The sequence below is a fragment of the Adiantum capillus-veneris genome, chromosome 13, assembly GCF_014529385.1.
Source record: "Adiantum capillus-veneris isolate H3 chromosome 13, ASM1452938v2, whole genome shotgun sequence".
NCBI classification, from domain to species: domain Eukaryota; kingdom Viridiplantae; phylum Streptophyta; class Polypodiopsida; order Polypodiales; family Pteridaceae; genus Adiantum; species Adiantum capillus-veneris.
The window spans coordinates 122707717-122779805 of NC_140943.1; the positions used below are offsets into that span (position 1 = coordinate 122707717).

General features: G+C 39.7%; 1 pseudogene; it reads left to right on the forward strand.

The window, feature by feature from the left end:
- The first annotated feature begins 25343 nt into the window (after positions 1-25343).
- Positions 25344-55891, forward strand: LOC147444793 (uncharacterized; annotated as a pseudogene).
- The last annotated feature ends 16198 nt before the right edge of the window (positions 55892-72089 follow it).

Sequence of the window (72089 nt, forward strand, 5' to 3'; positions counted from 1 at the left end):
GTCTAGTACGACCATCTATGGTAATTTATATGAGAGTGAAGAAGATACAAGCGAAGACCTATCAAGCGAGTCGAGTTCAAACATTTACCAAAATCAAAACCTTAACAAGAAACAAAGGTCATATAAGAGATGACGATATCGAGCAAATGTGAGAGCTAGGATAAACAAGGAAAGATCTACTGCAGAATGGCTTAGCTATCTAGGGGCATGTGATGCTCATCGAAAGCTAGTAGACAATTGGGGTGAACATCTCCAGAGTGTCATGTGGTGCAGCCCACGACCCATTGACCTCACTCAATTGGAGGTTACAGAGCCGAAATTGAGTCGAACTATAAGAAGACGTCAAAACCGAGAGTTAGCACAACAACAAAAGGAGGCAGAACTAAAAGAAAGGTCTCCGTCAGGACAAGAGCCTGCTGACTTACATACGGCTCCTGAACATTTTAAATCTTATACCACGGGGGAGCGAAAGGTTGTGTATGCCAAAGCCCAACGAATACCTACCAATGGAAGCAGTGGAGTCTATGATGGTCCAGCGGTAGTTAAAGAGATAGAATTAGCAGAACCAGGTGAGGAGTCTAAACCATTCTTTATTGCTCAAGACCTTACCGAAACTGAAGAGGTTGTACTTAAGGAGCTCCTCAAGGAATACAAGGATATCTTTGCTTGGACATATCATGACATGAAGGGCGTTCCACCTTACATGAATACTTGGCTCTCGTGATTAAACAACTTAATTGACCACAGAAAATTAAGAAGCTTACCCATGGTATTAATATTCGATCTCTAGTGCCTTTCGACCGTCAAATTAGTGACCCCAGACTTGTTTAATTTTTTACCTTTACATCTGTTTATGCATTTGATTACATTGCAATTTAATGTTCATTGCTGACAAATTGTTTGAAATTCTTTTACCAATCAATTTGTCTACCTAAAACTGCATATGCTTTTTAATCACTTATGAGAATGCAATTACTGTGCCAATGTTGTTTGATTTTGCAGTGAGTGAAGAAGGCTAAGGACATTCATCTCAAATGCTCTTCCACCTCGACGAACGAGCTTCAACTCAATAGCTTCCGAGGACGGAATCTACATCAGGAAGGGGGGCAAGTTAACCCTCACGGCTCACGGACACCCCATCACCTACGACGGACGTGTATTATGTATTTGGTAGAGTCAGGTACCGGACTTGTCGGACCAATAGGAAAAGGGTAAGAGTGATCGCCGATGAGAGGCGCACTCTAACTGGGACATTCAATGGATTAGTTGGCTAAGCATGGGCGCCCAAGTGTGAATGGGGTGAGCTCATATAAAAGCCAACTAAACCTAAAATTCACTCATTCTCTCATTTGTGCAATAGAAGAGTGCTCTTGCTCCATCTCCATCTCCATCTTCTTCTTCTTCACCTCCTTGTGTGTGTGTATGTGAGAGAGAGAGAGAGGGAGAGGGAGAGTGTGTGTGTGATCGAGCATTACGAAGGCACGATGGCGGCGAAGCGGTTGAGCGCGGCACGACTGCAGCTTCTTCTTCATCGCGGCGAGGAATCCACCACGAAGGCGAGCGTAGAGCGGTGAGTGACACACCCTTTGCTCTCTTGAGCTTGCTAGATTAGTCTTGTTGTGTGCTTGGAGCCATTTGTGGCTTGCACACGGTGTATCGGCAAGTCCCTTGCTTCGACAGTGCGACAAGCAGCGCACACACACACACACACACACACACAGAGAAAGAACTATCTCGATGTGGAAGATTGTGGCCTAGACCACAACCGAAGAGAAGCAAGGAGTGGTACTTCTTGTGTCCTTGAATTGACATGTTGAGAAGCCTTAGATCAACACTGACATAGACTATGAAGAAACATGCACGCAATTGGGATTGAAAAGCTATGCAAATTTTCCAATGTACGATTGATCGTAGGATATATATGATGACCTTGATCTGACGTCAAACTAGAAATCGAAAACGTGGAGGAGGTTGGTGGCTCATTTAATAAAAAAGAATTAGGACAGCCAAGTCATCGCATAAGCAATAGCCTTTTTAAGAAACTTCTCTCTCAATTAAAGGTAGTCCACATGGCCTCAAACTGTTTTTGATTGCCTTTGTCAAGTGCCTTCTAGCTATAGTTTCATTGACAAGCTTGGTTGGCCTTGTTGTGACAATTTATTTTCTCAAGATATAGTAAAATACCATTGAAGAATTTTTTTCAACAAATAGTATATCAAGATGAGTTCTTTGCCCATCTTAGTGTCTTCCAAATTGTGACATGCCTTTAAGACGCAAGCATAGATTCTATGCTTGCATTTGCTTTGTATCAGCTCAAAACAGCCCAGAGCTTCCTAGCCCTGCCCCTGTTTGGCATATTCTGCAATCGGAGTGCATTCTGAGACTTAACATTCTGGATAGGCAGCTCCTTGATAACTCTTTGTGTTTTTTGAATTAGTACACCGCATCTTGCTGGCCCTACCCCTGTTCCGCCTATCGTGCAATTATTAGTGTGTTCCAAGAGTCGTCATTGTGTACAAGAATCTCCACAAGCACTTTTTGTGCTTTCTGAAGCACACCATATTTGGCATACTTGTCGACCAAGACAATGCCAAGCACAACTTCTCGATTTTTTGTGCAACCCTTGACTAACAATATCATCGTAAGTTTATTTACCCATATCAGTGTCTTGTGTAGTGCCACATGCCTTCAAGAGGAATGCATATGTAATTGCATCTGGAGAGATGCCCTCACTTCGCATCTGTTGTGGAAACAACCCAAGGCTTCCTAGCAAATCCAAGCATAATGTTTTTATCAAGAGCCCCTGACTAACAATATCACCATGAGTTCTTTTGCCCCATCTTAGCGTCTTCCAAGTTGCCACGTGCCTTCAAGATGCAAGCATAGATGATTGCTTGCATTTGGAGATATGCATTCCGTGGCCCACGACATGCATGTCGATGAAGGCAGTGTCAAGCAGTGTCAAGCAGGACATAGATTTTTGATTATATGTTTGTCACTCTCTCATGCACTGGTAAATGGAATTGTGCAGAGCTTGGAAAAGCACCATCTCGATCGATCTGCGCAGGTTTGTCATTGTTCATTTAACGTAGGATGAAGCCAATGATCGAACGTTGGTAAAGTGGGCAACGTGGCCGAGCGTGTGGCATGATTTGAAAAAGAAAAGCCTTATGCCGAGCAAGTAAAATTTTTTATAATGGGAGCCGAATTAGGCCCATGTGACAATTTGAACAATTTTGAAAGTTTTTACGTATTCCATGTGACAATTCAGCATTTCATAATTCTCTGCCGCTCGTGAGAGAAGGGCCACAGCCCACATCACCGGCTGTGATGGGGCGCCACGCGGCCGTTCGTGAGAGAAGGGCCACATCACAGACGAGGGGATAAGTCCGTGATGAGGGTACTGCCCCGCGTACATGTTCTTATCCTTATAACTTATAATGCAATGAGCTGGAAATGGAATTCACTGCTCAATAACTTCCAGCGTCCCAAGTCGCTTACTTTTCCTTGCGCATATAAGTAGCTTCACAGGCCCAACTTTAGCTAACATATCCGAGTCTCAGCTACTGCTAGAAGGTATAAGAGCTCTCTCTCTCTCTCTCTCTCTTTCTCTCTCTCTCTATCTTTCTCTTTCTCTCTCTCTCTCTCTCTCTCTCTCTCTCTCTCTCTCTCTCTCTCTCTCTCTCTCTCTCTCACACACACACACACACACACACATCTTCCTTCCTTCACTCTATTAAGAGCTCTCTAGTCTTAGCCTCTAGTCTCTGCCCGCCATTCTCCATGGAAAGGATTCTCGCTATTCGAGTTGACGACTACTTGATTATTGCGCAACGTATAAGCCCTTCCTAATTTCCCTTGTTTCCTCCTCGTACGGACATAGACCTATAAACACTAGCTGTTGTAATCCAACAACTTCTTGTGCTACTCCAGCACCACCTCAATATGATGTTGGTGAACAAGCAAAATGGCAAGACAATGTCCACTGCATATACAAGGAAGTTAACCAGATTCTTGTTGCTAAACCACCTCATACCGATGTAACATTCACCTCTAGTGCGGGGTCTTTCAATAACAAGCTTGGAGTGGTTGGACTCAATCAAGAACACACAAATGGAGTGCAAGAGGTATTACATTCCTCTCTCCATGTTATCAACCCTATCAAGTTTATATATATATATATATATATATATATATATATATATATATATATATATATATATATATATATATATATATATATATATATATATATATATATATATATAAAAACACTTTTTCCCTTAAAGAACAAAACACTACCTATATTATATGTTACAAACTGTCATGTATGCTATTTAGCATCTTAATGATCTTGTGGTTAAGCGTGATCAACCAAAACCTCCATCAACTACCCTTTGATGATTAACTTCCAAGGCAAAATACAATCTAATGATAGATCTAGCTACATATGATTTTTGACTAGCCATAAGATTTTGTATTTGCAATGTGAAAACAGTCCAAGAAAATTCTTATACAGATTCATCATGGTCCCAATGGTGAGCTCAGCTTGAGTAACTCTAAACTCTGTAATAGTAAAAATAATGCATCAACTGATGCCACCATTCTTTGACTAGGCGGCAAACCTAATATGCATCTCTAGTCGACTCTTGAACTTGTTGTAGGCATTGGAGGTGTACCTCACGTTTATATTTTGATCCTAATGTGTTCAATTATCCATGCATTTAAAGAAATGGGGACATTTAAAACAAACCATTAAAACTAGAAACAAGCCTATACATGTCAAACCTTTTCTTCCACCTCTTCTTCAAAATTTGATGAGATGGGCCTCATCAATTTCAAGATGACATGTGATAGCTTTGTCAAACTAACTAGATTAGGTTGTCACGTTAAGATATATAGTTAGAGAATTTCTAACACTGGGATTATGAAAGTGAGTTTTTAGATGTGATTTTATGTTTTTACTTCTACACTCCACAAGTGTAGACATATTTAGACATATTACTTGATGATGGCCTTAGGTTTGATATAAAGTACCTGTTGCTAGTCCACTCAAAGATTCCAACTCTTTGTTCTTTATCATTAGTAAGATGAATAGAAAAGCTTTAATAGGATCCACAAAACTAGAAGATAAGGTATGGTTTACATTTTCTTATTTCTCAAATAATCATATGAGATCACAAAGCCCGCTTCACTTCCTATTCATGCTAATCTATAGTTTTAACTAAGAATAATATTTGATATGTGAGCCACCAATTTTTTATCACATTTCAATAAATTTATAGTTATAAATATATATTTTTGGTCCTACATAGGTCATATTAATAGATTTTGATCCTCTTGATTACAACTTTGTCTAGTCCAAGGATTAATCATTGAGTAATGGACAGAGATACCTTGCCATAAATCTTGCAAATAGTGGTATCAAACTACATTGGTTTCTTCCACCAAACAATGAGTACCAAAATGCAGCTTATAACCATCCTCTTACCTTACGTGAAGCTACAAGTTCTTTTGATACTAGAAGCCAATGGAGTTTTGTTCCCTTTACCTCTTGATGTAAGCTTTACTTGAAGCCTCATTGATGCAATGTATTTGTTAACCTTCTAATGATAATATTGATGAGATTTATATAGTGTTTCTAAATTTTTTTAACTGATCTTCCATATCATTCATGTGAATTCCATGGTTGATGGATATAGCTTATTTTTATCTTCCTTAGCATATCTTTTGTCATAAAATCTAATATCTAACTAACCCAAATGATTTTCTCATATTAAATTGATCACTTAATGTGGGAGAATAAACGGGAACAAGTGTTAAGATATAGGTATGTGCTTTTAGATCTATCTCAACACGGGGCCAATGTAAAGGGGCCCAAAAGGGAGATGGTCTATCAAAGAGCAAGGCTAACCAATGGAGCATAAGACCTTAGGGTTAGCTTCATTGAATACCTCCAATAAATGTGTGTAAAAGTCCTTTTGACCTTAAGTAAGCTAGGGCTGAGCTTGAGGTGGGAACCCGGCCCAAGCTCGAGGTGCTTGTCCTGCTTGAGGTGCTTGTCATGCTTGAGGTGTTTTTCATGCTTGAGGTGCTTGATTAAGATGCTTGAGGTGCTTGACTGGCTCCATGCTTGAGGTGCTTGACTTGCTGCATGATTAAAGTACTTGAGGTGCCTTGAGAAGCTTGCCTGAGATGCTTGTGGGAACCCCCCCTAGTTCAAGTGCTTTGTCATGCTTGGTGAGTAAGGTGCTTGATCACCTAAAAGTCAAAAGCATTCCTACAAGAGGGGGGGCGAGCCCTTTTCCTAGGGCCTAGAGAGAGAACACCCACTCACACACACAAGGGAAGCCCATCTTGAAGAGGCAGCAAGGACACATGTCAGGCCCCTACCCATGTTACCTTCATGTGTTGCTTGAAGCCTATTGGCTAGGCTTCAAAGGGGTCCAATGATAAATTACATGAATTATCTAATTGTTTTAGAATTTATCAAGTCCTCTCTCTCAAAGGGGAAAGGGGGACACTTGTCCCAAGGCTACCCATGTTGCTTGTAATGGCTCCTGCTTGTGATTGGCTAGGCCTCTAGGGGTCCAATGAGCTTCAGGCATGAGCTACAAGGGGGGGTCGAGCCAAGCAAGCTAGGGGGGTGCCTAGGGGGTATACTCACCCACACACACTCACAAGCACTCTCATTGTGTGATATGCAAAGTGCAAGAGCTCCCTCTCCAAGCAAGTAGAGGTTGAGAGCCTACACCAACACTCTTGGCTATGGAGTGCAAATCCAACCAAGAGCCATGCTTCAATGCTTAAGCTTTCCATCTCCTTCTTCTTCATTACTATGCTATTATGTATGCTAGCAACAAGAGTATGATAAGTGAGGAACTAATTCTTTCTCCTACGAAATGTTTCTTCTTCCTCTTCCCTACCCTCATTCCCTGCTAGCTCTCTCCACCTTCGAAGGTGTTTGAGGTCTTGGGACTGAGGCTTGGGATAGTTAAAGCTTTCTTCAAGTTTATGTTATGTTTGTGGTGCATGAAGCCTTCCATCTTCATGGCATCACCTAGGTCACAAGGAACACAAAGACTGTATTGTAACAAGTCTCTCTTTATGGGAGAAATCATAATACAAATGCCTATTGGAGGGGGGACCGGCTCCACATAAATCCGGTCCTCAATTGTTGTCATGTTCTCTAAACTCTCTCTCTTGCAAAATTATTGTCTATGCCAAGTTAACTAATTGCTATGATTATGTTGCTATCTTCAATTATGTATACCCACTATGCTCACAAAATCATTTCTTGAAAGTACTCTCATTAAATTCCGCTATTCTCAAATTGAATAGGCAAATTCCATTACATTGGTATCAGAGCATTTGGTTTCTCTTTTCTTGCTTAAGAAGAGAGGTCCTTAAGTAGCCTATAAATGGTTGATGTTGTTAATTATAATAGAGTAAGTGGAACTGGGATCTAATACCGGTTTTGTTAAGCCCACTATGTGGGGGATGGTGCACACCTCGGGAGCTTTGGACTTAATAATGGAGTCTTTTTAGACTTGCCTACGGCTTTACCATTATTGAGCCATAAGAAGTCCGAAAGGAGCTAGCCCTTGGCAACTCTGCTATGTTAGACCTACTCCTCTACTCTCTATAATTAACCACTTTGAGCCGTGGGTGTAGATACTTAAGAGCCGATTTTCAAAGGCTAAGAGGAGTGGCAACTAAGGTTTTGAATTGCCAAAGCATACACTAAGTACATACATAAAATTTTGTTAACATGGCTGACAATAATCAAGAGAGTAGAATGAACCTTGATAGCTTTGATTTTGCACATGAAGGTGCTAATGATGATGCTCCCATGTTTGTGAATTATCTTGTGACTAGGTTGCAACAAGCTATGGGCAACCCTACCTTGCAAGCCGAAGTTACTCAACAACTTCGTGTCTATGGAATTTCCCTTCCTCTCCAAGAGGAGAGAGAGCTTAGGAGGCCTCTTGAAGAGACCCCCAAAAGAAGACTCTCTCCCATTCGAGAGGAGGAATCCAAAGAGAAAGAAAGCAATGAAAGTCTAAGTTCTTCTGAAGATGTGGCTCCACGAAGAAGGCGGTCTAGACGATCGCCTACTCCTCCCAAGAGGAAAAGAGCAACCCATAGTCCTTCTCCTCATCACTCTCAAAGGCAAGAGAGGAAACAAAGGAAGAAAAGGGCTAGGAAGAGGTCACCCTCTTCTCCTTCTTCTTCACCTTCCTTCTCTTCTGATGAAAGTTATGGCTATTCTCCTAGAGAATACAAGAGGGGAGGGCATCGCAAATCATTTCCTGCATGGCGAAGGTCACAAAAGCTAAAGAAGTTCAAGGAGGGAGGAAAGAGTATCTCTTTTCTCACCTACGATGGCACCTTTGGTGCTACCGACAAAGTGTTGGCCTTCATCCAGCAATTTGATGCGGCCTTTGGGGACGAGGGCTTCACAGAGTCCTCCAAGCTACGCCATGTGGCTATGCACTTCCAAAAATCAGCTCGTCAATGGTGGGCTAGCCTTCGTGGCAATGGAGAAGCCCCAAAGACATGGAAAACTCTACGAGTTTCCATCATGAAGCAATTTCTTCCAAGCGATACTAAAGATAAAGTTCTTACCGAATGGCGCGGCTTGAAGCTCCTCTCTCATGAGTCTATCAACAAGTATGTAGATAAGTTTTGGGATTTACATCTCAAAGCTACTGTCTTTCAAAAGATAGACTTTGCCGAGAAAAGACAACAATTCTGTGCGGGATTACCTGAAGAGATGGCCGAATATATCAACTCTCAACGGCCCGGTACTATTACCGAAGTAATCCACCACACCATGGTTGCTTCACGCATCAATTTCCATCAAGGGGCTAGACGTAATGTCAAGCCCATGGAAAACAAAGATAAAAATGATGCAAAGGGGAAATCCAATGCTCAAAATAATTCCCAAGGCACTTCCAACAACAACAACAACAATCGGTCCAAGGAGAAGGGAGTTTACAAAGGTAAAAACAAACTCTCTCCTGAAGAGCTTGAAGCTTTTCGCAAGGACCATAAGTGTTTCAAGTGTGGGGAGCAAGGACATGGCTATCATTCTTGCCCCAAGAAGAATACTCGCAATGAGACTCCTAGGGCTTCCACCATCGAAGCTCCAAAAGAGGATGCTCATTGCAAAGGATCATCACTCTCCTATGCTTGGGGAAAGGTAAGAGAGCATGATGCCTTCATCTTGTTTGACCCTGGCTCTACTCTCAACTTCATATCAATAGAGTTGGCCACCAAGTTGGGCATTCAAGCTTTTGAGATGGGAGATATAGTAACAGCTGATGCAGCTTTCAAGGGACAACAAGCCTCCGTTACTCCCTTGATTGGGAAGTTGAGGCTTCATGTCCAAAGCTATGTCGACAAAGAAGACTTCTTCATCTCTCCCCTCCAACATCAGGATGTTATCCTAGGGGCACCATGGTTTGATCGCATGGCTACCAACATGAAGTTCCCTGAAAGGAGAATTTACTTCACCTACAGGGGAAAGAACATGTATATAGATGCTAGTGAGCGTGGTCGCACTATTCCACTTGTAAATCCTCTTTCTTTTGATAAATCAATGAAGAGCTCAGTTTCTGCGTACATGATTTATGTCAAAGAGTCTCTAAAAGCTAATAATGTTTCATCAAATGGAAATGATAGGAATCAAGAAGAGTTAGACTTGTCTACTTTTCTAAAAGGATTCCAAGATGTGTTCATCGATGATATCCCTATGGACCTACCTCCAAAACGAGGGGATGATGACCATCGTATTGAGCTCCTTCCAGGAAGCTCACCGCCTAACAAACCTCCTTATCGAGTCTCACAAGCTCAACAAGAGGAGATCATGAGGCAAGTACAAGAGCTGGTAGACAAAGGGATGGTGAGGCCTAGTTCCTCTCCCTTTTGTTCTCCAGTCCTTTTAGTGCAAAAGAAAGATGGTACATACCGTATGTGTGTGGACTATCGAGCACTAAACCATATCACTATCAAAAACAGATTTCCCGTACCTCGGGTAGAAGATCTGTTTGATAAGCTACAAGGCTCTACCTACTTCAGTAGGATTGACCTTAAGAGTGGCTATCATCAAATAAGGATAGTGGATGAGGATATCTTAAAGACCGCGTTTCGCACAACATTTGGTCTTTATGAATATCTAGTCATGCCTTTTGGCTTGACTAATGCACCAGCTACGTTCAATCGTTTGATGGAGAAAATTTTTAGACCATATCGAAAATTCACTGGAGTGTTCTTCGATGATATCATCATCTACTCCAAGTCTTTGGAGGAACATAAGCAACATCTCCAAGTGATTTTTCAAGCCTTGAGGGAGAACAAACTTTTTCTCAACCAAAAGAAAAGTGAATTCTTCCTTCAAGAGATTCAATATCTAGGCCATATTATCTCTCACAATGGTATTCGTATGGATCCATCAAAGTTAGAGGTAATAAAATCATGGCCTAACCCAAGGAATCTACATGAGCTAAGAAGCTTTATTGGTATGTGTGCATACTATAGACGCTTCATAGCAAAATTCTCTCAAGTAGCAGGACCACTACACGACTTAACCAAGAAGAACGTTAAGTTTGTATGGACTGCTAAGGAGCAAAATGCTTTTGAAAAACTCAAAGAGAAGCTTACTTCCCAACCAGTCCTCGTGCTTCCGGATCTCTCAAAGCCATTTGAGGTCCAATGTGATGCTTGTGGTGATTGCCTTGGAGCGGTTTTGCTTCAAGAAGGGCATGCCATAGCATATGAGAGCCGAAGGCTCAATGGTGATGAACGAGTCTTGGGCATTTATGAGAAAGAGCTTTTAGCTGTTCTACATGCCCTAGACACATGGAAGCACTACCTATTCGGGACTCCATTTATCCTACGAACCGACCACCAAAGTCTCAAGAATTTCATGACGCAAACCAAGCTTTCCGACAAACAAATGAGGTGGGCAAATTTTCTTTCGCAATTTAATTTCCATATTGCTCACATAGCTGGTAAGCACAATCAAGTTGCCGATGCACTTTCACGACGACCAAAAGTTAATGCGGTGTCTATAGCTACTCACAATGATCTATCCTCTATGATAGATGAGTATGCTACTGACCCTGACTTTAGAGACATAATGTCAGCCCTTGCTTTGGGGAAGAAAGAGGAACCATTCACCTTGCAGGATGGTTATCTTCTCCACGGCAATAGGCTATGTGTTACCCATTCCCTTCGTGAGAAGGTTATGTATGAATCCCATGCTCCTCCATATGCAGGGCATAGAGGTATTCAACCTACTCTCCGAGGAGTAGAGACGTATTTCTATTGGCCTACCATGAAAGTGGACATACAAGAGTATGTTTCAAAATGTGTAGTATGCCAAAAGACCAAGTATGATAGAGGGAAGCAACCTGGATTACTCCAGCCATTGCCTATTCCAAATTCACCATGGGAGAGTATATCCATGGATTTTATCTTTGGATTACCCAAGTCTATCCATGGGAATACAGGAATATGGACAATAGTCGACAGGTTTAGCAAGCAAGCACATTTTATTCCTATCAAAAAGACTATTAAGGCACATCAAATGGCAACTCTCTTCATATCTCAGATTTTCAAACACCATGGATTACCCACATCCATCGTGTCAGATAGAGATCCTAGAATGACCAGTAATTTCTGGAAAGGTCTCTTTGAAAATCTAGGAACAAGATTGAATTTCTCTTCGGCCTATCACCCACAAACGGATGGCCAAAGTGAGATAGCCAATCTTACGATACTCGATCTACTCAAGACTTATGTTACCGAAGTAGATCAACGCTCACAATGGGAAAAGTATTTACCGCTAGTAGAGTATGCCTACAATAATACTGTACATACTTCTACGGGCAAAGCACCTTTCGAGATCATAGAAGGAAGACCTAAAAGTCCCTTGCTACTGAAAGTACATGGGAAGATCTTCGCCGCCGATGAGTATAGCCGTGACCTACAAGAATCTTTTCAAAAGATTAGGGAGGCTATAGCCATCTCTCAACAAAGGCAAAAAGCTGCTACTGATAAGCACAGAAGAGCCTTAATGTTCAAAGAAAATGATTGGGTCTTACTCAAGTTTCCTAAGGTTCGATTAAGGCAAACGACGGGCAAAAATCCTACGGGCCATCAAAAGTATTATGCTAAACTAGCAAAAAGATACTATGGTCCTTTCCAAATCTTGAAGCCTATCAATGAGACGGCTTATCAACTCAAGTTGCCCAACCATTGGCTTATACACAATGCCTTTCATGTAAGCTTACTTAAGCCCTACAAAGGAGAGCCACCAATTGAACCAATTATTGAAGACCCTCCCGAAGTTGAAGACCAAGAAGAGGTGCTACAACCCGAAGCTATCCTTCGGCATGAAGACAAGGTACTACGACATGGTAAGATTATCTGACGGTATCTTATTAAGTTCAAAAATTATCCTTTTGAAGATGCTAAATAGATGCAAGGAGTACAACTTAAGGATAGTATGAACCTTGTCAATGCTTACAATGCTACATTAGAGTAAGCAAATGTACAAATTTCTTTTAAATAACTCATGTTTTTGTCTTATATGACTAGTCCTCTTTTTAATTGTGCACAAATTTAACTAGTATGCATGCTTAGAATCATGTTTGTGATGACGACGTCTCTCAAACACCAAGTAGAATTTGTCACTCTACTTTGGGAGAATGAAATGGACTAAAGAGCAGACATGCTTGCGGCAGCTATGTCTCCCAAGCACCAAATGGATTAGTCATCCATCTTGGAAAGATGTCGTAGGGTAAAAAGGGATCCTTTACCCGCTAAGTACGATTGACTAATGACTAAGACTTTATCTCTTCTACCTCATAGTCGAGGACGACTATGATTTCAAGAGAGAGGTAATGTCATAAAATCTAATATCTAACTAACCCAAATGATTTTCTCATATTAAATTGATCACCTAATGTGGGAGAATAAATGGGAACAAGTGTTAAGATATAGGTATGTGCTTTTAGATCTATCTCAACACGGGGCCAATGTAAAGGGGCCCAAAAGGGAGATGGTCTATCAAAGAGCAAGGCTAACCAATGGAGCATAAGACCTTAGGGTTAGCTTCATTGAAGACCTCCAATAAATGTGTGTAAAAGTCCTTTTGACCTTAAGTAAGCTAGGGCTGAGCTTGAGGTGGGAACCCGGCCCAAGCTCGAGGTGCTTGTCGTGCTTGAGGTGCTTGTCATGCTTGAGGTGTTTTTCATGCTTGAGGTGCTTGATTAAGATGCTTGAGGTGCTTGACTGGCTCCATGCTTGAGGTGCTTGACTTGCTGCATGATTAAAGTACTTGAGGTGCCTTGAGAAGCTTGCCTGAGATGCTTGTGGGAACCCCCCCTAGTTCAAGTGCTTTGTCATGCTTGGTGAGTAAGGTGCTTGATCACCTAAAAGTCAAAAGCATTCCTACAAGAGGGGGGGCGAGCCCTTTTCCTAGGGCCTAGAGAGAGAACACCCACTCACACACACAAGGGAAGCCCATCTTGAAGAGGCAGCAAGGACACATGTCAGGCCCCTACCCATGTTACCTTCATGTGTTGCTTGAAGCCTATTGGCTAGGCTTCAAAGGGGTCCAATGATAAATTACATGAATTATCTAATTGTTTTAGAATTTATCAAGTCCTCTCTCTCAAAGGGGAAAGGGGGACACTTGTCCCAAGGCTACCCATGTTGCTTGTAATGGCTCCTGCTTGTGATTGGCTAGGCCTCTAGGGGTCCAATGAGCTTCAGGCATGAGCTACAAGGGCAGGTCGACCCAAGCAAGCTAGGGGGGTGCCTAGGGGGTATACTCACCCACACACACTCACAAGCACTCTCATTGTGTGATATGCAAAGTGCAAGAGCTCCCTCTCCAAGCAAGTAGAGGTTGAGAGCCTACACCAACACTCTTGGCTATGGAGTGCAAATCCAACCAAGAGCCATGCTTCAATGCTTAAGCTTGCCATCTCCTTCTTCTTCATTACTATGCTATTATGTATGCTAGCAACAAGAGTATGATAAGTGAGGAACTAATTCTTTCTCCTACGAAATGTTTCTTCTTCCTCTTCCCTACCCTCATTCCCTGCTAGCTCTCTCCACCTTCGAAGGTGTTTGAGGTCTTGGGACTGAGGCTTGGAATAGTTAAAGCTTTCTTCAAGTTTATGTTATGTTTGTGGTGCATGAAGCCTTCCATCTTCATGGCATCACCTAGGTCACAAGGAACACAAAGACTGTATTGTAACAAGTCTCTCTTTATGGGAGAAATCATAATACAAATGCCTATTGGAGGGGGGACCGGCTCCACATAAATCCGGTCCTCAATTGTTGTCATGTTCTCTAAACTCTCTCTCTTGCAAAAGTATTGTCTATGCCAAGTTAACTAATTGCTATGATTATGTTGCTATCTTCAATTATGTATACCCGCTATGCTCACAAAATCATTTCTTGAAAGTACTCTCATTAAATTCCGCTATTCTCAAATTGAATAGGCAAATTCCATTACATCTTTCAACCGTATGTACCACTTTTGAAAGAAGCCAACAATAAGTGACGTACTTGAAAATCGAATAAAGACATGTACTTTATTGACTTTTATGTTTATTAATGGCTCAAAAAAACATACAATGTTGTCATGTTATGAAATAATGATGTTATCCATCCTTTAAATCTCTATAGGTATTCATTACCATCACATCTCAAAGTCCCATCTTCTATACACTCTCACTAAATATTATATCTTATTTTCTCTCTCTTATACGCATTATCATAAAAGGCAAAAATCAACACCACTCCCGCTAAATATTGTAGTATCTTGTCAATCATCCATGTGTGTGTGCGCGCGCGCACGCACACACACACACAACATAATCTTTTTGTGGAAGACTAACAAAAGATATACACAATAAATTTTTGCAAAGACATTGCACCTAGAGTAAGGAGGCTAGTAAAGAGCAAAGCTTCAATTGCATTGATGCTCTAGCCGCATTGAAAAGAAGAAATTTTGGCATATTCTACAAATATGGCATAGGTATAAGTATTTGATTGGCTAAAAAGTTCTTCTCTTGTGGCTCTAAAGGAAAAGATTACTCTAATAGTGTATACATGCCTTGCAGAAAATAGGCATATTAACCAAAAAGATCCATATTGGACTTATTCAATGAGCTTTTACTTCATGAGTCTAATATTTATAAAAAACTAACTGTTGTGATCCAAAATAACCCCCCCCCCCCCCCCCCCCCCCCCCCCCAAAAACATACCACTTTTCAAAATGTCTCCACACTACCGCCCCCCTTATCGTAGTTGCATTAGCTTATTTTCTTTGATCTCACATATACCATCATATGGGGGGAGGAATCGAGGCCACTCTCAGTACATGTGTTACACATGGAGAGTAATAAAAAGAGTGAGAGAGAGAAAAACTATAAAGATTAAACCTTAGTTTGGAGACTATAAGTGCATTAATTAGGATTTTGTATTGCTTATTTTTAGTTTGGTCTTGTGTTCACATATGGGCACAAAAAGTGTACTTGTGTTAAACATACATTAGTAGAAACCTTTCAAAGTATTAAAAAGTCAAACATAGAAATTTTGGATAATTTGCATCTTAATTACTAAGCGTAGGATGAGATGTCTTTCGACTTTAATTAATGTTCATACAGATTTATTGTGGATAAAGGGATGTTGTATCCAATAATTTGTTTGACACTTACTTGATAAGAGTTTTGATTGGATTGAGGCCACCCATGTTCAATGACTCCCAAAACCATGCTTAACACCTTATAAAGTCTTCATTGGAAAATAGTATTGATTAACCTTAACATGTTAACATCCCTCCCATCTTCTTTGAATTTTATTTTGTTTAAGTATCTCAGATCTTTCCGTCTTATCATTGGAACTTTCCGTCTTATCATTGGAATTGATAGAGGTAGGGAGTGCTTGAGAATGACACTACCCCATTCTCTTGGAATTTTTTATTAAAAAAAAGGACTTCTGGAGTTTTACATTTCAATTTGAGAATAGCATAGATTTATGCAATGTTAGACAAAAGGATTTTTTAGTACAACTTCAAGGATCAAAGAAGCCTCTGTGCGGAGCACATTATAATCCATAGACAACTTAATCTTCCTCTCATCTATGCATAGGAAAGAAATGGTTCCCTTTTGTGCAAATATTTTGAATTTAAGCTAGAAGCCACTAACTAAAAAGAAAAGATGTTTAAAGCATAACCTCAGATCGTTCAATAGTGAAACGATTTTCTTTAGCAATTTTTTTCCATACAAATGGGTTACTGAGGCAAAGACACGGGCATCAAACTTGGCTTAAGAATAATGTAACATGTGCTACATCTCACATCCATCCTTCTCGAAGTACACTGTATTTGCTATGTATTTGTTTATGCTCCATATACACATTAGAGTCTCTCTAGGTGTCAAAAATGTACGACCTCTGGTCTACCAAAGGATAGAATCATGAAAATATCCTATTAGGGATCTCATAAGAGGATGCCCAAGTCATACACAAAAAGGTTTTAGAGACGTAAGGTAATCTACTTTCAAGAAATGAAGGGATGGTAGGTTACACCACAACACTTACACTCCCTCTCCTCACTCTTAAGCCTTCTCCCCCCTTTTCTTCCTTACCTAATTTACATTTCTCATCCTTGAAATCCAAGTTTTTAAATTTCTCTTCAATATTCAAATCTACTCTTAACTTCCTCTTGTGGCTAAATATTTCTTTACGTGTGCGTTTCGTTATAATAAAGATTGGTACATATTTTAGTCCATCCCCCTAATTCAAGGTTAGTTTTATACACTTATATGAATTTCTTTTGAAGACACTCCTAGCTCTTCAAGTCACTATGACCATGAAAGTTATGCATTGTCTCTATTATATTTGTCTTTATGTTTTTGTGTTGTTTGGTTTTTTTTTAATAAAGAAAATAAAAAATTTAAAATAATTAACTAATTAGATTATATTTTGCTTGGGTATATTAATCACTAGACCCTAGTTTGCATGCACAAGGTGTATGTGCCAAGGTATCTCGCAATCTAAAATACAAGTGACTCCCCGATTTGACTGCACATCGACTTGTTTTTGTTATTATTCTTTTTCTTTGTTTCAATGACTAACCACTCAAAGAATAAATAATTTAAACTAAAAGTTTCGATCACCTACGCACATTATGACCAACAAAGTCCGACTTTCCACTTACCCTTGAGTCATCAAAAGTATCAAAAGCACTCTCAAGAATAGAACACACTAACTATAGTGATGATGGCCTTCTCCAACCATCACATCTCATATCAAGGTACTTCAATCAAAAGCTTCACACGAAAGTGGAATAGTGCTCAAGTCACATTTAGATCATAAACCTATTCACACACAAGCACACAATCTGGAACATGCTCTAATCACAATACTAAGTGTGCACACACACTTAACTAATCAAGATAATTAGAGCTATTGATCGCTAATTGAAGTACTCATGGAGAAATAGGAGTGAAATCAAATCAAGAAGTGATTACTTCTCCCAAATTTAGAATAATGAGAGTCTAAGTCTACTCCATGACACAATTTGATTTAAGATAATTAAGATTAATGAGCATAATGAGAATTAGATTAGAATTAAATCATGATTAACTCTATGTACAAGAGTTAAGCACTAGCTTTCAAACCATGGGATTGAAGCTCAAGACATGAACTCCAAGCCTCTATACAATGTGAATAAATTAAGCTAATCCACAATAACATACATACATTTTTAGAAAGATCCTAGAAGTAGAGAAGCCTAGGCAATTTCAAGTTGTGCTAGGAGTATGAGAGATTGTGTTGAGCTTGAAGGAGAGGGTTAAGATACCAAGCTCAACCCATATTGGTAGGCCTTGATGATTTTTGCTAGCAACACTACCCAAGGGGTGTCCTCCAAGTCGGCTACACTACTACAAAGCCATGATTTTGATATGGACTTCTTGTTCCAAGTATAACCGCTTTGAGGGGTTCTGTTTCCTATGAACTGCGACTAGATTGAATAGAAAGGATGATTTGAATTTGGTGGCTTGGGTAGCCATATCTACTTCAGACTGGTTTCCATTATTGGTTTCTTTATCCAGACTTGCTAGATTTATTTTTCTTGGATTTTTGCAAGTTGTATAGGCCCCAATGTAGGCTATGATTCTGGTTGTACTGGCTGCGCATTCCAAATATGCTTTGTTGGTGCCAAAGAAGTGGCATATGAGGTGCCCTTAAGGTTGAACTTCAGGGTGAAATTTTGTCAATCTGGAACGGCCTTGTTTGTTGTCAGAATGTGTGCGGTCTAGCTGGGAAGGTGCGAAACCTCTGGCTTTGAGAGTTCGTGATGAGAGTCACAAACACTTTGTGAAAAAGCGTTTATGGAGAATCACCAACCCTCTTTCTAAACATGGTTTAAATTCCAAGAGCGTTCATGACAAGACAGTCACAAACCCTCTTCCCTATCATGCTTGGAAATTGCTTGCTTTCGTAGACAAGTTCGTCATGAAAGATTCACAAATCGCTTCCACTTTCACGGCCACAATTTTTTGATTTTTCAAACATTTAAGAGCTTATAAGTTGAAGCCCACACACCATTTTGATAAGGGGAACCCTAATTCACTCCTTCACAAGATCAAATACAAGATTGCAAAGAGGCGGGACTGCAACACACATAGATTGAGCAACCGTGGAAGCTATTGCAAAGTAGAAGAAAATTGCAGATTTTTCCTGTAAAAACAAGCCCTCTCTCTTTCTCTCTCTTATCCATGGAAATATGAGCTTATGTGAGCTATTTTCCCACTTTGGACCAAAACTAGGTCATTTTCAGCTCATTTTTAAACCCAAAAAATGCCATTTTTAATGCAAAAAATCCCAAACGGAGCCAGAAAAATTCCTAAAATTGTGGGATCACTTGCATAAGCATAAAAATCATAGATAAGCATCATTTTTCATCAATATACCATTTTGGGTCACTTTCCATGCAATTCTGCAACGGTGCCTGTTAGCTGCTATTTTCGAAAGTTTTTGTCCGCATCAGTCTTTATAGGTGAGATGAGTGTGCCACCATGAAACACTTGGAATATGTAAATTTTTAAACCAAATTAATCACCTTATCAAGTGGGAAAGCACACAAAGGCTCCACATCTAGGGCCACGATTCCCTGGATAGGTATGTACATGATAACGACTGCAGTAACCGCTTTAGCATATAGCACAATATGCACATGATTTCTTTTCTTTCCATGCATTGATAAGTGTCAAAAGTGAGGTGAATTATTTTTATTTCACACTATGTACGTGCCACAGCACGACATCCACCCGTTTGAACATGCACATCCTCCGTTATGTGCCAACTTGATTGCTTCTTTGTTTGAATACACCTCGGTTGTAAACATCTAATGAGAGACACAACAAGTACATAGCTCCCACTTGGGTCATATGGAAAGCATACAAAATTTTTGTCATAGTAGCACAACCATATGATAAGCAATGCATTCCCTAAAGATCCATCAAGAACATCAAAGCATTTCCCTCTATCGAAGGGCGTATAAATACTCAAACAAAGTCCATAAGTATCATAATGTCCTCCTGGGTCATATGGTAACATCAGAAAGTCCCACATATGCCACATAGCATGAATTTCTAGTGAATTTGCATCATTCCCTCTAGTATCCAAAATTTCAGTATGCATCCCTGAATCATCAAGCTCCATATTATACATTACCTCATTTGGTGCCTCATAAGCTACATGCATAACTTCCTTATAGACATGAAATCATGTAGAGCCTCATCCAAGAATATCATAAGATCTACCTCATGCTCATCTCCTTCTTTCTATAGGTCACATACCTCATCGTACTTCTGAAAACCCCTATAATAAGGAGCTTGCAATTCCTCCAAAGCATCGTCTACAAGAGCCGTAAACTCCATGTCATCCTGTTCTTGTTGTCCCCACTCATGACATGATTGATATCTTTTAGAACCCTTGTTGTATGTGGCATGAAAACCATCCAAAGCTTCATCCAAAAGATACATAAGATCCTCTTCAATGAGACCCTCTTGAGAGCATATCCCATGCTACAGTGGATCATCATCACATGTGCATATAGGCCATATTTCCTTCACACTTTTTCTCTGCATCACACCTTCTTTCAAGTACCTTTGTACTTCAATCCCAGAAAAATCAGCATGCTTCACAAAGATAGAAGTCAATTCTTTTCCCATTTCATCATTGTAACCCTTCCACCACTCATTGGTAGGAGTGGGTGGTTGCATATCAACTTTCACCCCTCCCGAATAAGAGCCTACGGCTTTGAAATACAGCTCATCCACCAATTCACAAGCATATGTATCACATCGAAGAGCATCGGCATCACAAAAAGTATTATCTTCATTTGGAGATTTGCGAACCTCTTTGAAGCAAGAACCAACTTCCAAATCACAATACTCTATGTCATCCTGGGTCATACCATTTTGCATGTTTACATCTCCTTGGCTACATCCATGCTCTACCACATGCTTTACAACATCTTTATCATCCTTTTCTTCACAACATGATAATTTTTGCAGAACCAATTCACCAAAAGCATTGTAAGCATCACAAAAAGGAATCCCCAATAGAAATTGAGCTTGCAGATTGAGTGCCATCCATAGCATCTTCGACCATAGGTCTATGTGCAAACTCCATAGCATCACACAAGGAAGCACAATGCTCATGTGCCAAAACTGAAACACGAAGTTTTGCATTAACAGCTTTGAGTATATCCTCATCTTTTGGATGTAGCAATGTTTCGTCCTGTAGAAGGCACTCATCTATTATAGCTTCCAGCTTTTCATGAATTTGATTGCGATCAATTGTATAGCATGGTACTTGTATCAACTTGTTACTTTCAACATCATGCACATGTAGAAGCAATGCGCTCCATTTCCCATTCCATAAAGCCCAAGGTTTATTGTGTAAAAGCATTTGAAAAAGCATCCCAGTTGTCTCTACATTCCTTTGCAATCTCTTGTACTTGCTGATAGAAATATGGAGCCACTAATTGTTGAAAGGAAATAATCATCATTCTTTCAGAAACCCCTTGAACCCTCATCTCCATTGTATAGCACTCAAGAAATCCTCTTGGGTCATAACTCTCAAAGACATTACATTTCTCATACATTGCACCCAATGCAATCCCCACTGCTTCTTCCATCTGCATCACTTTGGTTAGCTAAATTTTGTTTGACTCTATATTTTCTATCCCTTGCTAGAATCACTTCAGGTACATCCAACGTGAAGTATTTATGACAAATTGCAACGAGATCAATAGCAACAAATTACAAGAACTAATGTCCAAACATACAATCTCAATATTGCAAGGTTGAGATGGCTATAGGGCAGTCCCTAGTGACGAGGAAGGCCGGAAATATTTGTGCCTCAATCCAGGTGGAAACAAATTACAAGAACTAATTTGAGCACACATAGAACTTGAAGGCTCATAGCAACAATCGACATGTATATCCATTTAGTACTTATACGAGAAAAGATATTCATAAAGATAACGTGATGGTGCTACTCTAATCGAAGCCAAAAGAAACCTTCACAATCAAATAAGAGCAAGTTGCTCTTGTCGGCAATAATAGCAACAATAATATTTCTCCTTGGTGCAACACAATAAAAATGAGGTCACTGAAGGTTGGGGCATGCTCGGATAAAGCCACTTGCTTGTTCTGATCACACGTGCATCCAACAGCTGAATTAAGGCCATGAAAAACCCACTCTAAGTACAGTAGATTCATGACTTCATGAATTCACAACTATTCGACCCAGTCTAAGTACAGTAGATTAATGACTTCATGAATTCACAACTATTCTGGTTCTGCTCACTATTCACGTCGCTCGTTAAAGGATGGAGAAGGTAAAGATTGCGTCGTCAATAGACTACAAGGTAAAAGTAGAATCATTCCTTATTTATTTTTAACAAGTGCATCCTCATTGCAAGGTAATAATATTAGTAGCTTTTGCAACGTTCCATGCTCTACTGCTACGTTGCATGCTCAATAGCAGGGTTCCTTACATTGCCCAAGGTCGACGCTCAGTACTCCCGCCGACTGGACTGGCCGCTTGTGGCCACACAGAATTCATGATGGGCTCCTAAGACTTGCGATCTTGGTCTTTTGAGCATGCCCACAATAGCCGGGCAGTCAATTAAAGCAGCTAAGAAGGACAGCGCTGCCTGTTTTGGCACTACTTGCATTAATTATAGGCGTTTACACTGATGACCAACCAACTAAATATACCAAAAGCAGCCACTTAATGCCTGCAGATTTTAGATGCCGAAAGTTGCCACTTACGTGCAGAGAGGCTTCTAATCTCTATCATGCTCTACCTGGGGTAAAAATCTCACCATCCGCGCTACATTAGGCTGCTTGCTATACATCCGCGCCACATCAGGCTACATCAGGTTGCGCTTATACAATAATATTTTGCTTCTAGGCCACCATGGTGAAAGCCTGCGCTAGAGCAACTACCTTGCAATCTCATACCCACAATTAACGTAGAATTAACCTTCTTCATGCAACTACAACACGACCATAAACAAAACAAAAAACAAACTTTAGCTGACGGATAATTTGACTTATCTTTGGTTGTGTGTTGCGCGATAATTCTTGTACTTTGTGAGATCGACTACCGATGAACTTCTAAATCTTTTGTCATGAAGCTTCGTCACTACCCACCGTGCCTTAAAGCCTTGGATTGTATGCTCTAATACCATGTTGAACTGGACAGAGAGAGCGCATATAGACGAGAAGAGAGAGAGACGACGCCAAATCTGCAAACCCCAAAGTGTGTGTAGAGCATACACTGAGTACACATATATAATGGGGACTCCTTGGTATATATAGCATAAGTGTGGGCTCTCTATATAGTTACAACACCATCAACCTACAAAGAAGGCCACTACCCCTCACCAAGATCTCAATCCAACTCAACTAGGGGCTTTCCTTTCCATATCCACAATAATTTCCAAATAGGTGTCTCCTCTGTAGTGAAAATAGGGTCAACACAAGAGTGCTTCTCTAAAGAGCCTACCACTCTAACAGGCAAGAAGCCATCTTATGGAAAAAGAAGGTACTTCAAACTTTAGAGCTCAATCCACATGGAGATTATGAATGGGTAGTTGCTACCAAAGAACAGGTACTCCTAGAGAGCCAACCTTTATGGAGGAAAAGACGGTCGACAAGCGAACTCGGGATGAAACTATCTACCTAAATGCATCCCAATATTTGAGGATCGACCCAACCTATTTCCCAATCCCTTGTGCAAGCTAATCTATCCAAATAACCATTGTTTTATGCCTCAATACCATTTTTCGTCCATTATTTTTGAAAAATATCATGTCCTTTTTTTTTAAATATAAAAAAGAAAGAAGTATCCAAATTTGAATATTTTAGCACCAAAGCGGGGGGCAGTAATGTTTGAGGTAATAATGGTGGTAATTTATGCAATAATAACAGTGATAGATAGTGCGACAATATATGCGATAATATTTAATTTACAAAAAAAAACTCCTTTCCACCCTCCTCTCTCCTCTTAGGCCATCCCATATTTTGGACTCTCTCACTACAAAATGCGGTATATGGCTGTAGTAAACTTTTGGAAAATTTAATAGTGCCTGACCTACTCATTAAACTCCACATGTGTTGTCATGTCCAATGCACACACGCTCACTTTGAGAGTGTTGCAATCTTGAATATACATCTTCTCGAAGTAACCCACTAGTGTGTATCACATGAATTGGTACGAATCCTTCTAGTAAGCACATGTATTTGTCCAATCAAAAAAAAAAAATTGCCTTGGCAATGTCGTAGGAGAGCATGTAGGGGATAGGGTTGTCGAGTGATGGCATGGGTGGTGCCTCAGCTAGTGTTATGATATGCCATTGTGAAATAATCTTGTTGTTGGTGGTCCTAGACCCTCCTGCTTAGACACACACACACACAGCTAGTGATGGCATGGGTGGTGCCTCAACTAGTGTTATGATATGCCATTGTGAAATAATCTTGTTGTTGGTGGTCCTAGACCCTCTTGCTTAGACACACACACACACATAGAGAACTATCTTGACGCCGAAGATTGTGGCCTAGACCTCAACCGAAGAGAAGCAAGGAGTGGTACTTCTTGTGTCCTTGAATTGACATGTTGAGAAGCCTTAGATCAACACCGATTAAGAAACATGCGCGCAATTGGGATTAAAAATTTGTACAAATTTTCCAATGTACGATTGATCGTAGGATATATATGATGACCCTGATCTGACGTCAGACTAGAACTCGAAAACATGGAGGAGGTTGGTGGCTCATTTGATAAAAAAGACTTAGACCAGCCAAGTCATCGCATAAGCAATCGCCTTTTTAAGAATCTTCTCTCGCAATTTTAAGGCAATCCACATGGCCTCAACTTTGTTTTTGATTTCCTTTTGCCAGTGCCTTCTAGCTATAGTTTCATTGACAAGCTTGATTGGCCTTGTTGTGACAATTTATTTTTTCAAGATATAGTAAAATACCATTGAAGATTTTTTTTCAACAAATAGTATATCAAGAATAGTTCTTTGCCCATCTCAGTGTCTTCCAAATTGCGACATGCCTTTAAGATGCAAGCATAGATTCTATGCTTGCTTTTGCTTTGCATCTACTGAAAACAGTGCAGAGCTTCCTAGCCCTGCCCCTATTTGGCATATTCTGCAATCGGAGTGCATTCTGAGACTTAACATTCCAGATAGGCAGCTCCTTGAGAACTCTTTGTGTTTTTTGAATTAATACACCGCATCTTGCCGGACCTACCCCTGTTCCGCTTATCGTGCATTTATTAGTGTGTTCCAAGAGTCGACATTGTGTGCAAGAAGCTCCACAAGCAGTTTTTGTGCTTCTGAAGTACACCATATTTGGCATACTTGTCAACCAAGACAATGCCAAGCACAACTTCTCAATCTTTTGTGCAACCCTTTACTAACAATATCATCGTAAATTTGTTTACCCATATCAGCGTCTTGTGTAGTGCCACATGCCTTCAAGAGCAACGTGGACAAGCGTGCACATGATTTGAAAAAGAAAAGCCTTATGCCGAGCAAGTAAAAATATTGATAATGGCAGCCGAATTAGGCCCATGTGACAATTTGAACAATTTTAAAAGTTTCTTTACCTACTCCATGTGACAATTCAGCATTTCATAATACTCTATCGCTCCTGAGAGAAGGGCCACGGCCCACATCGTAACCTTTAATACATTCCTGGCAGGAGAAGATGTAGGCTAGAATCATGGCCGCACCTGTATTCTATACCATATCCTTAGTCCAATACTAGGGATACAAGATGACACAGTGAGGCCCTCACGTTGTGCTGGAAGCAATAGACATTCATAACCCATTTCAGGTATAAATGAAGGAGTGTATGTATAATGTATGTGTGAAATATGTGTGTTCATGAGAGAGAGAGAGAGAGAGCTTGCACGAGTTGCAGGTGTGGTACAAGGATGAATGGTGCAAGTTTACGGAGGACAAGGCAGGCAATCCAGCATTCTCCCTCATCAACAATGGCTCCAAGGCGGCTCTCAAAGCGGACGCCAATGCCGCGCCTTCTCATGTACATCACTCACAGCTAATCATATCATCCTGAATATATGATCATGCATGAAATGAAACTTCACCTCCCATTAGGAGCCTAGCTTACAGGTTTATATGATCAAGCAATATTGATTATGTAGTTGTCTCTCTTCACTGAGTACGGCCACTCTAAAGACACCACCCTTACTACCGCGTGGACACTGCGCACAGTTTCCTCCTCATCTCCTCATCTTGGTATGTGACCATCTTCTCGGTGGCTCTTCAGATGCCCTTGAGGCTTGGCATTGGGACGTCCACTCTAGAATCAGGTGATGGTGTTGCTGCCATTCTCAACGCCTCCTCCTCCTCTGCTTAAGGAACACGGACCCTCGAGGCTTTCGGTAACTCGATCTCTCCCAGTTGTTATCTCTCTCATTTTTCTCACTTAGGTTTGAATTAATGGATATCATTATGAAGGATACCATTCAAGGGGATTATTTATAGGTTGAATAGGAGAACATTGGGTTTTTTCATGAACGATCCACTGCATATACAAGGAAGTTAACTAGATTCTTGTTGCTAAACCACCTCATACCGATGTAACATTCACCTCTGGTGCGAGGTCTTTCAATAACAAGCTTGGTTGGACTCAATCAGGCAAACACAAATAGAGTGCAAGAGGTATTACATTCCTCTCTCCATTTTATCAACCCTATCAAGTTATATATATATATATATATATATATATATATATATATATATATATATATATATATATATATTGATGCACGTAAACACTTTTTCCCTTAAAGAACAAAACACTACCTATATTATATGTTACAAACTGTCATGTATGCTATTTAGCATCTTAATGATCTTGTGGTTAAGGGTGATCAACCAAAACCTCCATCAACTACCCTTTGATGATTATCTTCCAAGGCAAAATACAATCTAATGATAGAATTAGCTACATATGATTTTTGACTAGCCATAAGATTTTATATCTGTGATGTGAAAACAGTCCAAGCAAATTCTTATACAGATTCATCATGGTCCCAATGGTGAGCTCAGCTTGAGTAACTCTAAACTCTATAATAGTAAAAATAATGCATCAATTGATGCCACCATTCTTTGACTAGGCGGAAAACCTAAGATGCATCTCTAGTCGACTCTTGAACTTGTTGTAGGCATTGGAGGTGTACCTCACGTTTATATTTTGAGCCTAATGTGTTCAAGTATCCATGCATTTAAAGAAATGGGGACATTTAAAACAAGCCATTAAAACTAGAACCAAACCTATACATGTCAAACCTCTTCTTCAAAATTTGATAAGATGCGCCTCATTATTTTCAAGATGACATGTGATAGCTTTGTCAAACTAACTAGATTAGGCTATCACGTTAAGATGTATAGTTAGATAATTTGTAACACACGGAGTATGAAAGTGCGTTTTTAGATGTGATTTTATATTTTTACTTCTACACTCCACAAGTGTAGACATATTTAGGCATATTACTTGATGGTGGCCTTAGGTTTGATATAAAGTACCTTCTGCTAGTCCATTCAAAGATTCTAGCACAAGTGATCATGTTTTCTCAATGGCTGATGATTGTCTTTCAATCTGCAAAGAACCAATGGTGAGCAAAGGTACTACATGTTCTTTTGATACTAGAAGCCAATGGAGTTTTGTTCTTCTGATACTAAAAGCCAATGGAGTTTTGTTCCCTTTACCTCTTGATGTAAGCTTTACTTGAAGCCTCATTGATGCAATGTGAATTCCATGGTTGATGGGTATATATAGCTTATTTTTCTCTTCCTTAGCACATATTTCAACCATATGTACCACTTTTAAAAGAAGCCACCAATAAGTAATGTACTTGACAATCGAATAAAGACATGTACTTTATTGACTTTTATGTTTATTAATGGCTCAAAAAAACATACAATGTTGTTGTGTTATGAAATAATGATGTTATCCATCCTTTAAATCTCTATAGGTATTCATTAGCATCACATCTCAAAGTCCCATCTTCTGTACACTCTCACTAAATATTATATTTTATTTTCTCTCTCTTACACGCGTTATCATAAAAGGCAAAAATCAACACCACTCCCACTAAATATTGTAGTATCTTGTCAATCATCCATGTGTGTGTGCGCGCGCATGCACACACACACAACCTAATCTTATTGTGAAAGACTAACAAAAGATATACACAATAAAATTTTGCAAAGACATTGCACCTAGAGTAAGGAGGCTAGTAAAGAGCAAAGCTTCAATTGCATTGATGCTCTAGCCGCATTAAAAAGAAGAAATTTTGGCATATTCTACAAATATAGCATAGGTGTAAGTATTTAATTGGCTAAAAAGTTCTTCTCTTGTGGCTCTAAAGGAAAAGATTACTCTAATGGTGTATACATGCCTTGCAAAAAATAGGCATATTAACAAAAAAGATCCATATTGGACCTATTCAATGAGCTTTTACTTCATGAGTCTAATATTTTAAAAAAAACTAATTATTGTGATCCAAAATAAACCCCCCCCCCCCCCCCCCTAAAACATACCACTTTTCAAAATGTCTCCACATTACCGCCCCCTTATCCTAGTTGCATTAGCTTATTTTCTTTGATCTCACATATACCATCATATGGGGGCAGGAATCAAGGCCATTCTCAGTACATGTGTTACACATGGAGAGTAATAAAAAGAGTGAGAGAGAGAAAAACTATAAAGATTAAACCTTATCTTGGAGACTATAAGTGCATTAATTAGGGTTTTGTATTGCTTATTTTTAGTTTGGTCTTGTGTTCACATATGGGCACAAAAAGTGTACTTTTGTTAAACATACATGAGTAGTAAACTTTCAAAGTATTAAAAAGTCAAACATAGAAATTTTGGATAATTTGCATCTTAATTACCAAGCGCAGGATGAGATGTCTTTCCACGTTAATTAATGTTCATACAGATTTATTGTATATAAAGGGATGTTGTATCCAATAAGTTGTTTTGACACTTACTTGATAAGAGTGTTGATTGGATTGAGGCCACCCATGTTCAATGACTCCCAAAACCATGCTTAACACCTTATAAAGTCTTCATTGGAAAATAGTATTGATTTACCTTAACATGTTAACATCCCTTCCATCCTCTTTGAATTTTATTTTGTTTAAATATCTCAAATCTTTCCGTCTTATCATTGGAATTGATAGAGGTAGGGAGTTCTTGAGAATGACACTACCCCATTCTCTTGGAATTTTTTATTAAAAAAAGGACTTCTAGAGTTTTACATTTCAATTTGAGAATAGCATAGATTTATGCAATGTTAGACAAAAGGATTTTTTAGTACAACTTCAAGGATCAAAGAAGCCTCTGTGCGGAGCACATTATAATCCATCGACAGTTTAATCTTAGGCTAAAAGCACGCTTTGGTGGTACAAAAAGGACTGTCCTTGACAGCACCTTTGACAAATCTTTGAGCTACAATTTCTACATGTCACATGAAAAACTACCTATCATACTATATATCAGTGGATAGATCTTCAAAAGGAGAATCTAAAAACACAAGGTCCGAAAAGTTTTGACCTAAACTACAAAAATTTTACCAGTCCCCACTTTTTCATTGGTAGAAGTAAAATAGGTCCTTTTTTTGTACCACCAAACCACGCTTTCACCCCTTACTCTCATCTATGCATAGGAAAGAAATGGTTCCCTTTTGCGCAAATATTTTGAATTTAAGCTAGAAGCCACTGACTAAAAAGAGAAGATGTTTAAAGCATAACCTCAGATCGTTCAATAGTGTAACAATTTTCTTTAGTAGTTTTTTTCCATACAAATGGGTAACTCAGGCAAAGACACGGGCATCAAACTTGTCTTAAGAATAATGTAACATGTGCTACATCTCACATCCATCCTTCTCAAAGTACACTGTATTTGCTATGTATTTGTTTATGCTCCATATACACATTACAGTCTCTCTAGGTGTCAAAAATGTACAACGTCTGGTCTACCAAAGGATAGAACCATGAAAATATCCTATTAGGGATCTCATAATAGGATGCCCACGTCATACACAAAAAGGTTTTAGATACTTAAGGTAATCTACTTTCAAGAAATGAAGTGATGGTAGGTAACACCGCAACACTTACACTCCCTCTCCTCACTCTTAAGCCTTCTCCCCCCTTTTCTTCCTCATCTAATTTACATTTTTCATCCTTGAAATCCAAGTTTTTAAATTTCTCTTCAAACTTCAAATCTACTCTTAACTTCCTCTTGTGGCTAAACATTTCTTTACGCGTGCGTTTTTTCTTTATAAAGATCGGTACATATTTTAGTCCATCCCCCTAATTCAAGGTTAGTTTTATACACTTATATGAATTTCTTTTGAAGACACTCCTAGCTCTTCAAGTCACTGTGACCCTGAAAGGTATGCCTTGTCTCTATTATATTTGTCTTTATGTTTTTGTGTTGTTTGGTTTTTTTTAATAAAGACAATAAAAAAAAATAACTAATTAACTAATTAACCACAAGAGGTACTTAATATTAGCGACGCTCGCGGTGCGATCCTCAAATTGAAAACCCATGACGTCGCTATGGACGTCGCTAAATTAGAAGTAACATAGCGATGCTCATAGCAACGCCCATAGCGATGCCAACAGGGGTAAAAAAATAACCGAGAACGTCCGAAAACTCAGATCTCAGATCTGAGTTTTCCACGCGCGCTCAAGCAAGCAAAGGTAGCCCGTGCTCTCCCTCTCCCTCTCTTTCTTCTCCACACACACACACACACACACACACACACACACGAGGAGAGGAAGGAGAGCCAGGTATGCTCCTTCCCTCCTCACTCTCATGTTCCCTTCCCCACTTTCTCTCTCCCTCTCTCTCTCTCTCTCTCTCTCTCTCTCACACACACACACACACACACACATTGTGTTTTTGAGAGAGAGAGAGAGAGAGCACATGCATAAACAAAAAACGCACACACGCATGCATCAACAAAGAATGCATACACACACATTGAGAGAATAAGAGAGAGAGAGAGAGAGAGAGAGAGAGAGAAAGAAAGAGAGAGAGAAGAAGAAGAAGAAGAGGAGGAGAGTCTTAACATCGTAGGAAACTATCCCAAGAGACCTTAAAGATCTAGTCGACGAGGAGTTGAACTCGAGACCTGTTATTCAAGAGGGAAATGGCATAACCAATCTATCACACTCGGGTGATAGAAAGGTTATACCATTTTCCTCCTTTTATTGGCGTGCACACACACCCACGCACACACACACCCGAGAAGAAGAGAGTTTAATTTAACGTCGTAGGAAACTAATTCAAGAGACCTTAAAGATCTAGCCGACGAGGAGTTGAACTCAAGACCTGTTATTCAAGAGGGAAATGACATAACCAATTTACCACACTTGGGTGATAGAAAGGTTATACCATTTTCCTCTTTTTATTAGCACACAGACACACACGAGAAGAAGAGAGTTTTAACGTCGTAGGAAACTATCCCAAGAGACGTTAAAGATTAGGTTAGATGTAGACTTACGTTATATTAGATTTAGGTTTATTTAAGTTAGAGGCAAAGGGGTTTTGTCCACTACATGCACTATCATGTAGACGTGGGTGTGTAGATTTCTTGTACCCACAAATATAGGCATTGACCAATAAAGACAAGATTATAACCCGGTGGTTCTGATCTCCATGCACCTCTAGACCGAGGTGTGCGGGGATTGGACATGACTAGAGAATGTGGGGTAGTTTATAGTGTGAACAAAAAGACACACACACACAGAGAGAGAGAGAGAGAGAGAGAGATAAAAGACGAAGAATTCCAATAGAAGATTAAATTTGTTGTCAGGTTTTTACCCTCATTATGAGTAGTAATGAGGATCTGGGGCCATCCAACAGAAACACCTATCTTTCAACGAGGATCTTATGTCCTTGTAATCAATGCTAGCATGCTATCCGACGGACAAGATGCGTTTCTTTGCAGCACGTTCACGAATTTGGCGAGTTCGATCCATCTATTATAGATCGAGATGTTGCCAATTATAACTCATCGGACTCTCATGCTGGCCAACAGGCAGCAATCTTGCAACCCAATAGACGTGTTCGCAGGCGCTTTGGTCAAGCAGCATATGTGAGGCCACAAGATGTAGCCTCTGACAGCTCGGGGGATGATCATGCAGACCACATTCCCAGCGAGGCAATGTTTGAGCCCGATATCGATGAAATGATCGAGATGATCATGGATTCATAAAGGCTTATCTATGATGATATGAAAAGTGAAGCCGATACGACATTGTATAATGGAGCACGTGTGTCTAGATTGAAGGCGCTCCTGGTCCTTCTCAACATGCAGGCAAAGTTTGGATGGAGTGACACTAGCATCACAGCGCTTTTCAGGTGATCTATTACAATTATTTTACTTTAATAAAAAACTCTAGATGTATAATGATCTGATAGATTTTTACACAATTGTACCGTTTTTTTTTTTTTGTGTAGATTGCTCAAAGAGCACATACTGCCAGCTGATAATGTGATGTCAGATTCCCGAGAGGAAGCAAGAAAGATTTTGCAAAAATTGGGGATGGATTACAATTCGAAATACGCTTGTCCTAACGACTGCATTCTTTTTAGAGGGGAATACATAGACATGGAGAAGTGTCCAAAATGTGATTCCGAGAGATATCGAGTAGATCTCCACGAAACAAAAATTCCGCAAAAGGTTTTGCGACATTTTTCTATGCTTCCTCGCATCAAGCATTTCTTCGAATGTAAGTCCATGGCCGCCCTAGCATCATGGCATGAGCAGAATAAATCTTTGGATGGTGTGCTACGGATTCCTTTAGATTGCGTAGCCTGGAAACATATAGATGAAACATGGTCGAATTTTGCTAGGAAAGCTCAAAATTTGCGCTTAGGCCTAGCTATGGATGGCGTAAATCCATTTGGTCAAAGATCAACATCTTACAGTGTATGGCCCGTTGTCATCGTTAACTACAACATTTCCCCGTGGTTGACTACGAAGAAGGGGCACCTATGGCTAAGCTTGATTGTGCTGAGGCGATATAAAGTGAAGAATATGGATGTGTATCTTTGTTAACTGTTGGAAGATCTACAACAATTGTGGATTAGCATAGAAGTGATGGATATGAGCCAACACACAGGTCGCGGAATGCTTTGATCAGAGGCATTCTAATGTGGACCATGCATGACTATCCCGGATTAACAGAATGCTCGGGTGATTTGGACTCAAAATCAAACACTGTAAATCTTGGTTTTTTTCAAGCTTATCTATTATCATGTGTATACATGCAGGGCTTCAAACAAGCAGATACAGAGCATGTGTCACATGTGGACCTAGATTGAATGCACGTAGGGCGCCCTCATTGAAGAAGCAAATCTATGAAGGTCATCAAGCGTATCTTCTAGAGAATCATGTGTTACGCGATGGCTTTTTGGGAAGAGAGCCACCGAGGATGTCTACACAAGCATGGTTAGAGCAGAAGGAGATGTGTGATGACGGATTGCCCCCAGGGATGAAGAGATTATCTCTATGGTACGAGTTACCATACTGGATCCGACTCATGATCAATCACTTGCTCGATCCAATGCACATATTCAAGAATGTGGGTAATCTACTATGGGACCATCTGACCGACAAGAAAGATACTTTGGGAGCCAGGGTTGACCATAGAAATGTGGATCGTATGGAGCAATATTGGCCGCAAACAGCGTCCGATGGATCGATAAAACTTCCTAAAGCACCATGGATTTTCACAGGAGCCCAAGAACGCAAAGTAAAAGAGACCATTCGATCTTTGCGGACCCCCACTGGCGTAATGCACTCGCTCCGAACATGTTTTACTAAAGAAGGAAAGCTTACCGGTTTGAAGTCACACGACTGGCATAAAATGTGTTAGGTATGTTCATAGTGGAATATATCATGGTGGGAATTGTGTAACAAATTCGTGTGTGGACTTTAATATCATTGCTGCACGTGTTTTGCAGTTTATTTTACATGTGGCCATTGAGGGATGTTTGTCTCTTGACGTCCGTAACACAATCTACAAACTTGTGAAGTTGGTGCAATGGATCTCACAAAAGGAGATCAACGTAGACTCCATACCATTCGGCAAACTAAACACTGCGGACGTTGTGTGCATGTTTGAGAAACATTTTCCTACTACCATGCTAACCATTCAGGTGCATCTTCTTGTTCACATAGTTGATGAGGTGGAAATAGCTGGCACAATACATTCCAGATGGATGTTCTTTTTAGAACGTTTCATGAAAACGCTCAAGGGATATGTGCGTCGGAAGGCAAGTTCGGAGGGTAGCATGACAGAAGCTTGGCTCGTATCAGAGTCCCTAGTGTACATTGCAGAGTGGCTAGACAGATTTGATAAAGCCTGGGACACGCTATGGCGAACCATAGATGATGAGCGCATATCTGGGATTGTCATGTGTAATCTCGGTGTTGAGAAGAAGATGACGAAAGATCTAGAGGCTAAAATCAACCGATTTTGCATGCTTCACAATCCAGTGATGCAAAAGTGGATTTCATAATATGAGGATGCAAAGCAAGAGCGACAAAGCGCACGAATCGAGTGGAGACGGGGAAGACGACCACCGATGCACTATCCGACGGGTCTAGAGAGCCTACCAACATTCATGAGCTTAAGATGGTTGCACAACCTATTAAAAATCACACAACAGTGCGACGAAGAAGTGACTGAGGAAGAGTGGGAGTACTCTTGGGGTTGCACGGCCAAGGTAAGTTTGCAATGTACGACTAGTGATTTTCTAGATGCTTGAACGGCCACTCATAATCTTTGTTCGTTGTAGTATAAGTCATACACAGTAGCATGGTGTAAAGGTCAACATTTTAGGGTGGAACGGATCGACAAAAAGCGTTTTACTCAAGATTGTGGAATCATGGCAAAATTTGAACAGTCTAGTCGACGACGGTCCTCTGATGCAGATCCTGTGGTGGCGGAACTCACTTACTTCGACATGCTACAAGAGATTTTGAGGATCGATTATAGAGGAGGTTCAAGATAATCATGGAGGGTCGCAACGCTACCATGCATAGAGGAGATTCTGGTTTTCTTGAGGTGGATTCAACTAAGAAATGGACTGACCTAAGAGACACTTTCGTACTACCCGAGCATTGTGAACAAGTAAGTATGTAAATATTTAACATCCCATTTTAGTAGTTATGTGCTTGGAAGCTCTCATGTAAGTTATGTTTGAACGACAGGTGATATTTCATCCTACAAAGTCTGCATCAAACTGGTGGTACGTCATAGAGGTAGCCCCTCGTAGTGCATGGACGTATGAAGGCTACCATGTGCCAATCACAGCGGCATTAATGGAGGAGATCGGAGAAGATGCTCAGTCAGAAGCCGCTGAGGTGGTGCCAGACAACCATCAAGCTGCTACTCTCTATGGGGTGCATGCAGAGGATCTACAAAATGAAACGGAGGACATCTGTCTAAACGGAGAGCTCTATATAGATATAGGAAGTTATGTTGAGCTATGCGAGGATGAGAGAGAGACCTCTTAAAGCCATAAATATTGTATTTGAACAATTTTGCTCCGTTTTATAAAAACTTTGGCTCTAGCCTTTGAACATTCCAAAGCTACAAGCACCTTCAAGTTCTACGTCAAAAAAGAAAGAGATGGTTGGATTCTTGTAGGATTCTCCCCTTCTTTACCAGTTATGCTGAGCTTTGTATTCACGTGACTTCTTGTATTTGAACAATTTTGCTCCGTTTTATAATATATATTGTATTCACGTGGCTTTTTGTCCATTTTTATTTCTATGCGTCATTGCGTCATTGTATTTAATGGTCTTTGCGTCCACTCCAGGTATGTTCTCACAAGCAGGGACGACGAGCACTGCGCTCCGAGTGGGATGGAGGCTGAAGCTACAATCGCAAAGGGAGTGATCTGTCTCTGCTCATAGATGCAGCTCGTCCCACCACTAGATCTAATTGATAGGATGAAAGAGACGCTAAGAAGCACTAATATTGCTTCTTAGCGTCTCTTTCACCCGATCAACTAGATTTAGTGGTGAAAGAGACGCTAAGAAGCACTACTACTGCTTCTTATCATCTTTTTCACCTGATCAACTAGATTTAGTGGTGGGGCAAGCAACATCTATGAGCAGGTACGGTCTCCATCGCACCCGAAGCGCAATGCTTTTACAAATTCACAGAAATTCAATGAAAACTCTCTACACAGGAATCCCCCCCCTCCCTCTCTCTCTCTCTCTCTCTCTCTCTCTCTCTCTCTCTCTCTCTCTCTCTCTCTCTCTCTCTCTCTATCTATCTATCTATCTATCTATCTACTTGTCCATGTTTTCTACTCCATTCATTCAATATTAAGCTTAAATGTTCGTGTGTTTAATGCAGGTATGGATGATGAGCAGTTTCTTTCTTCTTTGTCACCCGAGCAAGGACAGTGGTACGTGGAGCATCATCGTTCTAGTGCACCATCACGCATTCCTACTCTGTACGCGTCTCCCTCTATTTCGGAGCATTGAGCGCGCTTCGAAGCTTCGGTGTCGCGACGAGACGATCTTCACACTCGTCTAGGCACCGGCGCTCTAGTGGTGGCGATGGCGGTTGTTGTGGGTATTTCGCCGTTGATGCCTCCACACCGCCTCATGTTCGACGAGGCTCTTTATCCTCCCCTTCTTTGCCCGCTCCCTCACCAGCCACAACATTGCCATCTACACTAGGTTTTGCGCGGCTGACTATTCCTAGCAGCTACACACCACTACCTACTCCTCCGGGAGCCACCCCAGTCAACACTCCTCACTTCAGGGCCCAGACTCCAGTGGAGACACCTGACGTCCAGACCCCCATCGACACGCCGCTAGAGACTCCTGCCGGGACACCCAGGTTCACACGTCACCGGCGAGAGGGCTTGCCTTACTCCGTCGACTTCAGTGGCGGCATCATCATGGATGATGATGGCAAGAAGGTGATCTCGCGCATGCGCGGTCTTTGCTCTCAGGTGTTTAGACACTACATACTAAACACCTGGAGTGAAGTACCAAGTGATTTAAAAGACAGATTCATCAGCATACTTCATGAAGAGTTTTCCGTTTCAACACGGGATGACTGTTTCAATGAAGACCTGATAAAGGTTCGAATGCAGGAATACTGCAAGCATAAGCGTTCTGAACTGCAAAAAGCAGTAAATCCTGGGTGGAACAGACCAGATTGGCTGGCCAAAGAAGATTGGAAGAATGTGAAGAAAGCAGCACGCGAGAATCTTGACAAGTGGAAGCAACAAAAGGAGGCAGCCAAAGCACAAGTAGAGGCAGGGAGCTCGCACCACTTGGGGAGCGGCAGGTGGACATCATTTGAGGCCGATTTTGTAAGTGTTTTCGCATTGCTCTTTAGGTTTGATAGTTTAGGGTTTAGGGGTTTTTAAATTCTAACATAATGGATTCTTTGTATGTTTTGGCAGTGGTCGTTGACAGGACATGACCCCACACCGTACGAGCGCGAGTACACAAGCAGGAAGGGCTTAAACGCCCTGATGGACATTCTGAGTTCTCGCGGCGGCATGGTTAGTATTATGGTCTACTCTTTTCTATTTGTTGTATTGTTTTGTAAATAATATGTTTATACTTACAAAAAGCTGTCTTATTGTTTTTTTTTCAGAATCCGACAGTTACGCCGCTTGGATGCAATGAGACGTCTGATTAGACGACGTCAGTCTAGTCATAGCTAGTAGCTAGATATAGCATTAGTTTCCTTTTGTCATAGCATATGTATCATGAGATGACGTCTCTTGCCGTCTTTTTGTAACTATTAAAAAACCATGTATATTTTTTGACTAGTGACAATGGTGTTGTAACTATTTACATTTGCAAAGTTTAACAATCAACTGACTTTGCCTATGATGTCTACAATTGTTATGGATTTACTTTCATCAATTTACTTTTGTAAGTTTTGTATCTTTATTCTACAAACAATACTATGGAGGATGGAGTTAATGGTTATATTGTGTTGTGAGTGACTACTTTGGGTTTATATCTAAGCTTGCACTTTCTTTCAAAGGTGGATCCGAGCTTATATCTTGGATTCATTTAGATTTACTCTATTATTAGAACATTCAATATGGTTGATGGGTGGCAAGGCATTCAATGCCCTGCCACCAAAAAATTTTACTCTCGGGCGTCGCTATATAAGGATCTACAGCATCGCTATACAAAATCTATAAGCATCGCTATGAGGGTCGCTATAAGCGTCTCTATGTGCGTCGCTATATAGCGACACAGATAGCGACGCTTATAGCGATCCTCATAGCGACGTTCCCGTATCGATGCTCGTAGCGACGGTCTTAGCGACGTCAGGGATTATAAAAACCCAATGTATCGTTGCTAACAGTGTCACAAGTGCACACAACCTCTTGTAGTTCTAATTTACATTTTTCATCCTTGAAATCCAAGTTTTTAAATTTCTCTTCAAACTTAAAATCTACTCTTAACTTCCTCTTTTTTCTAAACATTTCTTTACGCGTGCGTTTTTTCTTTATAAAGATTGGTACATATTTTAGTCCATCCCCCTAATTCAAGGTTAGTTTTATACACTTATATGAATTTCTTTTGAAGACACTCCTAGCTCTTCAAGTCACTGTGACCCTGAAAGTTATGCCTCGCCTCTATTATATTTGTCTTTATGTTTTTGTGTTGTTTGGTTTCTTTTACTAAAGACAATAAAAAAATTAACTAATTAACTAATTAGATTATATTTTTCTTGGGTATATTAATCACTAGACCCTAGTTTGCATGCACAAGGTGTATGTGCTGTAACATTTAATGGCCTAATAACTTATGTGTAGCGAAAATTAGCATGAACATAGTGGGCATTTCATTAGAATAGATTCCTAAAGAATTACAAGAGTGCTTGGGTGGAGAGAGCAACAAAAAGCATAACACCTAGTTAGATAACATCAACAATACTTTCAAAAGAGAGAGAAATTAAGCTATTGACAACAGTTGAGGACCGGATTTTCATGGAGCCGGTCCCCCCTCCAAAAGGCTTTGTATTATGGTTTCTCCCATCAAGAGAGACATTGTACAATACAATTCTTTGTGTTCCTTCAAGACTAGCTAGTGCAATGAAGATGGAAACTTCATGCACTAAGCAAAACACTTAACAAACACGACTTGAATTATCCCCGTTCTCAGCCCAAGACCTCACACACCTTCGAAGATGGTGAGAGCTAGCAGGGTATGAGAGTAGATTGAGAGGAAGAAGGAGTATCTTACTAGAAAGATTTACATCTCCTCACATAATCACTCATATTAGCATAGCTTAGCTTAGTAATCAGCTTGGCATCCACATGCCAAGAGAGTGTTGATGTAGGCTTCTATCTCACAAGCTTGGAGTAGGTGATGAGCTCTCCATTAAAGCTTGGGAGGAGATAGAGTATTCTTTCTTCACACATGAGCTTGTGTGAGTGTGTGTGTGATAATGCCTTGCAAAAATCAGCCCCCTCTCTCTCTTGGGCGAGCCCTTCCTGCTAAATTAGTCTGGCTTTTGCCTCATTGGACCTCCCCAAGTCAAGCCAATGGGTGTTAGGCAGCATAAGTGATAGCCTTCTGACATGTGTCCCCCTTTCCCCTTTTGTGAGAGCTTTAGGTAATTAAATAATTAAACTAAACTCTCATTGGACCCCTTTGCCTCCTGGCCAATAGGAATCACGCAAGCCATTGGGCTCCTGAATGCTCATTGGACCCCTTGGGAGATTGCCCAATAGTCTTCTAGGAGACTTAATTCTCATTGGTTTCTTTTATTAAATGTTTTTAAATTAATTAAACTAGATTTACTCTAGCTTAATTCTCATTGGTCCACTTCAAGGGTCTTCCAATAGGAATTGGGCACACCTTGTGGGCATCTGGCCTAGGGAGCTGACATGTGTCCCTAATTCCCTTTGTGTAAAGGGAGCCTGTGTGTGTGTGTGGCTTTCTCTCTCATCCCCTACTAAATGGGCTCGCCCCCTCCTTTGTAGGCTTTGAAGAAGACTTTTGTACACACACTAAGCATCCAATTTTCCCTAGGGTTGACCTTTGGACACAACCTTTGAATTTTGGAACCTTGGCATTTTGGAAGTCTTAATGGGCTGAACCTTAGGGTCTTTTTAGCCCATTGTTGCACATGGCTCTTTTGCAGATGGCCCCCCCCTTTTGATCCCTATTTTCCCTCCTTTGGATCCCTACTGTGGCCGATCTGCTAGCTTAACCAATATTCTAGCTTTTTCTCCCCTGGTACCTCCCCACATTAAATGATCAGTTTAATATGAGAAAATCATTTAGGAGAATTAGATATTGATTATTATGACATTACCTCTCTCTTGAAATCATAGTCGTCCTCGACTATGGTGTAGAGAAGATAAAGCATATTCATGAGTCCTTTTCTTAGCGGGTAGAGGATCCCTATGTTACCCTACGACATCATTCCACAATGGATGACTAGTCCATTTGGCGCTTGAGAGCCTGAGGCTACCGCAAGCATGTCTGCACATTAGTCCTATCAGTCTTCCATAGTAAAGTGACAAGCTCTACTTGGTGTTTGGGAGACATCTGCAAACTTGATCTAAGCATGCATACTACTTCATTTTTGTGCACAAATAAAGAAAAAGAGAGTCTTATAAGACAAAAATTTTGTTCATTTTTAACAGTTTGTACATTTGCTTACTCTTGGGAAGCATTGTAAGCATTGACAAGGTTTAGGTTATCCTTTAATTGTATGCCTTGCATCCATCTAGCATCTTCAAAAGGATAATTCTTAAACTTAATAAGATATCGTCGGATAGTCTTACCGCCTCTTAGTACCTTGTCTTCATGTCGGAGAATGGACTCGGGCTGCAGCACCTCTTCTTGGTCCTCGATCTTCGGTGGGTCTTCAATAGTTGGTTCTTGAGGTGGCTCTCCTTTGTAAGGCTTTAATAGGCTCACATGAAAAGCATTGTGTATGAGCCAATGATTGGGAAACTTAAGTTGATAGGCCATGTCATTGATTGGCCTAAGAATCTAGAAGGGACCATAGTACCTTTTTGCTAGTTTAGCATAGTACTTTTGGTGGCCCGTAGGATTCTTGCCCGTCGTGTGCCTTAATCGAGCCTTGGGAAACTTTAACAAGACCCAATCGTTTTCTTTAAAGGCTTGGGCTCTTCTGTGCTTGTCAGCAACAGCCTTTTGCCTTTGCTGTGAGATAGAGATAGCATCTTTAATATTTTGAAAAGATTCTTGTAGGTCTCGGCTATACTCATCTGCAGCGAAGATCTTCCCATGTACCTTAAGTAGCAAGGGACTTTTTTATCTTCCCTCAATTACCTCGAAAGGTGCTTTTCCCGTGGAAGTATGTACAGTGTTATTGTAAGCATACTCCACTAAGGGTAAGTACTTCTCCCATTGGGATCTTTGATCTACTTCAGTTACATAGGCTTTTAGTAGATCGAGAATTGTTAGGTTAGCTATTTCACTTTGGCCATCCGTTTGTGGATGATAGGCCGAAGAGAAATTTAGCCTTGTCCCTAAATTCTCAAAGAGACCCTTCCAGAAATTACTGGTCATTCTAGGATCTCTATCCGACACTATAGACATTGGCAAGCCATGGTATTTTAAAATTTGTGAGATGAAGAGGGTTGCCATTTGATGGGCTTTGATAGTCTTTTTGACAGGTATAAAATGAGCTTGTTTACTGAACCTGTCTACTATCGTCCATATTCCCGTATTCCCATGGATAGACTTAGGCAATCCAAAGATAAAATCCATGGATATGCTCTCCCATGGTGAATTAGGGATTGGTAAGGGTTGAAGCAATCCAGGTTGCTTCCCTCTATCAAATCTTGTCTTTTGACATACCACACATTTGGAAACATACTCTTGTATGTTCACTTTCATGGTAGGCCAATAGAAATATGTTTCAATTCCCTTTAAGGTAGACTGAATCCCTCTATGCCCCGCCTACGGGGGAGCATGAGATTCATACATTACTTTCTCACGCAGGGAGTTAGTAACGCATAGTCTATTGCCATAGAGAAGATAACCATCTTGTAAAGTAAATGGTTCTTCTTTTTTCCCTAATGCAAGGGCTGAAATCACATCTCTAAAATCGGGATCAATAGCATACTCATCTATCATTGAAGATAGATCATTGTGAGTTGCTATGGAAACCGCATTCACTCTCGATCGTCTTGAGAGTGCATCGGCTACTTGATTATGCTTGCCAGCAATGTGAGCAATATGAAAATGAAATTGCGAAAGGAAATTTGCCCACCTCATTTGTTTGTCGGAGAGCTTGGTCTGTGTCATGAAGTACTTAAGACTTTGGTGATCCGTTCGCAGAATGAAAGGAGTCCCCAATAAATAGTGCTTCCATGAGTCTAAGGCATGTAGAACTGCAAGGAGTTCTTTTTCATATATGCCTAGAGCTTGCTCAATAGGGTCGAGCCTTCGACTCTCATAGCCTATGGCGTGCCCTTCTTGGAGCAAAACAACTCCAAGGCAATCACCACAAGCATCACATTGGACCTCAAATGGTTTTGAGAGATCCGGTAGTGTAAGCACAGGTTGAGAGATAAGCTTTTCTTTAAGATTTTCGAAAGCATTGTTCTCCTTAGCAGACCATGTATACCTAACGCTTTTCTTTGTTAGGTCATGTAATGGTCCTGCAATTTGTGAGAACTTTTCTATGAAGCGTCTATAGTATGCACACATACCTATGAAGCTTCTTAGTTCATGAAGATTCCTTGGTTTAGGCCATCCTTTTATTACCTCTAACTTGGATGGATCCATTTGGATGCCATCTTGAGAGATAATGTGACCTAAATACTGAATCTCTTGCAAGAAAAATTCACTTTTCTTTCGATTAACATAAAGTTTATTCTCTCTTAAAACTTGAAATATTACCTGGAGGTGTTGCTTGTGTTCCTCCAATGAATTAGAGTAGATGATAATATCATCAAAGAACACTCCAATGAAGGTTCGATGAGGCCTGAACAGCTTCTCCATCAAGCGGTTGAATATGACTGGTGCATTTGTCAAACCAAAAGGCATGACAATGTATTCGTAAAGACCAAATGTAGTACGAAATGCGGTCTTTACAATGTCTTGATCAACTATCCTTATTTGATGATAGCCACTTTTTAGGTCAACCCTACTGAAGTAGGTCGATCCTTGTAGCTTATCAAATAGGTCTTCTACCCGTGGAACGGGAAACCTATTCTTGATAGTGATCCTATTTAGTGCTCTATAGTCGACACACATACGATATGTGCCGTCTTTCTTTTGCACTAATAGCACAGGTGAGAAAAATGGAGATGAGCTTGGCCTAACCATACCCTTCTCAACTAACTCATGCACTTGCCGCATAATCTCCTCTTGTTGAGCTTGAGAAACTCTATAAGGAGGTTTATTAGGCGGTGAACTTCCTGGAAGAAGTTCAATTGCATGGTCATCATTACCTCGTTTAGGAGGTAGCTCACAAGGGATGTCTTCAATAAAAACATCTTGAAACCCCTTGAGAAAATTGGATAACTCTAATTCCTTTAGGTTGCTTTTATTTTCTTTTGCTAAAGCATTAGGTTCATTTTGAGAGTCTTTAACAAAAATCATCTACACGGAAATAGAGCTCTTTATTGACTTGTTGAAAGCTGGTGTATGTACAATGGGGATGGTGTTACCCATTTCCTTAGCATCTATATACATGTCTTTTTCCCTGAACTTAAAGGAGATTCTCCTTTCAGGAAATTTAACATCGGCAGCCAGGCGGTCAAACCATGGTGCCCCTAGGATTACATCCTCATGCTTGAGAGGAGAGATAAAGAAGTCCTCTTTGTCCACATAGCCTTGGACATGAAGCCTCAATTTCCCAATTAAGGGAGTGACTGAAGCTTCTTGCCCCTTGAAGGCACTGTCTGCGGGTAGGAAATCTCCCATCTCATAGGATTGTATGCCTAGCTTGGTGGCTAACTCCATAGATATAAAATTGTGAGTAGAACCAGGGTCAAAGAGAATAAAAGCATCATGTTCTCTTACCTTTCCCCAAGCATGGCATAGAGGAGATCCTTTGTGGTGAGTTTGGTGAGTCTCCTCCTCTTGGATTTCAACCAAGGTAGCTCTAGGAGGATCTTGGCGGTTGTTCTTTTGGGGACAAGCGCGGTACGCATGCCCTTGTTCGCCGCACTTGAAACACCAGTTATCCTTACGATAACACTCAAGCTCTTCAAAAGAGAGTTTATTCTTACCTTTGTAAACTCCCTTCTCTTTAGCTTTGTTGGAGTTGCCCTTAGGAGACTTTTGGACGTTGTCCTTCCCCTTAGGCTCATTGGAACCCTTGTTTTCCGGGGTCTTATTATTTCTTTTTGCCCCCGTTTGGAAATTGATTCGAGAGGCGACCATAGTGTGGTGTATTACCGCCGATATGGTACGTGGTCTTTGGGAGTTGACATACTCCGCCATTTCTTCGGTTAAGCCCGCACAAAATTGTTGCTTTTGCTCTCCAAAATCCAACTTTTTGAAGACAGTGGCTTTGAGTTGTAGGTCCCAAAACTTGTCTACATATTTGTGGATAGATTCATTGGGAGAGATCTTTAAGCTTCGCCATTTGGTGAGTACTTTGTCTTTGGAATCAATGGCCAAAAACTGCTTCATAATGGAAGCTCTTAAAGCTTTCCATGTTCGTGGAGCTTCACCGTTGGCTCGTAGGCTAGACCACCATTTTCTGGCAGACTTTTGAAAGTGCATAGCTACATGGCGTAGCTTAGAGGACTCCGTGAAGCCCTCGTCTCCAAACGCCGCATCGAATTGTTGGATAAAGGCCAAGACTTTGTCCGTAGCACCAAAGGTACCATCATAGGTAAGGAAAGAGATGCTCTTCCCTCCCTCTTTGAATTTATTCAACTTGGACGACCTCTTCCATGCGGCATAGGATTTCCTATGGCCTCTTCTTTTTGATGGTTCAAAGGTTGCACCATCACTTTCTTCAGAAGATGAAGAATTTGAAGAAAATGGAGAAGAGGGTGACCTCTTTCTCGCCTTTTTCTTGTCTTGATCTTTGTCGTCTTCACCATAGCTTTTATAAGAGGAAGAGGATGAAGAAGATGGAGAAGAGGGTGTCTTCTTTCTCGCCTTTTTCTTCTCTTGCTTTTTATCATCCCTCTTTGAATTGTGGTGGGGAGAAGAATATGATGGTCTTCTCCACTTTGGTGGTGATGGAGAGCGTTTAGCCCGCCGTCTTCGTGGAGCCATCTCCGCCGAGGTGGCGGGAGACTCGCTTCTTTCTCGTTCCTTTGGTGGAGGCTCTTGAGTTCTCCTTTGGGAAGGAGATGCATCATCAAGAAGTAAGTTCTTGAGCCCTTCATATGGATTCTCTTCTTCTTCCCGAATCGGAGAGAGACCTCTTTTGGTAGTCTCACAAGGAGGCTTCCTAGGTGTTCTCTCGTCATGGTGATGAGCTTGGAGAATCCCGTGAGCACGGAGCTGCCGTTGCACTTCACTTTGCAGAGATGGATTGCCCATGGCTTGTTGAAGCCTAGAAACAAGATAGTTAAGAAGCATTGAAGCATCATTAGTAGCTTGCTCATGAGCAAAATCAAAGTTATCAACATTAATTTCACTCTCTTTACTATTGTCAGCCATTCTAACAACTTTTAGGTGTAAACTTTTTAGGTGTACTTTGGCACTTCAAGCCCTAGTTGCTACTCCTCTTTACCCCTTTAGAAAAAGCACTCAAGCTACTGTACCCGCGGCTTTATACCATTAATTGCAAGGAATAGAAGAGAGGGTCTTTCGACACCAAAACAGCACCGGCTCCTGTCAACCTTCTAATAGCTCAATAGTGGTTAAGCCGTAGGCAAGCCCCGTAGGACTCCACTATTAAGACCATAGCTCTCGACAGTGATGCCCCGTTAACTGCATGAAGGCAGGCGCACTGCAAGGCTGAAAAATCCCTATTCTACTTACTCACAGGCAATTAATAATACCAACCATTTGTAGCTAGCTTGAGGACCTCCCTTCTTGAGCAAGAAAAGAGAAACCTTAAGCTCTGATACCAATGTAACATTTAATGGCCTAATAACTTATGTGTAGCGGAAATTAGCATGAACATAGTGGGCATTTCATTAGAATAGATTCCTAATGAGAATTACAAGAGTGCTTGGGTGGAGAGAGAAACAAAAAGCATAACACCTAGTTAGATAGCATCAACAATACTTTCAAAAGAGAGAGAAATTAAGCTATTGACAACAGTTGAGGACCGGATTTTCATGGAGCCGATCCCCCCTCCAAAAGGCTTTGTATTATGGTTTCTCCCATCAAGAGAGACATTGTACAATACAATTCTTTGTGTTCCTTCAAGACTAGCTAGTGCAATGAAGATGGAAACTTCATGCACTAAGCAAAACACTTAACAAACACAACTTGAATTATCCCGGTTCTCAGCCCAAGACCTCACACACCTTCGAAGATGGTGAGAGCTAGCAGGTTATGAGAGTAGATTGAGAGGAAGAAGGAGTATCTTACTAGAAAGATGTACATCTCCTCACATAATCACTCATATTAGCATATCTTAGCTTAGCAATTAGCTTGGTAGAGAAGATGAGCATGCATTGAAGCTTGGCTCTTGGTTGGATTTGCATCCACATGCCAAGAGAGTGTTGATGTAGGCTTCTATCTCACAAGCTTGGAGTAGGTGATGAGCTCTCCATTAAAGCTTGGGAGGAGATAGAGTATTCTTTCTTCACACATGAGCTTGTGTGAGTGTGTGTGTGTGTGATAATGCCTTGCAAAAATCAGTCCCCCTCTCTCTCTTGGGCGAGCCCTTCCTGCTAAATTGGTTTGGCTTTTGCCTCATTGGACCTCCCCAAGTCAAGCCAATGGGTGTTAAGCAGCATAAGTGATAGCCTTCTGACATGTGTCCCCCTGTCCCCTTTTGTGAGAGCTTTAGGTAATTAAATAATTAAACTAAACTCTCATTGGACCCCTTTGCCTCCTGGCCAATAGGAATCACGCAAGCCATTGGGCTCCTGAATGCTCATTGGACCCCTTGGGAGACTACCCAATAGTCTTCTAGGAGACTTAATTCTCATTGGTTTCTTTTATTAAATGTTTTTAAATTAATTAAACTAGATTTACTCTAGCTTAATTCTCATTGGTCCACTTCAAGGGTCTTCCAATAGGAATTGGGCACACCTTGTGGGCATCTGGCCTAGGGAGCTGACATGTGTCCCTAATTCCCTTTGTGTAAAGGGAGCCTGTGTGTGTGTGTGGCTTTCTCTCTCATCCCCTACTAAATGGGCTCGCCCCCTCCTTTGTAGGCTTTGAAGAAGACTTTTGTACACACACTAAGCATCCAATTTTCCCTAGGGTTGACCTTTGGACACAACCTTTGAATTTTGGAACCTTGGCATTTTGGAAGTCTTAATGGGCTGAACCTTAGGGTCTTTTTAGCCCATTGTTGCACATGGCTCTTTTGCAGATGCCCCCCCTTTTGATCCCTATTTTCCCTCCTTTGGATCCCTACTGTGGCCGGTCTGCTAGATTAACCAATATTCTAGCTTTTTCTCCCCTGGTACCTCCCCACATTAAATGATCAGTTTAATATGAGAAAATCATTTAGGAGAATTAGATATTGATTATTATGACATGTGCCAAGGTATCTCACAATCTAAAATACAAGTGACTCCCCGATTTGACTGCACATCGACTTGTTTTTGTTATTATTATTTTTCTTTGTTTCAATGAATAACCACTCAAAGAATAAATAATTTAAACTAAAAGTTTCTTTGCAACCTGACTTCTTCCAACCATGCACACTAGGAACTCTTCTTCTCTCACTTCCTTCCCGTCCCTAACGAGCCTCAACAACGTAGTCAAAGTCATTAATACTTGCAAGGTCCCCTCTAGATATCTCTTATAATAGGTCACTCGTCCTATCCACTCCTGTACTTTGGTGTCTGAAATCACTCGCTCAATCCTGGAGAGTGAGAGGTTCATTGGATGCTTTGAATAGACCATGTGGTCCTGTGGATAGAGAATAGCCATCAATCAACTACCATCACTGATTTGACTCTAATCACTAATCAACGATCACCTACGCACATTATGACCAACAAAGTCCGACTTTCCACTTACCCTTGAGTCATCAAAAGTATCAAAAGCACTCTCAAGAATAGAACACACTAACTATAGTGATGATGGCCTTCTCCAACCATCACATATCATATTAAGGTACTTCAATCAAAAGCTTCACACGAAAGTGGAATAGTGCTCAAGTCACATTTGATCATAAACCTATTCACACACAAGCACACAATCTGGAACATGCTCTAATCACAATACTAAGTGTGCACACACACTTAACTAATCAAGATAATTAGAGCTATTGATCGCTAATTGAAGTACTCATGGAGAAATAGGAGTGAAATCAAATCAAGAAGTGATTACTTCTCCCAAATTTAGAATAATGAGAGTCTAAGTCTACTCCATGACACAATTTGATTTAAGATAATTAAGATTAATGAGCATAATGAGAATTAGATTAGAATTAAATCATGATTAACTCTATGTACAAGAGTTAAGCACTAGCTTTCAAACCATGGGATTGAAGCTCAAGACATGAACTCCAAGCCTCTATACAATGTGAATAAATTAAGCTAATCCACAATAACATACATACATTTTTAGAAAGATCCTAGAAGTAGAGAAGCCTAGGCAATTTCAAGTTCTGCTAGGAGTATGAGAGATTGTGTTGAGCTTGAAGGAGAGGGTTAAGATACCAAGCTCAACCCATATGGCTTGATGATTTTTTCTAACAGCACTACCGAACTGGTGTCCTCCCAGTCAGCTACACTACTACTACAAAGCCATGATTTTGATGTGGATTTCTTGTTCCAAGTATAACCGCTTTGAGGGGTTCTGTTTCCTACGAATTGAGGCTAGATTGAACAGACAGGATGATTTGAATTTGGTGGCTTGGGTAGCCATATCTACTTCAGACTGGTTTCCACTATTGGTTTCTTTGTCTAGACTTGCCAGACTTATTTTTCTTGGATTTTTGCACGTTGTATAGGCCCCAATGTAGGCTATGATTCTGGTTGTACTGGCTACATACTCCAAATATTCTTTTTTGGTGCCAAGGAAGTGGCATATGAGGTGCCCTTAAGGTTGAACTTCAGGGTGACATTTTGTCAATCTGGAACGGCCTTGTACATTGTGAGAGTGTGTGCGGTCAAGCTGGGAAGGTGCGAAACCTCTGGCTTTCAAAGTTCATGATGAGAGTCACAAACACTTTGTGAAAAATAATTTATGGAGAATCACCAACCCTCTTTCTAAAGATGGTTTAAATTCCAAGAGCGTTCGTGAGAAGACAGTCACAAACCCTCTCCCCTATCGTGCTTGGAAGTTTCTTGCTTTCGTAGACAAGTTCGTGATGAAAGATTCACCAATTCACATCCAATTTCACTTAAAAAGACCATTTAAAAACACTAAAGCTTCAGCCAGGAAACCTCAATGCTCATACGAGCACAAATATCAATCAAAACCCAAACCTCTTTCATGGTATCATTGAGCCTCACCCCCAATTACATAGTTGTAACATCAAACAATTGAAAGGAAGCTCGAACTTCCAATTTCACGCCACAATTTTCTGATTTTTCAAAGATTTAAGAGCTTATAAGTTGAAGCCCACACACCATTTTGATAAGGGGAACCCTAATTCACTCCCTCACAAGATCAAATACAAGATTGCGAAGAGGCAGGACTGCAACACACATAGATTGGGCAACCGTGGAAGCTATTGCAAAGTAGAAGAAAATTGCAGATTTTTCCTGTAAAAGCATCCCTCTCTCTCTCTCTCTCTCTCTCTCTCTCTCTCTCTCTCTCTCTCTCTCTCTCTCTCTCTCTCTCTCTCTCTCTCTCTCTCTCTCTCTCTCTCTCTCTCTCACATCCACGGAAATATGAGCTTATGTGAGCTATTGTCCCACTTTGGACCAAAACTAGGTCATTTTTAGCTCATTTTTAAACCCAAAAAATACCATTTTTTATGCGAAAAATCCCAAACGTAGCCAGAAAAATTCCTAAAATTGTGGGATCACTTGCATAAGCATAAAAATCATACATAAGCATCATTTTTCATCAATATACCATTTTGGGTCACTTTCCATGCAATTCTGCAATGGTGCCTGTTAACTGCTATTTTCGGATGTTTTTGTCCGCATCAGTCTTTATAGGTGAGATGAGTGTGCCACGATGAAACACTTGGAATATGTACATTTTTAAACCAAATTAAGCACCTTATCAAGTGGGAAAGCATGCAAAGGCGCCACATCTAGGGCCACGATTTCCTAGATAGGTATGTACATGATAGCGACTGCAGTAACCGCTTTAGCATATATCACAATATGCACATGATTGCTTTCCTTTCCATGCATTGATAAGTGTCAAAAGTGAGGTGAATTATTTTTATTTCACACTATGTACGTGCCACGACACGACATCCACCCCTCTGAACATGCACATCCTCTAGTATGTGCCAACTTGATTCCTTCTTTGTTTGCATACACCTCGATTGTAAACATCTAATGAGAGACACAACAAGAACATAGCTCCCACTTGGGTCGTATGGAAAGCATACAAAAAAAATTTCATAATAGCACAGGCATATGATTAGCAATTCATTCCCTAAAGATCCATCAAGAACATCAAAGCATTTCCCTCTATCGAAGGGCGTATAAATACTCAAACAAAGTCCATAAGTATCATAATGTCCTCCTGGGTCATATGGTAACATCAGAAAGTCACACATATTCCACATAGCATGAATTTCTAGTGAATTTGCATGATTCCCTCGAGTATCCAAAATTTCAGTATGCATCCCTAAATCATCAAGCTCCATATTATACATTACCTCATTTGGTGCCTCATAAGCTACATGCATAACTTCTCTTATAGACATGAAATCATGTAAAGCCTCATCCAAGAATATCATAAGATCTACCTCATGCTCATCTCCTTCTTTCTGTAGGTCACATACCTCATCGTACTTCTGGAAAACCCTATAATAACGAGCTTGCAATTGCTCCAAAGCATCATCTAAAAGAGCCGTAAACTCCATGTCATCCTGTTCTTGTTGTCCCCACTCATGACATGATCGATATCTTTTAGAACCCTTGTTGTATGTGTCATGAAAACCATCCAAAGCTTCATCCAAAAGATACATAAGATCATCTTCAATGGGACCCTCTTGAGATCATATCCCATGATGCAGTGGATCATCATCACACGTGCATATAGGCCATATTTCCTTCACACTTTTTCTCTACCATCACACCTTCTTTCAAGTACCTTTGTACTTCAATCCCAGAAAAATCAGCTTGCTTCACAAAGATAGAAGTCAATTCTTTTCCCATTTCATCATCGTAACTTTTCCACCACTCATTGGTAGGAGTGGGTGGTTGCATATATACTTTCGCCCCTCCCAAACAAGAGCCTACGGCTTTGAAATACACCTCATCCACCAATCCACAAGAATATGTATCACATCGTAGAGCATTGGAATCACCAAAAGTATTATCTTCATTTGGAGATTTGTGAACCTCTTTGAAGCAAGAACCAACTTCCAAATCACAATACTCTATGTCATCCTGGGTCATACCATTTTGCATGTTTACATGTCCTTGGCTACATCCATGCTCTACCACATGCTTTACAACATGTTTATCATCCTTTTCTTCACAACAGGATAATTTTTGCAAAATCAATTCACCAAAAGCATTGGAAGCATCACAAAAAGGAATCCATTCCAATGAATCCCCAATTGGAATTGAGCTCACATAAGCATCTTTTGCAGATTGAGTGCCATCCATAGCATCTTCGGCCATAGGTCTATGTGCAAACGCCATAGCATCACACAAGGAAGCACAATGCTCATGTGCCAAAACTAAAACACGAAGTTTTGCATAAACATCTTTGAGTATATCCTCATCTTTTGCATGTAGCAATGTTTCGTCCTGTAGAAGACACTCATCTGTTATAGCTTCCAACTTTTCATGAATTTGATTGCGATCAATTGTATAGCATGGTACTTGTATCAACTTGTTACTTTCAACATCATGCACATGTAGAAGCAATGCGCTCCATTTCCCATTCCATAAAGCCCAAGGTTTCTTGTGTAAAAGCATTTGAAAAAGCATCCCAGTTGTCTCTACATTCCTTTGCAATCTCTTGTACTTGCTGATAGAAATATGAAGTCACTACTTGTTGAAAGGACATAATCATCATTCTTTCAGGCCCCTTGAACCCTCATCTCCATTGCATAGCACTCAAGAAATCCCTTTTGGTCATAACACTCAAAGACATTACATTTCTCATACATTGCACCCAATGCAATCCCCTTCCATGTGCATCACTTTGGTTAGCTAAATTTTGTTTGAATCTATATTTTCTATCCCTTGCTAGAACCACTTCATGTACATCCAACTTTATCTCATCACAAATCCTCACCCCAGTTGTTTCGTGTCAGGCTCACCAAAAATGTTGGAATGTGTGTGGTCTAGCTAGGAAGGTGCACAACCTCTGGCTTTGAGAGTTCGTGATGAGAGTCACAAACACTTTGTGAAAAAACATTTATGGAGAATTACCAAACCTCTTTATAAAGATGGTTTAAATTCTAAGATCGTTCGTGACAAGACAGTCACAAACCCTCTCCCCTATCCTGCTTGGAAATTGCTTGCTTTCGTAGACAAGTTCGTGATGAAAGATTCACCAATTCACATCCAATTTCACTTAAAAAGACCATTTAAAAATATTAAAGTTTCAGCCATGAAACCTCAATGCTCATACAAGAACAAATATCAATCAAAACCCAAACCTCTTTCATGGTATCATGTAGCCTCATCCCCAATTACATAGTCATAACATCAAACAATTGAAAGGAATGCTCGAGCTTCCACCTTCACAGAGATGATTGTATGATTTTCTAGAGATTTAAGAGCTTCTAAGTTGAAGCCCACACACCATTTTGATAAGGGGAAACCCTAATTCACTCCCTCACTAGATCAGATACAATATTGCGAAGAGGCGGGACAGCAACACACATAGATTGGACAGAAATGAAGCCAAAAAAATCCCTAAATTTGTATGATCACTTGCATAATCATAAAAATCATAGAGAAGCATCATTTTTCATCAATATATCATTTTGGGTTACTTTCCATGCAATTCTGCAATGGCACCTGTTAGCTGCTACTTTTCACATATTTTGCCCGTATCAGTCTTTATAGGCGAGATGATTGTGCCACCATGAAACACGTGGAATACGTACATTGTCAAACCAAATTAAGCATCTTATCAAGTGGAAAACCACGCAAAGGAGTCACATCCAGGCCCACGATTCCCCGGATAGATATGTACATGATAGCGACTGTAGTAGCCACTTTAGCGTATATCACAATATGTACATGATTGCTTTTCTTTCCATGTATCGAGAAGTGTCAAAAGTGAGGTGAATTTTTTTAATTTCACACTATGTACTTGCCACGGCACGACAATGTTTGCACCCACGAGACTCCCAAGATAAGTGCTTCATTAAGATCAATGTGCCGTTATGTGGAATTGATGTGGATAGTGATTGCCGTCAATGTTGATCGATATGTTAGCTTGTCCTAAGATGAACATTGTCCCTTTGTTGGCTTCTCTCAGCTTGATCGTCATTGGCATCAATATTGCATCTGACAGCCTGAGGTATATAGAGTACTTCATGGCATTGACTCATGCGCCTGTATCTACAAGTGCTCTTCCTATTGATCCATCTGTTAGTTGGATATTGATTTGTACATCCATACCACCAAGCTAATTTGGCTCTATCTAAATTGCCTCGATAGGAGGAGATGGGTTTTCTAGTTGTGGAGATTGTAGCTATGTTGTGTTGTACTTTAAGCTTTAAAATTTGTGATCTTTGATTCCTCTTGGGCATGGAGTTGGATGGCTTGAGCAATCTACTTCAATTTCTTTGCTTGATGAATCTTTTCTAGCATGTCAGCAGTGAGCGGTAAATGATATCTCTTTAATTTTCAACCATTGATCTAGTTAGGCATTTTCTCTTCCTCTAATGTCGCAAGTTTTGTGGCTTTACTAGGTGATATGTCGATGATCACAAATGGGCCATTGCCTTGTTTTTTCAATTTCTTAGAGAGCTGCTTCAAGGTATAGACTAATACATAGTCACACTTTTGGCACTCCTTGTTTATTATGTGTTGGTCATGAAACTCTTTGATTTGTCATTTTTGTGTGTAGATGGTTGTAGCATCCTTGAGTTGCAATTCATCTAATTAACTCGTTAATTGGACATCCATGTTTGATAGTTCATGTCTGATCCATCCTAATTTTCTAGCTACTCATAGTGTGGGAACTAAGAATTCTATGGGCAATATGGCATTAATCCCTAACACCAAATGGAAGGGTGTTGTCGCAAGTTTTGTTTTGTATGACCAAAGAGTTGAATGTAGCCTATGGTCCCAATATGCTCTGGATTCTTCTACAATTTTGGTGAGCACTGCACATAAAACTTTATTTTTGCTCTCCACTTGTCCGTTTGGGAGGAGGGTGATATGTCGTTGATTTCGAATGAAGCACCATGAACTCTCTCAATAGGAAATAAATCATTTTGTTTATGAAGTGACTCCCTAGATTGTTCAATATCTCAATTGGTAGCCCATATCGCGTGAAGATGTTCTCGTACAATAATTGCATTGTTGTTTGGTGCCTCATTTTGTTGTGTTGCTTTAGCTTCTACCCACTTGGTTAGATAATCTATGGCCACTATGGTATATTGAGCCTACGTCCTATAGGTAGGTGGTGAGATAGGTTGAACAAAGTCTATCCCGCACTTGGCAAAATCCCTTACTCCCATGATAGGTCGTAATGACATTTGGTCGCATCTCATAGGTACCTTGGTACACTAGCAATCATCACATTGTTTCACATATTTCTCTACATCCATGAATCGGGTAGGCCACCAAATTGTTGCAAGGAGTATTGCTTTCACAGTTTTGTTTGTAGAAAAATGCTCGTCTACCTATCTAGCATGTTCTTGCTCTAGAATTGGTATGTACTCACTTTCACTGGCACAAATTTACAAATTGTTATCAATTCCTATCTTGTAAAGGTGTTTTTAAATCATCACGTAGTTTTTGACTTCCATCTAGATCGATTTCTGTCTGGATCTACTCATCTTCTCTCACAAGACTCCCTTTTTCAGGTATTCCACAATGTACTTACTCCACTTGGGTGTGGCTGCTAATATAAATAGTGTTGCATGTTCTACAGATGCCTGTATTGCACAAGAGTTGCATAAACTAACATAGTCATGAACACTCCGCTACATATGAGGCCAATACACTCCAAATCTCATCAATCTTTGAAATGTTTGTATCTTTATCTTATGAATTCCCATCATTTGTACATAAGCTTTGTCAAGTACATTTTTTTCTCCATTGGCTCTATACATAGCGTAAGTATTCCATCATTCCCATGCTCACTATATAGCCTTCCCACTATTAGCACAAGTGATGATGTTTTCTCAATGGCTGATGGTTGTCTTTCAATGTGCAAAGAACCAATGGTGAGCAAAGGTACTACATGTTTGCTCAACCTCGGTACCATCTCAATATTGAATAGATATGAGTTATACAAATCATCATCAACTCTTTGAGGTGCTTCTCCATGAATCGATCTAGACAAATGGTCCACCCTCTTATACCTAGTTCCCTTTCTGACCTAGTCCAAAAGCTTTAAAAGGATCCACAAAACCGATAAGGTATGGTTTATATTTTCTTATTTCTCAAATAATCATATGAGATCACATAGCCCACTGCACTTTCGATTCATGCTAACCTATAGTTTTAACTAAGAATAATATTTGATATATGAGCCACCAATTTTTTATCACATTTCAATAAATGTATAGTTATAAATATATATTTTTGGTCCTACATAGGTCATATTAATAGAGTTTGATCCTCTTGATTACAACTTTGTCTGGTCTGAGGATTGATCGTTGAGTAATGGACAGAGATACCTTGCCATAAATCTTGCAAATAGTGGTATCAGACTACATTGGTTTCTTCCACTAGACAATGAGTACCAAAATCCAGCTTATAACCATACTCTTACCTTACGTGAAGCTACAAGTTCTTCTGATACTAGAAGCTAATGGATTTTTGTTCCCTTTACCTCTTGATGTAAGCTTTATTTGAAGGCTCATTGATGCAATGTATTTGTTAACCTTATAATGATAATCATTAGGAAAAGTTTGGACTCAAAAATAGGCTTGTAAGAATTGTTGATGTGGCATAGCTTTCAAAAAGTGGGGATCGGTAAATTTTTTGCAAATAAGATCCAAACTTGTCGGAGGTTGGATATTTAGAATCTACTCTTCAAATGCTATCTATTGATATATAGCATGCATGTATCGGACATTGCCTTCATGTAGATCTAGAAAAAGGTGATTTTAGATTACCGTAACGGTAACAAAACCTGGCTGATTGAAAAAAAATGGCATAACTTTCATAGAAGTCATCCAAACTTTTCGGACCTTGGCTCTTTAAAATCCATTTTTCAAGAACTTTCCAATGATAGGTCATATCATGGGGTTCTAAGCAATATTTAGAGGGGTCTACCGGGTTGCTTTCTTTTGTACAACTTTGATGATGTGGCACTCTTAAAAGGCCCAAAAATGAGCTCAAAATTTTCCTAATGATTGATGACATTTATATAGTGTTTCTAATTATTTTTTATTGATGTTCCAGATTATTCATGTGAATTCCATGGTTGATGGATATGTATAGCTTATTTTTCTCTTCCTTAGCACATATTTCAACCATATGTACCACTTTTGAAAGAAGCCAGCAATAAGTAATGTACTTGACAATCGAATAAAGACATATACTTTATTGAATTTTATGTTTATTAATGGCTCAAAAAAACATACAATGTTGTTGTGTTATGAAATAATGATGTTATCCATCCTTTAAATCTCTATAGGTATTCACATCTCAAAGTCCCATCTTTTGTACACTCTCACTAAATATTATATCTTATTTTCTCTCTCTTACATGCGTTATCATAAAAGGCAAAAATCAACACCACTCCCGCTAAATATTGTAGTATCTTGTCAATCATCCATGTGTGTGTGTGTGCGTGCGCATGCACACACACACACACACACACAACCTAATCTTATTGTGGAAGACTAACAAAAGATATACACAATAAAATTTTGCAAAGACATTGCACCTAGAGTAAGGAGGCTAGTAAAGAGCAAAGCTTCAATTGCATTGATGCTCTAGCCGCATTAAAAAGAAGAAATTTTGACATATTCTACAAATATAGCATAGGTGTAAGTATTTGATTGGCTAAAAAGTTCTTCTCTTGTTGCTCTAAAGGAAAAGATTACTCTAATAGTGTATACATGCCTTGCAGAAAATAGGCATATTAACAAAAAAGATCCATATTGGACTTATTCAATGAGATTTTACTTCATGAGTCTAATATTTATAAAAAAACTAATCGTTGTGATCCAAAATAAACCCCCCCTCTTAAAACATAACACTTTTCAAAATGTCTCCACATGACCGCCCCCCTTATCCTAGTTGCATTAGCTTATTTTCTTTGATCTCGCATATACCATCATATGGGGGGAGGAATCAAGGCCACTCTCAGTACATTTGTTCCACATGGAGAGTAATAAAAAGAGTGAGAGAGAGGAAAACTATAAAGATTAAACCTTATTGTGGAGACTATAAGTGCATTAATTAGTTATTTGTATTGCTTATGTTTAGTTTGGTCTTGTGTTCACATATGGGCACAAAAAGTGTACTTGTGTTAAACATACATGAGTAGAAACCTTTCAAAGTATTAAAAAGTCAAACATCGAAATTTTGGATAATTTGCATCTTAATTACCAAGCGTAGGATGAGATGTCTTTCGACTTTAATTAATGTTCATAGAGATTTATTGTGGATAAAGGGATGTTGTATCCAATAAGTTGTTTTGACACTTACTTGATAAGAGTGTTGATTGGATTGAGGCCACCCATGTTCAATGACTCCCAAAACCATGCTTAACACCTTATAAATTCTTCATTGGAAAATAGTATTGATTTACCTTAACATGTTAACATCCCTCCCATCCTCTTTGAATTTTATTTTTTTAAAATATCTCAGATCTTTCCGTCTTATCATTGGAATTGATAGAGGTAGGGAGTGCTTGAGAATGACACTACCCCATTCTCTTGGAATTTTTTATTAAAAAAAAGGACTTTTTAGTACAACTTCAAGGATCAAAGAAGCCTCTGTGCGCAGCACATTTTAATCCATCGACAGCTTAATCTTACTCTCATCTATGCATAGGAAAGAAATGGTTCCCTTTTGCGCAAAGATTTTGAATTTAAGCTAGAAGCCACTGACTAAAAAGAGAAGATGTTCAAAGCATAACCTCAGATCGTTCAATAGTGAAACAATTTTCTTTAGTAGTTTTTTTCCATACAAATGGGTAACTGAGGCAAAGACACCGGCATCAAACTTGGCTTTAGAATAATGTAACATGTGCTACATCTCACATCCATCCTTCTCGAAGTACACTGTATTTGCTATGTATTTCTTTATGCTCCATATACATATTAGAGTCTCTTCAGGTGTCAAAATTAAATGTACAACCTCTGGTCTACCAAAGGATAGAATCATGAAAATATCCTATTATGGATCTCATAAAAGGATGCCCAAGTCAAACACAAAAAGGTTTTAGAGGCTTAAGGTAGTCTAATTTCAAGAAATGAAGTGATGATAGGTTACACCACAACACTTACACTCCCTCTCCTCACTCTTAAGCCTTCTCCCCCATTTTCTTCCTCACCTAATTCACATTTTTCATCCTTGAAATCCAAGTTTTTAAATTTCTCTTCAAACTTCAAATCTACTCTTCACTTCCTCTTGTGGCTAAACATTTCTTTACGAGTGCATTTCTTTTTTAAAAGATTGGTACATATTTTAGTCAATCCCCCTAATTCAAGGTTAGTTTTATACACTTATATGAATTTCTTTTCAAGACACTCCTAGCTCTTCAAGTCACTGTCTCTATTATATTTGTCTTTATGTTTTTGTGTTGTTTGGTTATTTTTAATTTAAAAACTTTAAAAAATAACTAATTAACTAATTAGATTATATTTTTGTTTGGTATATTAATCACTAGACCCGATTTGACAACACATCGACTTGTTTTTGTTATTATTCTTTTTCTTTCTTTCAATGAATAACCACTCAAAGAATAAAAAACTTAAACTAAAAGTTTCTTTGCAACCTTATTCCAACCATGCACACTAGGAACCCTTCTTCTCTCACTTCCTTCCCGTCCCTAACGAGCCTCAACAACGTAGTCAAAGTCATTAATACTTGGAAGGTCCCCTCTAGATATCTCTTATAATAGGTCACTCATCCTATCCACTCTTGTACTTCAGTGACTGAAATCACTCGCTCAATCCTGGAGAGTGAGAGGTTCATTGGATGCTTTGAATAGACCATGTGGTCCTGTGGATAGAGAATAGCCAAATTCAATCAACTACCATCACTGATTTGACTCTAATCACTAATCAAGGATCACCTACGCACATTATGACCAACAAAGTCCGACTTTCCACTTACCCTTGAGTCATCAAAAGTCTCAAAAGCACTCTCAAGAATAGAACACACTAACTATAGTGATGATGGCCTTCTCCAACCATCACATATCATATCAAGGTATTTCAATCAAAAGCTTCACAAGAAAGTGGAATAGTGCTCAAGTCACATTTAGATCATAAACCTATTCACACACAGGCACACAATCTGGAACATGCTCTAATCGCAAGACTAAGTGTGCACACACACTTAACTAATCGATATAATTAGAGCTATTAATCGCTAATTGAAGTACTCATGAAGAAATAGGAGTGAAATCAAATCAAGAAGTGATAACTTCTCCCAAATTTAGAATAATGAGAGTCTAAGTCCACTCCATGACACAATTTGATTTAAGATAATTAAGATTAATGAGCATAATGAGAATTAGATTATAATTAAATCATGATTAACTCTATGTACAAGAGTTAAGCACTAGCTTTCAAGCCATGGGATTGAAGCTCAAGACATGAACTCCAAGCCTCTATACAATGTGAATAAATTAAGCTAATCCACAATAACATACATACATTTTTAGAAAGATCCTAGAAGTAGAAAAGATGAGGCAATTTCAAGCTGTGCTAGGAGTATGAGAGATTGTGTTGAGCTTGAAGGAGAGGGTTAAGATACCAAGATCAACCCATATTGGTAGGCCTTGATGATTTTTGCTAACAGCACTACCCAACGGGCGTCCTCCAGTCGGCTACACTACTACAAAGCCTTGATTTTGATGTGGATTTCTTGTTCCTGGTATAACCGCTTTGAGGGGTTTTCTTTTCTATGAATTGTGGCTAGATTGAAGAGGAAGGCTGTTTGGAATTTGGTGGCTTGGGTAGCCATATCTACTTCAGACTGGTTTCCACTATTGGTTTCTTTGTCTAGACTTGCCAGATTTATTTTTCTTGGATTTTTGCAAGTTGTATAGGCCCCAATGTAGGCTATGATTCTGGTTGTACTGGCTACCTATTCCAAATATTCTTTGTTGGTGCCAAGGAAGTAGCATATGGGGTGCCCTTAAGGTTGAACTTCAGGGTGACATTTTGTCAATCTGGAAAGGACTTGTACGTTGTCAGAATGTGTGCGGTCTAGCTGGGAAGGTGTGAAAGCTATGGCTTTGAGAGCTCATGATGACAGTCACAAACACTTTGTGAAAAAGCGTTTATGAAGAATCACCAACCCTCTTCCTAAAGATGGTTTAAATTCCAAGAGCGTTTGTGACAAGACGGTCACAAACCCTCTCCCCTATCGTGCTTGGAAATTGCTTGCTTTCGTAGATAAGTTCGTCATGAAAGATTCACCAATTCACATCCAATTTCACTTAAAAAGACCATTTAAAAACACTAAAGTTTCAGCCATGAAACCTTAATGCTCTTACAAGTACAAGTACCAATCAAAACCCAAACCTCTTTCATGGTATCATGTCTTGTTTTCCAGTTTATACCTAGTTAAATCTGAAGTCTCTTGTCTGGACTAAACTAACTCTAACTACCAACCTCGAATAGATGTCTGAAAGTGTCCAGCTCATTCCATTTTGGCCCCATCAACCTACAAAGAAGGCCAAGATCTCAATCCAACTCAACTAGGGGCTTTCCTTTCCATATCCACAATAATTTCCAAAGAGGTGTCTCCTCTGTAGTGAAAATTGGGTTAACACAAGAGTGCTTCTCTAAAGAGCTTACCACTCTCACAGGCAAGAAGCCATCTTATGGAAAAAGAAGGTACTTCAAACTTTAGAGCTCAATGCACATGGAGATTATGAACGGATAGTAGCTATCAAAGAACGGTACTCCTAGAGAGCCAACCTTTATGGAGGAAAAGATGGTCGACAAGCGACCTTGGGATGAAACTATCTACATAAATGTATCCCAACATTTGAGGATCAACCCAACCTATTTCCCAATCCCTTGTGCAAGCTAATCTATCCAAATAACCATTGTTTTATGCCTCAATACCATTTTTCGTCCATTATTTTTGAAAAATATCATGTCCTTTTTTTTTAAATATAAAAAAGAAAGAAGTATCCAAATTTGAATATTTTAGCACCAAAGCGGGGGGCAGTAATGTTTGAGGTAATAATGGTGGTAATTTATGCAATAATAACAGTGATAGATAGTGCGACAATATATGCGATAATATTTAATTTACAAAAAAAAAACTCCTTTCCACCCTCCTCTCTCCTCTTAGGCCATCCCATATTTTGGACTCTCTCACTACAAAATGCGGTATATGGCTGCAGTAAACTTTTGGAATATTTTATAGTGACTGGCCTAGTCATTAAACTCCACATGTGTTGTCATGTCCAATGCACACACACTCACTTTGAGAGTGTTGTAATCTTGAATATACATCTTCTCGAAGTAACCAACTAGTGTGTATCACATTGACTTGGTACGAATCCTTCTAGTAAGCGAATGTATTTGTCCAATAATAATAATAAAAATTGCCTTGGCAATGTCGTAGGAGAGCATGTAGGGGATAGGGTTGTCGAGTGATGGCATGGGTGGTGCCTCAACTAGTGTTATGATATGCCATTGTGAAATAATGTTGTTGTTGGTGGTCCTAGACCCTCCTGCTTAGACACACACACACACACACAGAGAAATATCTCGACGGCGAATATTGTGGCCTAGACGTCAACCGAAGAGAAGAAAGGAGTGGTACTTCTTTTGTCCTTAAATTGACATGTTGAGAAGCCTTAGATCAACACCGACATAGACTATTAAGAAACATGCACACAATTGGGATTGAAAAGCTATGCAAATTTGCAGATGTACGATTGATCATAGGATATATATGATGACCCTGATGATCTGACACCATACTAGAAGTCGAAAACATGGAGGAGGTTGGTGGTTCATTTGATAAAAAGGACTTAGGCCAGCCAAGTCATCACATAAGCAATCACCTTTTGAAGAAGCTTCTCTCTCAATTTAAAGGTAATCCACATGGCCTCAACTTTGTTTTTGATTGCCTTTGGCCAGTGCCTTCTAGATATAGTTTCATTGACAAGCTTGGTTGGCTTTGTTGTGACAATTTATTTTCTCAAGATATAGTAAAATACCATTGAAGAATTTTTTTCAACAAATAGTATATCAAGATGAGTTCTTTGCCCATCTCAGTGTCTTCCAAATTGCAGCATGCCTTTAAGACGCAAGCATAGATTCTATGCTTGCATTTGCTTTGCATCAGTTGAAAATAGGCGAGAGCTTCCTAGCCCTACCCCTATTTGGCATATTCTGCAATCGGAGTGCATTCTAAGACTTAACATTCCGGATAGGCAGCTCCTTGAGAACTCTTTGTGTTTTTTGAATTAGTACAGTGCATCTTGCTATTCCTACCCGTGTTTCACCTATCTTTCACCTATCTTGCAATTATTAGTGTGTTCCAAGAGTCAAAATTGTGTACAAGAAGCTCCATAAGCACTTTCTTGTGCTTTCTGAAGTACACCATATTTGGCATACTTGTCGACCAAGACAATGCCAAGCACAACTTCTCGATCTTTTGTGCAACCCTTGACTAACAATATCATCGTAAATTTGTTTACCCATATCATCGTTTTGTGTAGTGCCACATGCCTTCAAGAGGAACGCATACGTAATTGCATCTGTAGCGATGACCTAACTTCGCATCCGTTGTGGAAACAACCCAAGGCTTCTTAGCCTTGCCTTATTTGGCATACATGTCGACCAAGGCAATGCCAAACATAATGTCTTTATCAAGAGCCCGTGGCTAACAATATCATCATGAGTTCTTTTGCCCGTCTTAGCGTTTTCCAAGTTGCCACGTGCCTTCAAGATGTGTATGTCCATGTCACCCTATGCCCTCACTACTTGGCCTATTATTATAGCCATCCTATGTCAGGTCATCTAGGATTCCACAAAGTGTTTGAGAAACTGAGGCTGCATTATTATTGGCCCAAAATGCGTCACTATATCTCACACCTAATCATATCATCCTGAATATATGATCATACACGAAATGAAACTCCACCTCCCATTAGGAGCCTAGCTTACAGGTTTATATGATCAAGCAATATTGATTGTGCAGGTGTCTCTCTTCACTGAGTACAACCGCTCTAAAGACACTTCCCTTACTACCGCATGGACACTGCACACAGTTTCCTCCTCGTCAGGGTATGTGACCATCTTCTTGGTGGCTCTTCAGATGCCCTTGAGGCTTGGCATTGGGACATCCGCTTTGGAATCAAGCGATGGAGTTGTTGCCATTCTCAACGTCTCCTCCTCCTCTGCTCAAGGAACGTGGACCCTCGAGGCTTTTTGGTAACTCACTTGCTCCCTGTTGTTGTCTCTCTCATTTTTCTCACTTGGGTTTGAAATAATTGATATCATTATGAAGGATACCATTCAACGGAATTATTTATAGGTTGAATACGAGAACATTGGGTTTTTTCATGAACGATCCACTGCATATACAAGGGCCCTAATTAGCACACTTGAAACAGAGAGATCACTTATAGTAAATTATGAAAGACTTGAATCAACTAATGTATTGTCATGCCTCCAGTTCCGAAGGCCTATATTCTCCAATCACAATCGGTTAACCAGATTCTTGTTGCTAAACCACCTCATACCAATGTAACATTCACCTCTGGTGCGGGGTCTTTCAATAACGAGCTTGGAGTGGTTGGAGTCAATCAAGAAAATAAAAATGGAGTGCAAGAGTTATTACATTCCTCTCTCCATGTTATCAACCCTATCAAGTTTATATATATATATTTTGATGCATGTAAACACTTTTTCCCTTAAAGAACAAAAAACTACCTATATTATATGTTACAAACTGTCATGTATGTTATTTAGCATCTTAATGATATTGTGGTTAAGGGTGATCAACCAAAACCTCCATCAACTACGTACCCTTTGATGATTATCTTCCAAGGAAAAATACAATCTAGTGATACAACTAGCTACATATGATTTTTGACTAGCCATAAGATTTTGTATTTGCGATGTGAAAATAGTCCAAGCAAATTCTTATACAGATTCATCATGGTCCCAATGGCGACCTCAGCTTGAGTAACTCTAAACTCTGTAATAGTAAAAATAATGCATCAATTGATGCCACCATTCTTTCACCAGACGGCAAACCTAAGATGCATCTCTAGTCGACTCTTGAACTTGTTGCAGGAATTGGAGGTGTACCTCACGTTTATTTTTTGATCCTAATGTGTTCAAGTATCCATGCATTTAAGGAAATGGGGACATTTAAAACAAACCATTAAAACTAGAAAGAAGCCTATACATGTCAAACCTTTTCTTCCACATCTTCTTCAAAATTTGATAAGATGGGCCTCATTAATTTCAAGATGACATGTGATAGCTTTCTCAAACTAACTAGATTAGGTTGTCACGTTAAGATGTATAGTTAGAGAACTTCTAACATTGGGATTATGAAAGTGAATTTTTAGATGTGATTTTATATTTTTACTTGTACACTCCACAAGTGTAAACATATTTATACATATTACTTGATGATGGCCTTAGGTTTGGTATAAAGTACCTTCTGCTAGTCCACTCGAAGATTCCAACTCTTCGTTCTTTATCATTAGTAAGATGAATGGAAAAGCTTTAAAAGGATCCACAAAACTAGGAGATAAGGTATGGTTTACATTTTCTTATTTCTCAAATAATCATATGAGATCACATAGCCCACTGCACTTCCTATTCATGCTAACCTATAGGTTTAACTAAGAATAATATTTGATATGTGACCACTAATTTTTTATCACATTTCAATAAATGTATAGTTATACATATATATTTCTGTTCCTACGTAGGTCATATTAATAGAGTTTGATCCTCTTGATTACAAATTTGTCTCGTCCGAGGATCGATCATTGAGTAATGGACAGAGATACCTTACCATAAATCTTGCAAATAGTGGTATCAAACTACATTGGTTTCTTCCATCAGACAATGAGTACCAAAATGCAGTTTATAACCATCCTCTTACCTTACATGAAGCTACAAGTTCTTCTACTAGAAGCCAATGGAGTTTCGTTCCCTTTACCTCTTGATGTAAGCTTTACTTGAAGCCTCATTGATGCAATGTATTTGTTAACCTTCTAATGATAATATTGATGAGCTTTATATAGTGTTTCTAATTTATTTTATTGATGTTCCAGGTCATTCATGTGAATTCCATGGTTGATGGGCATATATAGATTTTTTTTCTCTTCCTTAGCACATCTTTCAATCATATGTACCACTTTGAAAGAAGCCAGCAATAAGTAATGTACTTGACAATCGAATAAAGACATATACTTTATTGACTTTTATGTTTATTAATGGCTCAAAAAACATAAAATGTTGTTGTGTTATGAAATAATGATATTATCCATCCTTTAAATCTCTATAGGTTTCATTACCATCACATATCAAATTCCCATCTTGTGTACAGTCTCACTATATATTATATCTTATGTTCTCTCTCTTACACGCTGTCGTGCTGTGACACGTACATAGTGGGAACGCATGCTACAAGAGTTATCTTGTAACTTTTTAGATACATAGTTATATTTCCTATAATGTACATATGCATATTTAAGTATAATAATATGCTTTCTATCTCATCCTATTATTTATCTCAAAGGTAACCTATTCTTACTTTACCATCAGAAAATACTATGGGAAAAGCGTCAATAGCTCCGCCTCTTTAACTTGGGGCAAAAAAGCATTGATTCTTTATTTCTACTATCTCATTATCATCTCACACCATAGCTAGATCTTATATCTAGGGTAAACTCCAATATATATATATTCTATGTATTTTTCATATTTTTCTTATATTTCTTTTTAAATAGCTACTAGGAAGGAATCAAATCCTAGTGGGACACTAGGTGGCATGATTTCAAAGATACACTTATTTTAATGCATTATTGCAAGCATGAGTACAAAAATTTGTCAAGGACCAATGTCATGCTTTCATATGGCATGAGGTGTCCTTTGGAATCAAATGAAAGTCTAGGCTAAGGGGACCACAGGAAGACTTTTGCTGCCAGAAATGGACCCTATTTTGATGATTTTTTAACACAAGGTTCCAGTCCGAATTGGAAAACAATTTTAAATGAAAATCATAGCTAATGAGCTAAATTTTCTGCCCATATTTTTACTTTTTTATTTGAAGCCACAACTTAGGAGATATGATGAAAATACTGGACCCCAGTCTGCCCACAGCATGCAGGGACAGCTCATTTCCAACTTTTCCAGTTTCTGTTCACATTGGCTCTTCTCTTCTTGTGTAAACCCTTGGGGGTTCCCTTCACCTATAAAAGGGGACCTCTTCTTCCTTGAAAATCACTCAAGCATTCAAGCCATTGATGAGAGGAATTCATGAGGGAGTGAGTAGTAATACCAAATTGTACTTAGCCATTAACATAATCCTAAGCCTACACTTTCTCCCAGAGGAAGACTAGCCATTCTTGCATGCTATCCTTGGAAGATCAACTCTAATCAAAGAAGTTCTTGGACTTGGCGTATCAATCAAAGTTGAATTCTCCCCTCTTCTTCTCTCTCCATCAATAATGGTGCCGAAGGGTTTGTCAAGTAAGATGTGTTCTACATTGATGTTTTCTTGGTTTCTTGTTCTTTTCATTTCCATCTCTAATTCAACATATATATATATCTAATCTCGTCTCCTCAACCAAATCTGTCTCTCTCTCTCTTAGTAATTCATCCTCTCTACAAATTTTAGGTTCTCCTTGCTACAGGTACATCTCTCCCCGCAGTATCCTTATTGCCTATAGGCAAGAACAGGGCTTGGGAAGGAAACTCTCTTCTCTTCTCTTCCCTTCTCTTCTCTCATATCTAAATTTTGCGCATACTAGAGTTATCCTAGATGAATAATCCACATGATGACAATTTCTATCGCTTTCACTTTGTACGATCTATTAGAATTAACGTATGGATTAGCCGTAAAATACACTTTCAAGAACGTATAGTGTTTCTCTTTGGCCCAGAAAGGCTCAATGAAATACTTCTATCACCGGATCCCATTATACTACCTCTCATAGACTATAACTTTTCTTTTGATGTAATCATAGTTATCTTGCTTTGAACCAAGAGGATTTGTACACACAATTTGTTCCAATCACTAGACAAAATATATATATTATGGTAAGCACAAAACTACAACTCCAAAGAACAATTCGTAGCCTATTTGGTCAGCCAAGATTGAATGTCATTAACTCATCTATTAAACCTTTCATATTACCCATGATACGTTATGACCATAGCCTTGATGTTTTCATCTTTGTGTTGTTTTGACATTCTCTTTTGTGTTCTTTCTTTGTGTGTGTGAATGGGTGGGGCTTCTTTGATTGCACTTCTTTCCAAACCCTAGTCTTCATGGAATCTATGGTTTAACTCCTTCATATAGTTTTTTGGAGTTCTCTCACAAACTCTCACAGCCATAAGCCCGGTGCTTTCCTGGCAAGACCGCAAATTTCTCGACATATTTTTGGTGAATCCGACGTGAAACTGCCAGGGTGAGAGTTTGTGGGTAACCATGGGTGATCATGTTGAACAATAGGGTATGCATTTTGACCCAACAACAATGCAAATTTTTCAAGCTGGATGGTAAAAGTGGCAAACAATTCATCCGGTGAATTGTATGCAGCATGTCCAGGTGTGAAGGTGACAATAGGTGATGTAAAAATTGACCAAAACTTCTTTGTACAGGATACATCTTCATATCATCTCATCCTTGGACAGCCCTACATTGTGGGAGTTCGAATGGAAACAAAGGTAATGGATGATGGTTCAACATATGCTAGGATATGTAGCAAAGATGGTAAACGAGCCATCCAATTTCTCACAGTTTGTGTAAACCATGAAAGAAATCGTGACAACCTCAGAGAACATCCTCTACCAAAGGTGAGCAAAGAGTTTCATGATCATAGAGAAATGATGGGTTTTGGCCAAGTACCATTGTAAAGCGGGATTGCAGTGGTACAGAAAGAAAAAGGGTCTCGCCTGATCCAAAAATAGGTGAAACTTTCTCAACGAGCTCCTTGGTAACAAGGAATGGATCAGTATGTTTTACAAAACTTGAACATTTGAAGAGATGTGAGAGGCAATATGTGCATAATGTACAAATAGACATGAAAAAGAGTGGGTTGCTAGAGCCTACTGAAAATGTTTTGGGTTTGTGTGAACAAGTTTCTTTTGTAGATAGTATGGGTGAGCTTGATTCTATAATGGGGTCTAGTTTGCATCTTTAAAATGAAGTTGTGGAAGTTTGCTCTATGGAAATGTATCAAGTAATAGAAGCCTTTAAAGAAAGCCAAACAGTTGGCCCAGAAGCCCATGTTGAAACTAAATACAAGAGTGTAGCAAAGAAGGTAAAACCAGTAGCTTCACCCTTACCACCCAACAACAGGGAAAAGATTGAGTAGGCTTCTTTACAACCAAGTTTGAGGAATCCTAAAAACATTGGGCATACCTTCACAAAGGAGTCTTTTCAAGAGTTGCAAATTGGTTGCGAGGAGTTTCTAACACAAGAGGAGACAAAATGCTTCAAAGAAATGCTTTCAAAGCATGGTAAGGCTTTTGCATTTGAGCCACATGAGATAGGATGTGTTGATCCTTCTATTGTACCATTATACAATGGCGTATCGACTTCACTTTTCATATCATCATAGATAAGCCTTTCTGAATCCATGATCGTCTCGATCATTTCATCAATCTCGGGCTCAAACATTGCCTCGTTGGGAATGTGGTCTGCATGATCATCCCCCGAGTTGTTAGAGGCTACATCTTGTGGCCTCACATATGCTGCTTGACCAAAGCGCCTGCGAACACATCTATTGGGTTGCAAGATTGCTGCCTGTTGGCCAGCGTCAGAGTCTGACGAGTTATAATTGGCAACAACTCTATCTATAATAGATGGATCGAACTCTCCAAATTCACGAACGTGCTGCAAAGAAACGCGTCTTGTCTGTCGCACAACATGCTTGCATTGATTACAAGGACATAAGATCCTCGTTGAGAGATAGGTGTTTTGGTTGGACGGCCCCACATCCTCATCACTACTCATAATGAGGGTAAAAATCTTATAACCTGGACAACAAATTTAATCTTCTATTGGCATTCTTCATCTTTTATCTCTCTCTCTCTCTCTCTCTCTCTCTCTCTCTCTCTCTCTCTCTCTCTCTCTCTCTCTCTCTCTCTCTCTCTCTTTGTTCACACTGTAAACTACCTCACATTCTCTAGTCATGTCCAATCCCCGCACACCTCGGTCTAGAGGTGCATGGAGATCAGAACCACCGGGTTATAATCTCGTCTTTATTGTTCAATGCCTAAATTTTTGGGTACAAGAAATCTACACACCCATGTCTATATGATACTGCATGTAGTGGACAAAACCCCTTTGCCTCTTCTCTAGCTGTAGCATTTCACAGCATCTTAACATCTTTTCACAGTAGATCTTTTCACCGTTCGTCTAACTCTAATTTTTTTACCGTAATCTTGAAGTTAGACTCTAATATAAAAACTCAATCCAAAATCTTATCTTAAATCTAACCTAATTGAACATGTGGTGATTCGCTCCATTGAAGGGTAAAAGACATACCAAACTCTTCTTCTCATCTTTTAGAGCTGTAATGCGAGATCTAGAGTGCTCCTCCTCTGACAATCTGCAAGCTTTCTCCAGTTTTTCCATCAAGGAGGTGGTCTCTCCCAGCATAATTAATCTGAGAACAAAGCGATCAGCGCTTGAAAAATTGCTGCTCCCATCAGTCAAGATCTTGCGCATGGCACTTTATAAAGCTATGTAGCTGTGCAGTAGTTCTTGTGTGGACCCGCTTGCTTGCTTGCATGTCTCTTGGAACTTCTGTGAAGCCGTTTGACTCTCCTTAGAGCTTGGGAGCAGCTCTCCATGAGTGCCCTCTTCTTGGCGCATGCTGCTTCGGCTTCTCTTCTGCCCCTTGCTTGCTGATATTTCATTCTTTCCCCAGGCGATGCAAACACGACAAATTAGCCACAGTGTTGTGTGTGTGTGTGTGTGTGTGTGTGAGAGAGAGAGAGAGAGAGAGAGAGAGAGAGAGAAAGAGAGAGAGAGAGAGAGAGAGAGAGAGAGGGACTCACCATTTCTGACAAGCGTCGGCGGCTCTCTGAGTTGCACCTACACGAAAATCTAAATCTAACCTTATCTTAAACGATAAAAATAAAAAAATTGGTATAACCTTTCTATCACCCAAGTGTGGTAGATTGGTTATGCCATTTCCCTCTTCAATAACAGGTAAATAACGTAAATAAACCTAAATCTAATCTAATATAACGTAAATCTAAATCTAACGTAAATAAACCTAAATCTAATATAATATAACGTAAATCTAAATCTAACGTAAATAAACCTAAATATAATCAAACATAAATCTAACTAAAAATAAACCTAAATCTAATCTTATTTAACTTAAATAAACATAAATCTAATTTAACGTAAGTCTACATCTAACCTAATCTTTAACGTCTTTTGGGATAGTTTCTTACGACGTTAAAACTCTCTTCTTCTTGTGTGTGTGTGTGTATGGGTGGGTGTGTGTGTGCCAATAAAAAGAGAAAAATGGTATAACCTTTCTATCACCCAAGTGTGGTAGATTGGTTATGCCATTTCCCTCTTGAATAACATGCTAGGTCTTGAGTTCAACTCCTCGTCGGCTAGATCTTTCGGTCTTTTTAATTAGTTTCCTACGATGTTAAATCAAACTCTCTTTTCTATCACCGAAGTGTGATAGATTGGTTATGCCATTTCCCTCATGAATAACAGGTCTTGAGTTCAACTCCTGTCGACTAGATCTTTAAGGTCTCTTGGGATAGTTTCCTACGATGTTAAGACTCTCTTCTTCTTCTTCTTTTCTCTCTATCTCTCTCTCTCTCTCTCTCTCTCTCTCTCTCTCTCTCTCTCTCTCTTTTCCTCTCTCAATGTGTGTGTGCATTCTTTGTTTATGCATGTGTGTGTGCGTTTTTGGTTTATGCATGCTCTCTCTCTCTTTTCCTCTCTCAATGTGTGTGTGCATTCTTTGTTATGCATGTGTGTGTGCATTTTATGTTTATTCTTGTGCTCTCTCTCTCTCTCTCTCTCTCTCTCTCTCTCTCTCTCTCTCTCTCTCTCTCTCTCTCTCTCTCAAAAACACAATGTGTGTGTGTGTGTGTGTGTGTGTGTGTGTGTGTGAGAGAGAGAGAGAGAGAGAGAGAGAGAGAGAGAGAGAGGGGAAGGGAACATGAGAGTGAGGAGAGGGAAGGAGAATACCTGGCTCTCCTTCCTCTCCTCGTGTGTGTATGTGTGTGGAGAAGAAAGAGAGAGAGAGGGAGAGCGCATGTTACCTTGCTTGCTTGAGCGCGCGCTGAAAGCTCGGATCTGAGATTTGAGTTTTCGAACGCTCTCGGTTATTTTTTAAAGCCCTGACAGCGTCGCTATAGGCGTCGCTAAGTTACTTGTAACTCAGCGACGCGCATAGTGACGTCGTGGTTTTTCAGATTTGAGCGTCACACTCCGAGCGTCGCTACTATTAAGTACCTCTTGTAGTGACCCAAGGTAAATTCCACCTTACTGTTCAAAATCCTCTCTTCCAAAACCTTTTTGAGATCAGTTGCCGCCTCTAGGTCAGATTGGAGTTTGTAGGCCGGACCCTTTGCTTTAGCTTTCATTGCATCCTTCTTCTTTTCTTTAGAGGCTCCTTGCATAAGCACTTCGGGGACAGGCATT